This window comes from Rhamphochromis sp. 'chilingali' (genome assembly GCF_963969265.1).
Source record: "Rhamphochromis sp. 'chilingali' genome assembly, chromosome: 3".
In the NCBI taxonomy this organism is placed as follows: domain Eukaryota; kingdom Metazoa; phylum Chordata; class Actinopteri; order Cichliformes; family Cichlidae; genus Rhamphochromis; species Rhamphochromis sp. 'chilingali'.
The window spans coordinates 45298018-45370106 of NC_137931.1; the positions used below are offsets into that span (position 1 = coordinate 45298018).

The 72089-nt window shown below is 43.0% G+C and overlaps 2 protein-coding genes across 2 annotated transcripts in view; one reads left to right on the top strand and one right to left on the bottom strand.

Annotated features, from left to right (window-relative positions):
• Positions 1 to 259: 259 nt before the first annotated feature.
• On the bottom strand, positions 260 to 29905 carry acbd6 (acyl-CoA binding domain containing 6). The gene is made up of 8 exons (XM_080879004.1): positions 29432 to 29905; positions 29166 to 29230; positions 28633 to 28729; positions 21870 to 21943; positions 18479 to 18584; positions 15699 to 15788; positions 2448 to 2478; positions 260 to 617 (listed from the first exon to the last, which is right to left on the bottom strand). Exons 1-8 carry the CDS (start codon positions 29708 to 29710, stop codon positions 463 to 465), a joined length of 897 nt encoding a protein of 298 aa, XP_080735130.1. The 5' UTR covers positions 29711 to 29905; the 3' UTR covers positions 260 to 462.
• A 2573-nt stretch (positions 29906 to 32478) lies between these two features.
• Positions 32479 to 72089, top strand: part of xpr1a (xenotropic and polytropic retrovirus receptor 1a) — a 72968-nt gene continuing 33357 nt past the window's right edge. The window contains exons 1-2 of the mRNA XM_080877290.1: positions 32479 to 32913; positions 39279 to 39330. Of these exons, the coding sequence (XP_080733416.1) occupies positions 32845 to 32913; positions 39279 to 39330 (121 nt within the window). The 5' untranslated portion in view covers positions 32479 to 32844. The remainder of the gene's footprint in view (positions 32914 to 39278; positions 39331 to 72089) is intronic.

Consider the following 72089-nt stretch of genomic DNA (forward strand, 5'->3'; position numbering starts at 1 on the left):
GCTGTCCAGCTCATTTAATTGCACCATCTCCAGTCAAAGTCTTGTAGCTATACCTTATCAGTTCATAAATCTGTCTTACAGTAACCGTCATATCACCCAACCCTACTGTGCAGATAGTCAATACAGTATATAGAAGACTGAAAATACATGCAGTGCCCTTGTGTATTAAATTGAATGACTAATGTTTACAACCGCAGCTCAAAAAGAGCTAAACCAATGAAATCAAAGTCACCTCAACAATTTGGGTGGGGGAGAGGGAAAAAAAAAAAAAAAAAAAAAAAAAAAGACAAAATAGAAAACAAAACCCGTCTGCAGTCCAGGTCTACAGACTGTTAGGGCTGAAAAGGGGGAAAGAAGTCTCTGCAGGGATGAATGAAGGATTATGGGAAGGCTGGGCAAAAGAGGGGAGCAGGGAGGAGACTAGGAGATTGGAATAACAGGGTGGTGGGATGCAAGGCCGACTCAGCCTTTCGAAGTAGTGTACCCACGCAGGAGAAGGGAGATCGCACGGGAATCAGTGACCTCCTCAGGAAGACAACCTTCCTGGTCTGTGATAGTTGGGTCAGCTCCAGATTTCAGCAGCAGATCCACAATTTCAACAAATTCACACGCCGAAGCTACAAAAACAAAAAGTCACATTGGAAACCGAAAGAACAACATGAAATGTACGATATTTTAAATCAATATTCCGTCTCCCGAGAACAAATGCATAGAAAACCAATTATCTATCACATCAGTGTGAGCATCCTTGAGTTTTTACCCCCATGAGGTTCACGTGTGTTTAGTGAAAGCTGTTGGATCGATTGCCAAGACAGGCGTTACAGAAACTCGAGTCCTCGTATGAATGGATGAATAAACTAAACACTTTGGTTCGAGTTGATACACCTGGACAAATGAAACTGTTTACCTCCATGTTGTCACTGAGACTGCAGCTTTAGCAACATTTTATTAATAAATGAGTTTTAACCAAACAGAGTTAATGTGGTTGCGTTTCATTTAGTTTTAAGTGGTTAATGAAACAATGAACCACTGTTATGATGTGGCAGGTTAGAGTGAATGTGCCTCATTCCGTCTCCACACTGTGGGTTAATACAGTATGTAAAGTGCTGCAGTTAATGAAAAGCTAATCTGCAGGCCCAGCACTGACACTGGCTTGGACCTGAGCTTCCTTCAAACACTTCATTTCTGCCCCATTGACAATTTGTACCCCACTAAAAGGGTCTTTCCCCTCCCAGTGCAGAGTGGAGAGGGGCGGGGGGCAGCATGCACTTTCTTAACCCAGTTAGAGGGCTCCTTCATTCCCGATCTACCTCTTGCCCCTCTGACACACTCCCTCCCGCTCGCTGCTTTTAAAGAGCAGACTCTGCTGTGCCATGTTCGCTGATGTCAGCAGCCGCAGTGATTGACAGCAAGGCCTTTTAACCTCCAGCTCAGAGGTGGCGGTGGGAGTGTGCACGCACGGGATGCGATGTTACATCGGAATGCACGCGAGTGCGAGAGCAAGGCTGTGTGCATGCTCAAGCTGCAGCTATGAATGAATGTATGAGGTGTGCAAAGCCACAAGAATCACTAATCTTCCAGCTAAAACAGAGTAACAAAGCTTGACTGTTTCTCCCCCCCAGCCACACTTGCAGCCCTCCTCTTGTTACTCTAAACAGTATTTTATTTAGCCAGCCTTGTGTGTGCGCGTGCGGCGCGTCTCTCGCCTGGGCCTTGAGCTGTAAAAAGTGGCTGGCCCTCGGGGGAGCCGTAGAGGAGGAGAACAATTTATGGTGAGCAGTAAACCCTCAATTAATCACTTGCCAGCCAGTGTGGCCCTGTGCAAAGAGAGGTGGGAATGAATTTTCATTCTCTGCTATTTGTCTCTTGGAGTTCATCGCTTATGTTTATTAGTCATCTTTTTATGCCCCATCCTCAGGACTTCTTCTGGTGAGTGCGGGTGTGTGTGCAGATCTCCAGTGGGTAATCCAGCATGCCCACTCCAACGCCACCAAGCACAGGGACAGATGGTGCAGCCACATGCACACAGAGGCTCAGAGGACATGGGAAACGCCCCTCAGGGACATGTGTGTTGGGGCACGAGGGGGTCAGGGGAGTCTAAGGACCACTGCTGATTTCCTCTGGGAGGTCTAGTGATTATTACACACAAACACACACACGCAGGAGCAAAAAGGAAGGAATGACAAACTTTGTGGAAAACAGCAGAAAATAAGTGAGGAATAGAAAGGATAGAGTGGGAGGAGCAGGACTCAAAGATGATCAATTTGAAACAAAATATAGTCAAAGAAGGCGTGCGCACAAAAAAACAAGCTGCTGTAAATAAAGTGAGAGTGCGCACGCAGACAACATGATGTCTGTGCAGAATAAATGTGGAATGAGATGAGCCAATTTGAAAAATAGGCACAAAAAGCTTTACAGCGAGGAAAGTGTTCACGATGCTTTCTTACCATAATGCAACGCCGTCTGTCCTTCATCGTCCTGTAAAAAGCCAAAAACAAGTGTTTAATTCAAAGGACCTGTGACACAGCAAAAACAAGACTTCACTGAGTGCACATTCAAACAATATCCACTTAACACAGAAATAATGCCAGCAGTTGCTGTGAGTAAGTTGTGAGCTGTCACTTTGTCCAGACTTCAAGAGGGAAACTCGCACCTGATTGAATACAAATTAAACATTTTTTGTGGACAAAGGGTGCCGTGTTTATGTTTGCCTGGACCAAAGGGGAATTCTAAGACGATGAGATATTGATTTGAGAAACATGTGACCTGAAAAATCTAAACTTTCAGCTTGCAGGTCGTTTCCAGTTCTGGTTAACCTGAAACCTAAAGCTCAGATTAAAGGGGAGCCATCACCCCCTTCAATCATAGCTGCCCATCCAGCATCAACCCGAATCCAAACCCATCACCGAAAGGTTGAATCTGTTCATCTGGATGTTTTCAGTGGGCGTCTCAGCTGACAGCAGGTTTCCAACCTTAGTTGTAATGTTTATGTGACCATTACGAAAACGATGCATCAATACTGGATTTACAAAGTCTGAGTGGAAGAAAGGGAACATTTCTCACTCACGTTGATGCTAATTTGGAAATTATTTTTTATAATTCGCAGACTATTGTGTGGCTTGTTTGAAGTGTTAATAAGTCAAAGCTCATACAAATCAAACTATATGGACAAGACACAGGCCGGAGCCGTTAACACTGGAGTTTAGGTGTTCTGTCATTTTGCCACAGGTGTATTTAAACAAAAAGCAACTCACCGTGCAGCCTTTAAACATTCGGTTTATTCTAAAGAGCTCGCTGAATTTAAGTGTAGCACTCCCCTTATATTCAAGTTAGTTTGTGAATATCTGGGAGGTACGAAATGTCACAACCAACTAACTGCATTTAGGAACCACAGCCGCTCAGACACAAAGTGCACACATTTAAAACAAAAAGAACTCAAATGATGCACAAAAACTATTTGCTAGGAGCTCCGTGACACGTTTCCACACCAAAGCCGCTCCTGCAGGTATAAAGTGTAGATGTCCCAGCACCTTCATCCATAGTATGGATTTTAACAGGTCAAGGTCTATTAACACTGGACTTTGGCTACATTTACATTCATTGCATTTCACCCTTTCATGGCTACTTTGTTACTCAGCCCCAACCAAATAAACCTTTAAAAGATGAGCCAGAAACATGCATTTAAAAAAATAAATAAATTTATATCCATCTCATCTGTAAGTGACCGTGTTTAACCTATAACATCAAGTGCATCATATCTGATACACGAGTTTGTGACCTCAACATCTGTGTGATCTGAGTGTACGCTCTTTGAACAGATGATCCTTGTGGTGAAAGGCTCAGCGGCAGCAATATGATATCTTGTATGAAGTGTTAGACTGAGGACAGCGATGGGGAAACTGCGTCCTTGCGTGTCTGTAGATATAAAAGACAGTTCTGACAGGCACCATCACCAGGAGATTCAGTTTAAAATCACTGCTCCAGCCTGCTTTTGCACCTCCGTGGTAATAAACTGTGGCCTTAGAACAAGAGCAGCAGTTGAACCAAGTGGAATCATTTCAAAGAAGATTAAAACTAAGGAGGCTCTTGTAGCTCACATGTCACTGCAGTCACAAAAGTTCCAAACTATTGTAAAATTATTCATTAGTCTTTCCTGTTTTGTTACCTCCTGTCACACCAAGCCACACCTCCCTCATTTCATTTCCTTACTTCACCCATCATCCTCGCCTCGCCCCCGTTCGTTCCTCTCGTCTCTTCTTCAGACTTAATCCCTCTCCTCTACAATCCCTCATTTCCCTTCCTTCCCTTTCCCGTCTGCCTTCTCCTGCTGAAACCAGTGCAGAGTGATCCTATTGTTGTGTTTCTCTCCATCTCTCAGGGGCAGCACTTCAGGGACCTGCTGATTGGATTAGAGCTTTCTATTCCCTCTGGGTGGATCACAGAGAACAGATGCAAATCGCCACCAGCGTGGAAAGCGTGCAGCGGTTAACCCAAGACAACAATGCTGTCTGACTGAGAGTCAAATCACAACCTGTGATGTACTGCAGAAAACGTGTCAGCCTGACAGTCTGGAGAAGAGCAGGCAGACCTGTAGCAAAATAGCTGCATTTATATATGCGCGCATACGTCTAACAGCAAGAGGGTCACGTTTTAATCTTCTCGGCATTTTGTGTAAATAAGATAATGCTGCAACCAATTTCCCCTTTAGTTCACAACACAGACAAAGACTGAGCACAGTGGGAGAGCGGCAGATGTTTACAGCCAGGGCCAAGTGAAAGACCACGCCGCACATAAATACAGTTATAATTAAAGTGTAACGGCTTTAAGCTCTAATCTGCCTCCAGCGCTAATCTGCAGTTTGTTGTTCGGCAGCATAAAAGGACGCGTGTGCGCTCGTAAGTGAAAATATGTGACTGATAAAACACAGGCCAACAAACCTAACAATACAGATGAGCACGCCAGCGCACGTGTGCAGCCTACATGCCTCTTGCATGTTCATGTGAGGGGGTCAGCGGCCTGTCCTCTCAGCGTTCCCTAATGCTCCCGGATCCAGGACGGAGGCTTGATGGAATCACAGGAAATTGGATTGTCTTCCATTTGCTTTGGAAGCAGCCAGGAAGAGACACTCCTTCCCCCCCACAATACCTGCAGCTAGCACGCCCCCCTCCCACCTCACTCGTGCACCCAAGTTCCCCATCCCATTATGAAGGCATGTTGCACCAAACCTCTGCTTTTACATGTCATCCAAAGTTTCCCCTTGCGATGCAGAAACGCTGGGCTGTATGTCAGCAGAGTGCTCAATAAAGCAGCTGCTTGCACAATGGCAGCAGGAGAGCTCCAGCACTGTGTAGTGCATCACCCTAATGGGGTGGAGCAATGCGTTTAGGAGCCGCATGGGTAGGGATTGATCTATCAGTACACTTGCAATTTTGGTGAATTTCAGTCACACCAATCTATCATTTCTAACACACAAATGATGTGAAGCAAGATTGATGAGAGGAGGAGTGAATTAAGGAAATACAGAGATGCAGCATGTAGTCATACTTTTAAAAAGATCAAAAATAGTGTAACTATTCCAAAAGTGCTCAAAAGTGGGGAAAGAAGAAGAAGAAAAAAAATCAGATACATTTTATTCTTCCATGTCTGTCATAAAGTACCAGCCACTCCTAAAAATATCAGCACAGGATTGTCAAAACAACTCAAAGTCAAAAAGGGAACAAATAAAAGTCTGTAGCTCCGTTTATCTGCAGAGAAGGGGACGGTCAAAGATGTTGAGTTCATTTCTGTAAAACGATTTAACTTGTTTTCGTCAATGGATGCTGCAAAACATTCAACCAAAGCTAAACTTCACTCCAGGATTAAGAGGAGGGGATCTGGGACATGTCCGAGGTGGAAACTCAGCTCAGCCGGGGAAACGAATGGAACTGCCGAGCCCCTGCGCCATTTATCTTATATTTAAAAAAACAACAAATAAAACAGCATCTCTAAAATACTGATGCATATTATTAGCACACAATGCCTTTGGTCACTTACATAAACCGTCATGAAGACAAAACACCATTTAGCACTATATCAGAGTTTGGTTCTTTTAATGTGAGCAGAGTTGGTTTTAAAAGGAAAAACGTCTGAAGTGGAAACAGCTTAAATTCTTGAGCCAATGCGGACATGTCAGGCTGCTGCTCTTTTAAAGGCCAGAGGACTCGATATGCCAGCGGAGAGATTGGAGACCATTTCTCCTTCAGCTCTCTGTTCTAATCTCATTTTTCTGCGTCTCAGTAAACTTTCTTTGGGCTTTTCTTCCTCCGTTTCTCCGCCTCCTCCTTTTCTCCCCCTACTGTCCCTGACAGCAACATTAAACAAGTAGGGAAAAATGAAGCAATTATGATTTATGATCAATGCATGCAGCAGCAGCTGCTGACTTTTATAATGACAGTGGTTGGGGAGGGAGATGGAGTGGATGAATGTGTGCGCGTGGGTGTGTGTGTGTGTATTGGTCTCCAGGGTGTGTGTGGGGTAGATGAGGGGTGAATCGATAGGCGGCTGGGATCATTGGTATGCAGATTCCAGCAGATAGCATTATGATGAGCAGGTGCCATCAATCAGAAAGAAGAGCCCAGACTGAGAAGCTGATCCTCCTTCAGCGGGTCCCATCTAAGACTAGAGCAGCTACTGTGCCACCAAAACCTTGGACTTGTTGGACAACTTAAATGCACAATATATAAATCATATCAACCAGCAGAAAGCCATTTACCAAAACACATATGCAATCAGCACTCAGTGTCCTGGGCACTGTGCATCGCTTCTACCCTTCAAGCCAAATCTATTCAAAGACTGATTCTTTACACAATAAAGGGATTGATGTGCAAAACCTCTGATAAGTGGTCTGCTCCAAAAACAAGACGGAAAAGCAAAACTGCCGTGCAGTGCAAAGTTACGCAGATTAACAGCTGAATATACGTATGCTGATATTTATACTTTGATTTATCACCAGTTTGTGTTCTATCCAAATGAAATTTAACAGATTTGTGACAAATAATGAGCGACAAAAACCGACGAACAGCAGAAACTAGAAACTAAAACATGCTTTAAAGCAATATAAAGATGAGCATCAATGGATCCCTTAAATGTTTTGGTGTCTTTACCTCACATTAAAATATCCATAAATTAAGTGAAGCTGAAGACGTTACACAGCCGTGTGGCTGCTTTTGTTTGCTGCTGATGCTTCTGTGGACGTTTTTCCTGACATGTGCACTGGGAAGGCCCCCAGTTAAAAGGATCTGCAGACCAGGCCCAGCCTTAATTGAATCTGGGTCTCCTCTCTGAGCTGGGAGAGGTAACCTTGCCATTCAGTGTGTGAGCACTGCCGCCCACGGTCAAATTAGCCCCAACACCAAACTCCCTGCCCTTCACACCTTCTGCGAGTGTCCTTCAGCTTCCTGGGTTTCCCCATCTCTGTCACTTCTATATGTGCTATCACACCAAGCAGCTAAACCTAAAGACATAAAAAAGGGACCGTAGATATTAAATGAGTTAAAGGGTTTCAGTGTGTCTGTAGATCTATGTGCAGTTTCAGCATTAAAGAACTTTAACAGTCATTTTCCTTCCTCTCTGCTACAGAGAAAGGCAAGAAGTCTTTTCACCAAATCTCCATCTCTTCATCCACGTCTTCCCCTCCACACGTCTCGCCCCGCCTATGTCGCAAAGCTTGCTTGTTCCCATGGGACACCTTAGCCTCCATTAAAGCCATCAGAGAAGGAAGATGGGGTTGAGGCTGAGAATTAACATCGGCAGAGGCCCTCCTGCGGCTCATCGATGATGTTTAAAAAGAAATATATGAAATAAATAAATACATAAAAGAGTGTAATATGAAAATCAATGGGCAAGCAGTGGGGGCTCTGGCCTGGCATTTGGAGTGAGGGACTCATAAAGCTGAGTACTGCAGGAGACTGATGGAAGGCAAAACACTTACTTTGTTTATTCTCTCTCCTCACCCCATCCCCTCCCCTCGCTGTCTGTATCCAGCTCTCACTCCCTCACTCTCCTCTCCCCCTCTGTCTGCAACAGTCGAGGACAGCTTTAATGCTCCTGACAATTTATGTGGACGGTTAAGAACGATGGAAATCAAATAGCTGAGTGTAGGCAAGGCCCAGTGAGTGGCCAATAAGAAAGAAACAACAGCTGATGATGGCAAAGAGGACCGTTACCTGCTGGAATGGCTCTTTAGGCTGGACCATTACTGTCAAGCAGCTGGCTCTTTTCTGAGTGCTCATATTATAGATTCATAACTGTGTCGGTGTCTGATAGGCTCTTTTTAACAGCGCACTGCAACAGCTTTTATTTCATCGAGTCCGGCTAATGTGCAGCAAGTACCAAATGTGTATCCTATAACACCAGGTTACTGCGTGACTGCTAAGATGACAAGTGCTGTGTGACGGGAAACGATGCCCTGTGTGCATCCTTTACAGAGCCGTGCTGCGGTTCAGGCTGGCTTGAAAATGGCTAACATGTGTGAGTTTAGTTAATTATGGTAAAAGGACATCGTGGATTTACTTTATGCACAAAAAGACAACACTTGAGTAACATCCCAGAGTCATATTTATATCTTCATAATCAGGGCTATAGGGAAAGAAAAACCCCCAGCAGTAATGCATCCACTCATCCAGGGTCAGGTTGTGGGGGCAGCAGCCTAAGCAGCCCAGACCTTCCTTTCCCCAGCCACCTCCCCCAGCTCATTCGGGAGGGGGAAACCGCAGAGGCGTTCCCAGGACAGAGTGTGTCCCGGGTTTACCTCGAGTCCTCCTCCCTGTGTTATGTGCCTGGAACACCTCGCCAACTAGTCGTCCTACTCAGACTCTCCGCCCTCTCTCTAAGACAGAGGCCACAGGCGAGGGTAGGGATGCAGACAGACCAGTAAAGTCAACAGCTCTGCTTTTACACTCAGCTTTCTTCACTACAGCTGACCAGTACAACGCCCGTGTTGCAGATGCAGCCCCAGTCTGCCCCATCAGATTGTTGGGAAAAAAAAGATCTGAGATATTTTAACTCCTCCACTTGGGGCAACAACTTGTCCCTGACCCAGAGTTGGCAATCCCCCCCCGTTTTCCAGCTGAGAACCATGGCAACAGTGGAAGTCTTTAGCAGATCTGATAAACCTGGGTGCTGGTGTCCCATTAAAGGTCAAGTTCAGTGCATCCAGTCTAAACATACCATCATTGTGCTGCAGCCCAAACCCAACTAAGCATTTCCATTTTGTCTTATCCAGCAATACAAATACTTGGAAGTTCTGCTACACTGAAAATACTGTATAGTGGTGCCCTCGAGCAATCATGCTGACTGAACTGCGACTTTGCCAAAAACAGCCCAATACACTCAGTAATGTGCAAGACAAATATTGGCAGTATGGCGAACCCTCCAACAGGTCAGTGTTGCATCACATTATCAGACCTCACTAGTGTCCATCTCGCATCTTTGTTTACTCTGCCCACTTTCTGCCTTCACCTTATTGTGTTATCCATTTTCATTCCATATATTTTTTCCTCTCCTTACCTTTCCCACCTTGGTGCATTTTCTTAATTATCCTATACATTCTGGAGGATAGGTTGCACAATTATATGCACAGAAACGCATGCATACGCGCGCACACAATTATGACAAATATTGCTGGATATTTGTTATGACTGGGCTGACTGAGCCATTAGTTATAGGAGGCAGTGCTGGGAAAGGGGAGGGACACAAACGTGTAATAATACCTCCACCATAGAATTTCAATCAGCCCGCCATGGCGTGTGTGAGCGCATTCGCCGCTTTGATCACACGAGCAGCCGACACCACAGCAGAGGACTCTGCTGCTGTAGAGCGGCACCACATCCATAAGGAGGTTTATGTTTTTGCTAATTCAGTGGGAGATTTAATATTGATGCAGGTTTGATGTGCTTTAGTGAAAAATTCAAATTAAATGTTTTTCAGATGTGCCGCTTGATTTGTGAAGCAGGGAATTGGCACAAACCAAAAATATTTCTATTGTGAAGAAAAAGCAGTCATGCACTTCTCAGTAAGCACTGTAATTTTTATTTATGCTCCATTTTGACCTTTTATATTTTTAAATTAATTAAACATGCAGCACATCCACAGCAAGTCAGGATTATTAAACCAAGAAGCAAAATGACTTTTTCCTGGATTTTGTAGATCTTTGTCACTACTCCTATAAACTTATTAGAATAAAGTGTAAAAGGCCGATGTTCTGGGGTCCACCTCCTCAAAAGTGAGACTTTGCAGGTTACGTAAAATGCATTCGCTCTTTAAATTCAAAACAGTTTAGATCAGGGACCGGGTACAGACTCCAATCTAGGCAACTGGACGGCTTCGGAAAATTATGTTAGAGAATTTATGAAGGAAAAATTATGAACACTAAAAGATGAGTGATAAATGCAGTAGGTTTTGGGAGGTACAGGGGAGAAAAGAAATAACTGGAATAATCTCGTAATGAACACATCAGTTGCAACTAGTTTTGAAGCCTTCAACCTGTGGATTTACTCCAACGCAGTGCCAACATTTGGCATTGTGTGTGGGTGTGTATAAATAAAAAACTGACTCATTTTCGTTGCATTATCATTTTCACTTTTTTGACAAAGCTTTAGGTTACTGTCATAACTGAGGATCTCCGAAGCATGAGTGAATATTTGGCTACAGGCTAATGGACCCTTGTGTATTTGCAGAAGCACGTCTACATTACGACCCGAATATCATCTGCATCAGGGCCCTTCACCTGTATGTTAAGACAGGCTTATTAAAGCTGGGTGTGTGGATTAGTTAAGATTACACTGGCTTAACAAAGATGCATGACATAACTACACATTTGGTTTTTTCCAGTTGGGGCATTTATGAACTGACAGGAGATGAGCAGTGTAGTGTGGCCTGCACCTCTTGAATAAATGGCTTAAGATGAGAAGCCAACATATTCTAAAAGCTAATGTCTACATGCTAATAGCTTTAGATTAGAACAAATGCACAAAGTGCTAATGTGGAAAATCTTCAATGATTATTTACAGTTCTTTGCTGATCTACGCAGACATTCAGCAAAGTCGAGGTGTCCCATGGAGACAAATTCACCGTTTGGCCTCAATAAATAAATTAACATCCACCTCAGTTTAAGTCCATCCACTCCACTCACTACAATATCAAATCAATGCATCCTTGGAGAGACCATGTCATTACAAATCAGCTATACAGACTTGAAGCCACAGTGTGCCCTTTCCAGTTTTACACGAGCGGCATGCTCTGCCCAGTTCTTGGAATATAAAAAAGTTAGATAAAAGGTAAATAAAATAAAACGTCTCAAAGGCCAAACTTCTCTCACACGAGACATCTGCAGGTCCCACGTGCAGGCTGCGTGCATGCGACTTGTGTGCACTCCAGCCACCAATTGTAGGCCACCCAGTCAGATATTTATTACTATTGATCTCGCTGGTCCTGGCTGAAGACTTTTGTTCTGCTGGCTCAAGGCTCTGACCTCAATTAAGTTATGAATTTCTATCCGATAGACTGATAGACTGGGAGTGCTTGGGCCCTGCCGTGGCCACGCTACCACGCTGGTTTAATTAGAATTAGCGGTGCTGCGAGTCGCCCTCGCTGCCTCATGGATCATGTTGTTTTAATATAAAGTAGAGGCAGAGGCAGAGAGGGATGGAGTGAAGGGGATGGTGGCATTGGCTGGGTGGGAGGGGAGAGTGATGAGGCGAGGGGAAAAGAGAGGCAGAGGGACAGGCAAAAAGCAAGTGAAAGAATGCGAGATGCAGTCATGGTGCTTAAAACTTTGGCTGCATTTTTCCTCCCATCACCTAAACTTAATGCTCACTTCCTGTTGCGCATTGAGGGCCCGTTGGGTTCACCTGCATGTCACCTGTCTGTCCTCTTTGTTAAACTAATCCTCCCTGTGTCACCTACGCTCTTAGTAATCCCAGTCTAAGGCTGACATTGTGAAAGTCTACCCCGACCATTCCTGCTAGTCTGGACCTAAGCCGTACCTTCTTAACTCCTCCTCCACGACTGAGTACACCTTTTATAAATGTGTTTCCGTAGCAACCCAAAGGGTTGCTGGGAAGATTAAAGTGTTTGGGATTTCCACCTAAAAAAACAAAAGTTGTCTGTGTGTGTGTGGGCGATGAGGCTTAGCCGTGGGTTTGAGATTACAGCATCTGGACAGCGAATGACCACACGTGGGGCCGTGTGGGACAAATTCCCAAACTTCAAAGTGAACAAAAAGAAGAATTACCAAAGTCTTGATTGGGAACAATGTAACTGAATATCTGAAACTTGTTTGTCTTGCTTTGATTTATTTTTTCCAGATTAAAACTGAAGGAACCAAACTGAATCAATGAGGTAATATTATTGAGAGAACAGTGTTGTGGTAAAACAGTGAACGGTTACTGATGATTTCTGTTGAACCTTTTAAAATACAAACCAGTCGGCTGACTGAAATGTTAAACCAGCCTGTGCTCAGAATGATTTCTTTTGACAAAGCTTGTGCGTTTGTGTTTAAACGTGTATTCATACGCAGCAGCTGTAGAAGTACTTTTATTCTCTTTTATTTAGCAAAGTGTGTTATGAATTTCATCAAAAGACTATTTTAACACCTACAACTGGCAAGTATCAATTTTAGAACCAAGATCACGTAGGACCATTTTTCCCTTTCTCCCCATGGAGTAAGAAAGTCAAATCAGTTGGCATATAATCAAATCTGCAAATGAAATAAAATATTTTAGTAAGGGACAAGATTGTTGACTATGGAGACTTTCTGGTATTCACGTGTTCTTTGAGCAGACTTTGGTTGACCAAAAGAGGGAACTGCAATCCCAGACCTCATGGCTACAGTTTGCTTTTTATTTATTTTACATTTAGAGACCAATGCACCGGGCGGGACGTCTCTGAACAACTAATCCACAAAGGGTTAAGTCAGCAGACTCGCCGCTAGCTTTCCAGATTGGTAATATGTTCTTTAATTGACAAAAAATGATTGATTCCCGTTTTTATCAAAGCATAATTCAGGTATTTGTAATACTAATTATATTTAACCTCCAAGGACCTGCGTCCACATATGTGGACCTCACATTTTGGGTTGTCTAGAACAAAATACTAAATTTTGGGCCTGATACCCACTTAGGACATCATGCTGCCACTGTTCTATCGAAATTTAAAGCGAATGTCCTCATGTGTGGATCTTTTTCCTCAGAAACAAAAATCAAACGCACAGATTTACTCTGATTCTTCGTGGTTGTTTTTACATTCATCAGGTCCCACTCAGCCCAAATGCAAAGAGAAATTAAAAATGCTGCCATGAAAGACTTCGGAGGTTAAACAAATTTACAATGAATTTTCTCCTGTTTAGATCAATTTATCCCACTGTTGGGATGTAATGAAAGTCCTAAACTGCAATTTGCTAAATACTTATTTACCACCTTAGTATTTATATTAAAGTCTTAATTTCTCCTATTAAAATGCATTTGTCTTGCCACCAGTTGGTCTCGCTTGCTCCACTTGCTCTGGGTGTATTAGTCGAGGGATGCTGTGGAGGAGGAGCAGCGGGTTTTACTGCACCATAACCTGATCTACAGTTAGCAGGTGGCAGATCTGTGTATTCAAACACAGACAGCTACCTATTGTGGTCCCTCCCTGCCTTGATCCTGGATTAACTATCAAACGAGCCCTTAATGCAGGTTACCAGGGTTTGGGAACAATTCACTAAAACAATCAGTTGATTAATTTCAAACGATTTCCCCTCTTCTGCCAAGCAAATGATAATACTTTTGTTTTTAACTCCAAGCCCCCCTCCCCTTTTTTAATCAACAAATTAAGCATAAATCATGTTTGATCTTTATTTACTGGTTGCTCGGCAGTTGGTAGAGGTCGAGAAAGATTACTGGGCGCACTAATAGGCTACAAACAACCCAAACATGCCTCCGTTGCCCCTCGTGAACAACCTCTCACATTTCTTTTGTATTAAAAACACCCAAAACAAAGCAAAAATGAACCATTAAAACTACTTGTTACGTTTTCCATATTACCTCAGTGCAACAAAAATCATTCCCTTACTTTCTCCCCTCCTGAGTAAAGCCCACGACCAACTAACAAAAGGATGTTCCAGCATGTTCTAATGGGAGGCATATTATTCTGTAAGCTTCACAAAGTGAGATAATTTGGCATTGCAACACAGTGGCATGATTTAGCCGACTATATTTTCTCTGAGCCACCTCTTTGTCACCTCATAAATTTGCTTCCAGCAGCTCTGACACTGAGGTCCAGTTTCTTAATATTCAGCCTCCTGCACAGACGTGCTGCAGTACCTGAGAGGCGAGCAGGTGGAACATTCCCGGTGGCCTGAATACATGAATTCAGGCGAGTTTGCGATTGTGCCGAGATACAACATCCTGCCTCTGAAATATGTGTTTGTTTCTATACCCATCTTTCCACAAAGTAGATTTTAAAGACTGAATGTGATCACTTTGAGTCATTCACTAACGCCATCTTCATTCCGTTTGATTCAGGAGGAAGAAGGAAACAAATAAAACATGAAATAAATTCAGCGTGCCCAAATTTAGCCGATCCATTAGGACGACCTGGGCAGAGATTGAGGTTTCCCCAGTTTGACTGCTGAAGCGTCTTCTCACTTAGATGTATTATTTTAAAGATGGATACATGACTGTTTTATTTATAAAAAACAAGCTTCCATCTATACATCAATCCTCTTCTGCTGTCATTATCCTGATATGCAGTAAATCATCAGTGAAGTGTTTTGCAGTTATCCTGCTGTTAAGTCTTTTATGAGCCATTTGACACAAATCTACCACCTCCCTGCGAGCATTCGAAACAAAAGAGCCACGCATGACCACAAAAGAGAAAGTCATTTGTGAAATGTCCTGATTATGTGGGTTGTGCAACGTAAAACAATTTGCCTGATTACTTCCAATTGATTCGTCCTTACAGTTAAAACCTCAGCGCGGGCTGTTGCACTGCACTGTGTCATGCCGCCGTGCAGGGGAACAGGAGTAATTTCTCCGATGTGCAGCTGAGCCAGCTTACCAAAGCTAAAGCCTCCTGGATGCTACTAAACCTCAGGGAGCCTAAACACTAGGCTAGCTACCAGCTAACTCAGTCTGCTAAAACCCTGAGGGATTTGTCTGTGGCACAAAGTGAATTAAAGGTGACCTTCTGAAAAGGATGGAGAGAAAAAGAAAGAGGGGAGTGGGGATGCAGGAGATGTCACCATTTTCTTTTAGTTTACTTGTCCATGTACAAACGAGTAGCCATGCCCTCATCCCACACAATGTCAAATTCTCTACATTATGACCACATGTTGTGTACAAGTCAACATAGAAATGCATTAGATCTGAGGTCATCCTGCAGTTTCTGCAGAGCTGTTTAATAAACCTCCCGCAGTGCGTTTGCTAACCAAGCTTTATTATTGTCAATAACTCAGGTTTCATTTCTTTAATGTTAAAACGACTCCTGTGATGATGATGATGATGATGGCATGAAGACTAGTCTAATATTAAATGATCACAAAGATTCAGAACTTGAGCGTGAAGTAGAATTCTCACATCACATAGTAACTGTGGTGATGTTTAGGCAGCATTTGACTTTGAAGGAGATTTTTACTATCAAGACACTTTCTTTAGAATACATAAAGGAAGAGTGTTACTCGCCTGAATGTTGATTTCTGCTTTGTGCTGTAGTAATAAAGACACCATCTCCTTGTGGCCTCTGTCACAGGCCCAGTGCAGGAGAGCCCGGCCCTGCAAAAATAAGAAATAATTGGTGTACGATAACATCAAAGACATGCAGGGATGACCAAACTTCCAAAGCCAAGATGTGTTTAAACTAGCGTGACGCTCTCAGTGTCGTGTCTGGTCAGACCAAATCAAGCAGGCTTGATACAAAGACACCTCGTCACCTCTCCTCCTCCTCTACCTCAAAGAAAAAAAAAAATAAGCCAATCGAGCTTTACAAAAGGTTATGAATGCCCATTCGAAATCAGAGCCTTTGGACCGGTCCATAATGAGCCGAGTATAAAGTGATGAGACATGTGGACTCTGGCCTCATACAAACACTTATATGCACAAACTTTTACGCGGCTGAAGCAAAGTCCAAAGACTTCAAGGCAAATTGCAGAATGCTGCAAAGGTTGATTGATGCGACGCTGTGCACAAAACATGAGTAGCCTCCCTTCTCTCCCTCCCTTTCTCACACTCATGCACCATCCTCTCCTTAGGTCCAAGATCCTGCTCTAATAAAACCACACAACCTCATTTTTCAGTGAGGCCAATTAGGTAAAGCTAACTCTCCAAGTCCAATTCTGTTGCTTAAATTATATTGATCACCACGGCTGCATGTTAAAATGGATACTTGTAAGCTGGGCTGGAATACCAATAAGTTGGCCTCTCTCTCCCGCTCTCAGGTGTGCTTCTGCTGACTGTTGCCCACATTTTCACTGAAGACCAAAGTGTGCAGGTTCCAGTGGGACATCACACAAACTCTGCAACTCCATAGGAGTATTTGTGCAGATCATCATGGCAGCACTGGATATTTATGGATATTTAAGTTCTGTCATAATCACAATATGAATATTTGAGTTAAATTGTGGCCAAAAGTCAAAATTACCATCAACAAAAAAACAAAACACAATTAAATTTTAAATTTCATTACTTTTTCCCCAGAAACCTCAAAGCGATACCTTTGAACATGGCTAATATATTACTATTGAAGAAGGTAACCCGCTTTTGTGCTGGCGCTCTGCTCTGATAGGTCAAAGTGGGTTAAATTCCTGACCAGTGTGGAGACTGTAAGTGCACCTCTGCAAAAAATAAAAGACATTAGCAAAGGAACAAAAGGTTAAAAGGTTCTTTTATCCTCTTAGTCCCAATAAACACCTATTGCATATTTGAGTACACAAACCACAGTATCCAAAACATTTACCCCACCGTCCCAGCAGTTAACACAGAGCTACACAAGATATTGAGATTCAGCTGCAGAGATTGTGAAGGAGCCTTTAGTGTTTCCTAGAAGACAAATATGCTGTACGCTGGTTATTTGTTGAGAGCAGAGTAGAGCTTTTGTCCACTCAAACATGCTCTGAAGCATGCTCACACTACAAGTATCTCCAAATGTAACACTACCTCTTAATGTGGTGAAAATCTAACTATAAATTACATTCTCAGCTCCCCGTTGCCACATAAAAAGTTCTCCAATTCCCGACATGCTGACTCAGACTCAACTGTAATTTAGATAAATACTGCTGGATGAAAAAAAAAAAAACTTCCTATTTTATATAAACACGACTATAATACGTTCACAGATGCAGCTTTTAAATATGGAGCTTTTTTATTATATTCAAAGCCATTCTTAATGCAGTCCGCTCTACATCTACAGATATTCTGGATCAGAACTGAAGCACAAACACCACATGTGATCTGTTGGGGTAATCGCCATTTATTCATCCAAACCGTAAATAGTTGTCAGTTGGTTTGGTTCAACTATGATCTGAACGCGTTACATAAATAAAAACTAGGGGGGGCATTTTTCTATCTAGTAATAAATTTTCACTGAATTTTATCAGAAAGGGAGAACATTCATGTCCCAACAGCTGACAGGATGAGCTCGCCTCACACATTCTAATGCATTTTTAAAATTTCTCTGCCTTAGAGTCTGAGCTCTAAGGCAGAGCTTTTGTTTGTTGGTTGCTACTAGAAATGTGTAACACAGGTGGGTATTTGATCACTGCCCCAAACAGTGAGTGCTGGGAAGACCGCCTTTCTGTCTCTGAGCCACAGATGCAAATGATCGCTGCTCGCCAATAGAAAACTTCACTACTGCCCTCTCCTGTCCAGCAAGCTGAATTACAGCTAAGAGGCCAACAATGGCTGGGGACACAAAGCATTCTCACTGAGGTCCTTCAGCCATCTGGCCTTTGACTGAACTCACCAGCCGACTGCCTGTTTATCTGCATAGTGGCTGTGATGAAAGAGGCCGGGAGTGAGCCATTTGGCCTGGATGCTAACCAATCAAGGACAGATGAATGGAGTTCAGGGTCAATCCAGAAAACACCTCCTGATGCTAATAGCCGCTCATACAATTTACGCATTTCAGTCAGAGCAGCGATTCCCGCGTGTGGCCACAGATCACTGAAACCATTATGTAACGACGGCTGCGTGAGCTGCATGAGCTGTTCCCCCAGTGACCTGTATTTTTCATGATACGGGTCTGATCGCTTTTACCTTCCCCTCCCACACAAGAGGTCAGAGCCATGCAGCTGTTGCAGATTCAACAGACACGTCAGCCATACAATGAAGTTCTTCCTGACTCTGATTTTAATTTGCTACTATAGGCCTGTCCTCCTGCATTATGTATGAAAACTACAGTTCTGTCAAGTAACACTTTGTCAAGTCAATCATGCAACCAGTGGAGTGTGACTGAGCTTTGCAGATACCTCTTCATCCCGTATATTGACGTCCACGTTCTGGGAGGTGATGGCGTTGGTGATGTATTCGATGTTATTGTCTCTGCAGTAGTCAAAGATGTTCTTATCCTCTTCCCTGAGAACATGGGGGGGGGGAAATGAACAGCTATCAGTTACCATAATATTTATAATTATTAATATGGTTTTACTTTAACTGAGATTTCGGCAGGTTTCTGGAAACAAATGTTGCCCTTTAGCACCACAAACCAAAATCCATTCATTTTTTGGATTTTGGTTTGAACTGAAACTATGTCCATGGGCAAAAAGCTTTTTATTAGCAGATTGTGTAGCTCATCATGCAGTCCTTCAAAATGGAAAGTGCAGGTACACCACACAAGCAACACGTTGTCACATTAGTGGTAATGGTAGCAGCTAGCATAGTGAAGCAACCACAGACGTAACAGATAACATCTCTCATAGAAAAGCAGCAGCCACGCGTCCCAGATCCCTCGGGAGCACCGGCGTATGACACATGCACACAGAGCCATCCCACCTCTAATTATCTCTCTGTGTCTCTAATCACCTCTTGGCATTGGGGACAGGAGTGCATGCTGGGAGAGAAGAGGGTGCAGTGGTGGAGGAGGGACGTTGGGTGAGGGGGAGAGAAGGGGCAAAATCTCATTTAGAGCTTTACGCCTTCCCTTTCCTCTGCCCATGCCGGCCATTCAGATTAATTCAATTTAGTGCTCTATTGTTCGACAGGAAACCCTGCAAACCTGCCGCTTTACCGCTCCCACACAGTCAGTCATCCCCAAGGCAAATCCCCCACTTCCTGTTTCCGACGCCAGCGTGCTCTGCTGCACTGGGCCTCAAAAGTCCCAGAGCGCGAGCGCGCACACACACGGCATTTTGGGACATTTTACCTGCTGTACCTCCTGAGCTACAGCTGCCTCCGAGTTAGACCCAGTCAGGTATCGTCTTATACAACCAAAGCAGTCTTTTTAGAAATGTGAAGCAGATTTGGTTGAATTCAAGCACAAAAGCAACTTGAGTGTCAGAAACAATTTTTACGTTCAAAGTTGTCACATTTGGCACAGAGGAGATGACGAGCTCAGCGTTTTAAAGAACGAGGCAGCTGCCTGGACCGACCACACAGGAAACAGGACAACCCTAGCAAACAAAGCTCCTCTCTTTGAGCATCCTCACTATCGGACAGGTTTCGCACGTTTTACCATGAAATCTGGCAGCTAAAGACCGTTTAGCATCCAATCAGACTGATTCTGACATGTGTGCTCTCCTCTGTGGCGTCCTAAAATTCCAGGCTGCAGTTAATGTATGAAAACAGCCACAGTATCACAATCTTGATACCAGAGATCCAGCACACACTAAAGATCCTGCACAGCAAACATCAGGGAGATAAAACTCACTTGCCATCAACACAATCTACGCTTCGAGTTCGTTCCCACTCCGACACAGCAAAACACAAAGGAAGTTGTATCTGCAGCTTGCTCTTTAATGCTCCTCTGCACTTCCTTTTCTTCCTCCCTTTCTCGTGCCCTTGCCTCCCATCACCTCCCTCTTCTCATCAGCCTTTGGTGAATTATGAATAACTCATTACACTTTTATCACAGACAGGTTATGTATGAGCACATTCATTTGCATAGCCCTGATTACCACTGCTATGTTTATTCATGAGACACCAAGCTGGGCTCCACCTACTTCCTTGTCTGATGGCCACGCTGACCCCAAATGTCCCTGATGTGTGGCCGCCATCCGTCTCCCCCGGCAACTAATCAATAGGGCGACTCATCAGTCTTTCGTCGATGGTCGACGGGGCTTGCTTGACATATATAAAGCACAAGCGAACCCTGCATGTGCGCATGCAGATCGCTAAAGGGTTAGATTGGGGTTATTAAAAATGTAAATAAAAAAGCTCACGAAGGAAGGAAAGCACACAATTTTTCGTTTTGATCCTTTCCATTAACACTGAAAACACACACACACACACACACACACACACACACACACACACACACACACTATAAACAAACTAATGATTAATGTGGGTCCTATAAACGACATGACATCAACAGCGCCGCAAAGCATGCTGGGAAGGTCACAGGCTACTCTGTCATCACTGGGGTACCAATGGTTTTGTGTTTGTGTGTAAGAGTGTTACGTGCTCACATGTGTGTGTCCAGTCTGGTGTACTGGCAGATATGTCCTTCATCCATCAGGCTAAACTGGTCACAGTGGTGGAGAACACTCATCTACCTGGCCTGAGCTTCACTGATCAACACCATGGCCACACCATTCATCAAACAAACACACACATACACCTACACAATCTGTCACCACATTCCCTGCAGGGCCCTGGTCGATCCCCTCGACGAGGCCGAGTTCCACGGAAGTATGAGAAACTCGAATAACTCAGCTTCGGCTTCCAGCAGAGCGTTCGGACAACAAAGCCTCCATTGTTTATCCCAATCCTTTTTCAGGGTGGGGGAGAGAATTACAAGTGTAGCATTCAAAGGCTCCTCAATCACACAGTGATCAGCTCAGTAGTCCAGGGATATCGCTAATCAATCCTGCTTTTGTCGATGCACGCTCCACACACGTCTACAAACACACACGCGCTCCAAAGTCGAGATGAGCAGCGAGCAATGCAATTAACTGTCTGGTTAACAGGTGCTTAGCTGTTTAATATGGAGAGGATCCGCGTGTTTCTGTGTGAGCACAAGGAAATTGAAATGCAGCAGAGCAGTGAGTGTGACAGTTCTGGCAGGTTGTGCAAGGACCTGGATGAAAACCTGCAGCAACGTATAGTGAAGACTGTATGTTTAGGCGTGCACAAGTGTGCAGATTTTTGCCTTCCTGGTTCCCACGGGAGGCATCGTTGCTATTGGATATCACCAAGAGGAGCGCTGTTCTGGGAACCCTGCTTCACCCTCCTCGCTCTGCTGTACCCAGGTCGTCTTCATCACCCCCACCCCGACGCAAAAAAATGAAAAAAATAAATCCATAATTAAAAAGGGGAGCCCGCCTCTTCCCAAGACCGTGCATACTAATCACATGCAGCCATTTATGATGAAAACCTGCAGGAATCACACATCTCATTTTCATCTCCAATAGAGCTCTTTTTCATTGAAATGAGGATGAGCTTTTTAAGCTTGAGCAGGTCTGCCAGGCAAGAGTAAATGGAGAATGTGTTTCATTAACATAAATCAGAACTTGATGACGTCTCTGGGCCTGAACTGCAGTTATGGTCTGTTGAATATAATCAAATACTGCATCAACAATGCCAGACTTAGACCGACCTGAGCATTAAATAAGCGGCGATTCACAATTGGAGGAAAAAGATGAGTCTGTTCAAGCTTGTGTTAGGATGTCAGTAGATTTCATTTCTGAGATATGCAGATACCTGATCATCTCTTCTTGGTATAGGGAACTGACTGCTGCACCGAAGCCTGTTCTCCTTTCCGCTCCTCGTCTTTCCTGTAACAACAGTGAGAAATGCAACATCAACAGTGAAAGCCACACAACAATAAATGCAGTAAACCCAGAGCATGCATATTTGGTGCACATACACAAACACATATTTAACCACCTACATCACACTCATTTATTTGGTATTGCTGAAGGACATTTAGTTATCATTGGTGTGTTTACATATTTACAACAAATCTTAATTGACTACTTTTTTGCTTGTTTTACCAGTGATGGTGGTCTGTTCAGCGGCAGAGATCTGCTGGTACCAAACAGCTGCTGTGAAAAGTAGCCAATTAAATACAGGTGTTTTGGAACATGTTGATTGGGACATACCAAGTGTTGCCACATGGAGGGGGGGGGGGGGGGGGGGGGGGTTCTGTTATTTAAACTATTAAACTAACTCTTTGTTGTGCTTTTTGATATTAGATAGTGTGTCAGAGTTTGTTCTCCCCACGTGTCTAAATTGTGCTGATGAGCCAGCTGCTGTCCCTCAGCTCAGTGTTTGGTTTGTTTGTGATTATTAAAGCCCAACGCTTAACCAGCTCAGTTCCTCAGGTATGGTAGCAGCGGTGGGATCAGTCACCTCAGGACACAGGCCTTTTTCAACAAACCAGTTTTTTCTTTCTAACTTTGACTCCCTTCCTGTACTTCTTCTGAGACTTGCACTGTGGAGATATGAGACTAGAATAGGTGAGGATCACACAGCTAGTGAAAAGCATGTGGAGACCTGAGCTTCTAATATGGCTGATGATGAGGGAGAAGATATCAAAGAGATACACATATGACTGTGTGGCCACTACCAGCTCCACCACCATCATCAAGTTTGCTGACGACACCGTCGTGGTGGGCCTGATCTCTGATAACAACGAGACGGCCTACGTGAAGGAGATTAGGAATCTGGAGAACTGGTGCCAGAGGAACAACCTCCTTCTAAACGTCAGTAAGACAAAGGAGCTGATAGTGGACTTCAGCACTAAGCAGGAGAGGAACTACCAGACCCCCGTCATCAACGAGTGCCCAGTGGAGAGAGTGGACAGCTTCAAATACCTCGGAGTTCACATCACGCAGGACCTGTCATGGTCCTGTCACATCAACACCGTGGTGAAAAAGGCCCGACAGCGTCTCTACCACCTCAGACGCTTGAGAGACTTCCAACTGCCCTCCAAGGTGCTCAGGAACTTTTACTCGTGCACCATAGAGAGCATCCTGGCGGGAAACATCTTAACCTGGTTCGGGAACAGCACCATGCAGGACAGACGAGCTCTACAGAGGGTTGTGCGGTCAGCTGAGCGCACCATCCGCTCCGAGCTCCCTGACCTGCACTCAATCTACAGCAGGCGGTGCTGGACCAAGGCCAGGAAGATGGTGAAGGACCTCAGCCATCCCAACAACAGACTGTTCTCTCTGTTGAGGTCAGGAAAGCGATTCCGCTCCCTGAAGACCAACACAGAGAGACTGAGGAGGAGCTTCTTCCCGCAGGCGATACGGTCTCTCAATCACACCACCACACAGTACTGACCCACACATACAGTTCTTACACACACTGGACTTTCTGGACTTTGTTTTTGCACAACACTGGTCACTATATTCTTCATTTCCGGTTAATACTTGTACAGCTGCTGTTATTGTGTATATATTTATTTATATTTCTTCATACATTCTTATATAGTTCTATATTGTGTATTTTGTTGTACAGTTATTTTATTTTCAACTTTAATTTATATATTTTATCTTATTCTTCCCAGTTAAATTTACCCTTCATTCTAATTTGTGTTGTACAGTTATTTCATTTTTAACCTTAATTTATATTTTATTCCTTCCTAGTTAAATTTACCCTTTTTAATTTTTCATATTTATTTCCTATCTTATTCATAGCCTTTTCCTTTTTTGTTTTCTTTAGGTCACGAGCAGTTGTCCAAGCATTTCACTACATATCGTACTGTGTATGACTGTGTACGTGACAAATAAAAATTTGAATTTGAATTTGAATAAAACTGAAGGAACTGGCTGGGAGCTTGCAAACCTTCATGGGACAGCATGTAGCAGCAACACTGAAATGCAGACTTGCACGTCGACCGACCCAGACCCACTGGAAGCTCCTGATGACGGAGATCACCGTCACAGGTCCAGCTACATCCTACCAGAAGTTAACTTCAGAGTCAGGTCAGTAACTCTTCTGAGCCAATATTACAAACATAAACTGAAGATGGTATTGAGCATTTCCTTGTTACCTTTGGGAGAATTGCAGCTGCCTGGACATGATCACATTCAGACTGGTTCTTCTGCCTCATTCGTCTACCTATAATGTTAAGGCCCCAATGTGCCTCAGTTCATATGAATGTTTATCAACTTTCATTTTCAGTTTCCTTCATATTTATCCTGATTAGAACCTCGGGGAGCTTTCTGGGAGGGTAAAGGAGTTGTGTGGGGAAATGGATTCAGCCTAAAAGTGAAAGAGTGCAGTGAAGTAATTAAGGAACAATAGTTAGGAATGTTCTAATCCTAAAACAGCCGCTGAAGCTGCCATGCTTGCTGACGTCTTTGTGGAAACCCAAAGGAAGGGACAGCCACTGAGTAAGACTTTTGATGAGTATGTCTGCAGGCCAGTATCATCACACCATCGCATTGGATGCGTCGGAGACTTGGGGCAACTTGGGGTTCAGCATCTTTCCCAAGGATACTTTGGCATGCACACTGGAGCATCCAGGAATCTCACCATCAACCTTCCAATTGATAGATGAGCTCCTCAGCGTCCTGAGCTACAGACACCCTGATAGGAATACCAATAAGTTACTATTGTTGCCATAAGGTCACACTAAGTCCAACAAAACTGACCCAAATGTGTTTTTAAAACAACAGAAATGTTGTTTGGGGGGCAATAAACCTCCAAAAAAAACCTGTTGTGCAGTCAGAGCTTTTGCCAAGCACCCAGCCTTCTCTAGCTTAGTTTACCAGCCTTGGGTTTCTTCTCCAGTGACAGCGGGATGGGCCCATCGATTCTCTATAAAGCAGGCTCCTACCTCTAATCTTTGAGAAACTAAAGCTGGCAAACAGTTCAGATGGTGTAAATCTGAAACGACTCTTTGGGGGCTTCAGACATGACCTCACTGCTAATAAATGGCCAACAAAATGTGCAATAGTTTTAAATGCATCATGTCTTAATTTTGTGACTATTGTTAATCTTCTGTTTTCATGTGATCCCACATTACATTCAGCTCAGCCAAGACTTTATTACCCAGACTATTCTTTGTGGGCCAACCTTGACTCACAAAAGAGCCCACACAAATCTGATTTCAGAAAATAGGCAGAGTGGGGAGAACATGACAAGCGAAGCAAAACCGTGCGTGCACTTTTGGGACAACCTAATTCACTTCAGAAACTCGGAATATTCGCTGATGCACTGGCCCTGCTCCTCTGCAGTATAATGCAATATAAAGGCAGTGTCTGCTCAACAATTGAGACAGGAACAGAGGTCAAACTGTGGCTATTATTCTCTCCCCTGCTTCTCTGTCTATGCACTTCTACTTACACCATTTAACTGTGCTTCCAAAAGAATAGCTGCTGCCATGCTATGGCGCTTTGTTAACACTAATAGAATCAGGTTCTTTACAGGCAGGGTAGCGGTGCTTTTGCTGGGCCCACCCCTGGTATTGTGTGGCTTAGGGCAGAGTCAGCGAGTATTGCCCCACAGCTTGGTGGAAGAGAAACGTGTCAGGATGGGATACGTGGTTGACAGTGATGCTATTTGGGAGACACAAATGAATGGATGGGGGGGGGGCAGCAAAGTGAGTGGAAGACTGGGAGAGGAAATGGGGGGAAAAGAGCAAGAAGCACAGACTGCCTTTAAAAATGAATGTTTCAGTGTTCCTTTGCTTTGCAGCCAAGTTGTAGCTGTGCATATGTGACTGTGTGCCCATCCCTCTGAGTAAAGAGTGCACGCTCTCATGTTCACATGTGCTCTGTGTATCACGAACACGGCAAACCAGAGTCATGATGCGGTGTAAATGAGAACAGAATCAACGATCTGCAAGTCTCAAACATATATTTTAGTCACAATCCAATATAGAAAACATTGACATTTTTAAACTGAGACATTCGTCTATTTTGTGTAAAATAAGAGCTCATTTTGAATCAGATGGCAGTAACATGTCTCAGAGTTTGAGGAGTGCAACATAAGACTGGAAAAGTGAGCAGTATTTAAAAGAAACAGCTGGAGGAACATTTTATTGCATGCCTGTGACCTTCAGGTGCACGAGTCTGTCATTAAAGTCACTGCATGGGCTCATGAACAGTTACAGAACTAAAATGTTCACCATGTCATCCACAAACGCAGGTCAGAGCTCTATCATACGAAGAACATGTGAACATGATCCAGCCGTCTTCTCCGGGCCAAAGGTCATTTAAAATTGTCTGAAACAAAGTCTAAAACTGTTTTGTGGTGAGATTGATCAAAACTTTATGGAAAACATGAACACGCTGTCCTCTGGACTAAAGAGGAGCAGGACCAAAATCCTGCATCTGTGATTGTAACGGGGGCATTTGTGCCTCTGGAACATGATCGTTTCAGAATTTCAGTACTGATGAGTGCTTTGAACATCTGGAAAGGCTGAAAGAAGCTCATCTAGAAGCTCCCATCCAGATGAGCTTCTTTCAGGGACGGCCGTGCGTATTTCTGGAAGATGATGCTGATCTAAGAAGAGTCCAGGTGCTGAAGAGGCCTGCCTATAGTCAAGATGTTTCCCAAACTGAAAACATTTGGAGCTTCATGAGATGAAGAATATGACAAAGACCCAGGACCGCTGAGCAGCTAGAATCTTATATCAGACACGAGTGAGACAAAGTGCACCAGCTGAGCAGACGCCTTTCAACCACAACCTGGGACCCTTTGCTGAGAGTCTTCCCCTGCTCGCTCTCCCCCTTTTTCTAGTCCACTCTTCACTGCTGAACTGTTTAAAAAAAAAAAAAAGAAGCCAAAAAGCAAACGAACAAACAAACAGAACGAAAGAATGGGACAACGTCCTCTCCCTAAAGTCCAGCAGCCGGTCTCCTCAGTTTGCAGATGTTTACACACTGTTGTTAAAAGAAGATATGTAATATATCTGTAGATATCAATATCTAACAGTGACTTTAATAGATTATCAGAGAGTGTAAACACTTCCCTTTGTGACTAAACTGTGACACTGGTGCTCACTCACTGCTGCTACAAACTTTATCATTCCAACTTTTAGATGATCTATAAAACAAAGTATAAAAATAAGTGTTTTATCAGTATGACGATTATACTCCATTACTGCAAACCATCCAAGGTTGGTGTTGAAACCTAATGTTGTCCCAAAGAGCAACCTGTTTATGGCACAGCTAAGAAAAGAGTGTGTAGAGATGTAAACAGTCACTATACAAATTAGCACATCCCAACAGCCTTAATATGAACATTTAAATAATTACTATTCCAAAATATCAGCCACTGAGGAAACCTGCGCAAAATTTTCATTTTTCTTTCTAAATGTGCAGAAAATAAGCAGCAACACGGTTTCAACAAAATGACAATGTGACAGTGACACCTCCTGGTGAACACTGGGTACTTCACAGATGGTTCTGTTCTATATCTGTCATCCTTTTTGGCCTAATTTCAGACATCTTACCTTTAAAGGTCTGTTTTAGTTCATGTACATTTCCAGAATTTGTTATCAGGTGTATAAGGTCAGAAATTGACAAGAACCAGGAAGAAACAGAATGACACTGTCGTTCCTTATGTGGTAACTCGGAATTTTCTCTATGCATAAACATCACAGTGCACTTCTGATCCAGCAACACCCTCAGACAAACCTGGTTCACCCCCGAACACAAGCTAAACAGCGTAGTGTACCATGTGAGGAGTGCTCGGACCATAAGAGAAACAACACTCCACAGACGCATGGCACAACAAGAAAGCCGCCTCATAAGGACAAGACGCAGCTGTCCACCTTCTCTTGAAGGGGAAAGGACGCTCTTCAATGATGCCAATGTTCAGATTTTTCACAGATTATTTGAGAAAGGAGCCCATCTATGTCCACTGTGACTGACCCCTGGTGACAATGACCCACGCCTTTTTTTTTCCACACCTGGGCTCACGGGATCACTACCTCCAAGAGGGCAGCCTCTTCTAGAGGTCAGACACCTGAAACTCTCAAATCTCTTGTTTTAGAACAGAAGAAGACTCTTGGATGGGAGGGGAAACATCTTCAAGAAGCAAAGAGTTCAGTTGCCTTCTTTTCAAACACTTCAGACTACCGTGACCTGTATGACTGAGAAATTACAGACATTAGTCTATAACCAGAAAATGTGTAAAGTGACGAGAACCAGAAACTCTTTCTACATATATTCAAAAACAAGACCATAAAAGTCATAAGGAGCATGATGAATGGCAACACTGACATTCAACATTCTCTACTAAAGGACCATCTTCCATAAAATCAAATTATTACTACAAAGAAAACTGTTGCAGTAAAGGCTGAGCTGAAAGCAAACGAACTGTTATAAATGTATAATTAATGTTTTATAATCTATGTTATCATAAGATCCATTGTAATAAAAATGTTCATTTGATCTCTTTATAAACTTACTGGTGTGACCCTCCACAACAGTCACAACATTAACCCACCTCTGCATCGGTTTAGAAGCAAAATGTGGATTAAAAATAAATTCTCAGGAATTACCTTCGTGCTGCCTTCAGGGTCTAAGATGTTGACACAGGAAATATACTCTTGCATTGCTTGTTCCTGATCCATGTCTCCAAGCTGCTTCCAGGCTTGCCTGTTATGATATCACAATTACCAAAGTAATCACTGTTAAAGCTTTTCACACGCCGTGAACTAAAACATGAAAATAGAAATATTAGATTCACTGACTTTGGGGGAATCATTTTAATACTTTGCAAGCGGATGGGCTGTTTGTGAATAGTGGTTTATTTTAAGTAGCAGAAACATTTTTCTTCATCAAGCATCTGAACGTGGATCCCTGAGCCTGGTTCTGCCAGAGGTTCCTGTTTAACAGGGACTTTTTCCTTTCCAGTGTTGCCAAGTGCTCGTTCGTAGGGGGTCGTCTGATTGTTGGACTTTTCTTTTTATTATTGAAGGTTCTTTGCCTTACAATGAGGCGACTGGTGCCATTTAAGTAAAAGTGAATTGAATTGACTTACTTGACCTATAAGGCTTTAAAATATGTGCAAAGTGAAATCTGGGCTACTTACCATTTTCTTTGTCCTTCAAAGTCAAAGAAACCAGGTTTTGGTGTATTGCACTTCCCCACTTTGACCTATAGATACAAAATCACATTACATATCTGATTTAATGTCGCCTGCAGTTGTGAGCCTGACTCGATTAAATACCAGAGGAGTCACGTAAATGCTGAGATTCATGGCGTGTGGGGGGTGTCCCGTCTAAAGCAGCGTGGTGCAACTACTTGAAGGCTCGAGTGTGGCCGACACACGCACAGTGACATTAATCGTACAATCACCTGTTTGTAGCGAGCGTACAGGTACAGCAGCTGGTCCCTGCTGGCCGTCTGTATCAAGTCTTTTACGCGGTCGGCGGCAGACTCGAACTCGCGCTCCAGCTCTTCTCCCTCCAGCCGGTCCCCCACCTCCATGGCGCTGCAGTCAAATTTACTCAAACCCAAGTCCGAATCCGAGTCCGAGCCTGCTCCACCGAGGGGCTCTCCTGTGTCGGGCCGGGCTGGATCCGTACCTGAGCCCGTCGCGGTGTCCGGAGAGGACGACGGCGAACCAGAAGCCATTGTTATTATTGTTTATAGCGTCTCAAACGACGGGAGCCGCGGATCTCCGTGAGAAACGCGGAGAAGCGTACGGAGAGCAGCTGCCTGTTATTTATATTATGTCTGCAAAGTGTTTCAGCAAAGACTTGGATTTTAATCCGTTATCGTAGCAAATCCGCAACAGTCGGATCTCTTTCTGCCGTTGGTCCGTGGCTGGTACTGTCAATTTAAAAGCGCCGGTAAAAAATCGCTGTTAGTAAGAAAGGTTCCGACTCTGGTGCGAGTAAAGACGCGAACACGCGCTTTTCTGTATATTTGTTATGAATGATTAAACAAAAACTAAATATTGTCTAAATGAAAATAAAATGTTTGAGTTTTTTCTGGTTGCTGTGTACATGTCACGTTATCGTAGGTCAGCGGACACCGAATAATATATATTAGCTGGCTAACTTAAGCGCTAAAGTAGCTTGCAGTGGGTTTGTTGATACTTTGGGTGGAAAAATGTTTCTTGAAATCTCCTCAAATAAAAATAAAAAACTACGTAAAGTACAGCCATTTCTTTATATTCTGCTGGAAAATTGGAAATGGGCACAACAACTGATTAAACAAATCTGCAAAGATAAATCAAAATAAAGCCTATAAGGCAAAAACAAAGTCTGTTCCATTCTAATGACTTTGAAAGTCAATATTTGTTTTGAACACAGTTATTCCTCATAGCCCGAAATCTCTGTAGTAAGCTTTCTCGTCCTGTCTGTAAGGAGTCTTCAGCAATAGTTCTCAGGGCTTCTTGAAGGACATTCAAAGCTCTTCTTTGGATGTTGGCTGCCTGTTGTTCTCTTCTCTGTCACGCTGCTTCAATAATGTTGAAGGCCAGTCCATGTTTTTCTGTCCAGATATGCTTTTGCTGCATTAGCAGTGAGGTTGGGGTCATTGTCATGCTAACAAATGAAGCCAGTTGCTCAGATGCTTTCCAGGTGGTATGGCAAGGTGGATCAAAATGGGATGGTACTTTTTGTTTTCGCAGTTTCATTTGACAAGATGTCTAGTCGAGTTTATTTCCTAGTTCTTAAGTAATAATAAGACACACCTCAGCCTTTCCTCGTTGTCTTTTTGGCAGCCGCTATTACACAGAGATCATTTCTAATGGTCCTTCAGCTGCAGGGCCAAATGTTTCTATCAGGTACCGTGTCAGGTCTTTCCTGGACTTTTCCCCCTTCTTGCCACTTATTGTCCAATATTTGTCCAGTTTCCTCCGTTTTTTCTTCCTCCTTAAAAAACAAAACAAAAAGCATGCTGCTCACCATGCTGAGATATGCAACGTTTTTAGGAATCACCTTGTTGGTACCTAGTCCAGTCTGAGTCCAGATATCCGTCAAACTGTGTGAGCTTAGACATTTTTCACAAGTTCCCCTAAAACAAATAGAACAAATTGCGTTTTTGTGGCAGACTGTTAGTAACAAAGTGGCTAAAAATGAGGGTCTGGAAACTTGGAAGAAAAATACAAGGATTGGACAGCCCGTCCATTCACTGTATACTCCATCACAGACATTTCCTGGTAGAACATTTTAGTGTGATATGTGTGCATGCGATGGGTTCTGTTTTATAAGGGACTCTCATTATCCTAAAATGAGGATAACTACAGACAAGAAGGTAATAGCTTAATTTTAAGACTCAGTAAGTTTATTGACATTTGCTCTGGTGTTACTCAGCCTGAAACGAAATACGGTTTCTCACCAGCCTCTACAGTGCAATAAGCAATACAGTTTAAAAAGACCAAGTTTAAAAAAGAGCAGTAATGAATTGCAACAATAGTTATGGATAAATAAATAGCATCAAATCTAAGTTCTAAAACAAACTCCATTCACATTCGTTCGGGCAGAAAAACCCTTTAAGGGCCTCAATTTAAAACTTTTTAACGACGTTTTTCTGTCCACCACATTTTTTATAAATGTTTTAATTCTACTTGGACTCTACTGCAGCACATATTAATCAACCTGAATGTTTGCGACACCTGCCACAACACTCAGCTTTGTGAAAACAATGTATTAACATATCGTGTCCAGCAGATGGTGCTATTAACACAAAGATGTTTTATTTTTGCGTTTGGCACTTTTTATCCCAAGTACATGATGTCGCTCATCACGTTCACCAGGACGAAAATGGATTCAATAATCGAGTAGCCTAAGCTTAAGTCAATAACGTTTCTATTAAATTAAACGTTTTTTTCCTCTTTGAGAAAAAGCTCAACTTCCGAATTATTTCTGGTTCGTATCTTTCTGTTTCTGTTCTACTTCATATGCGGTAAACACGGGGAACTTCCCAGTATATTAACAGTATTAATGAGGATATTTTTACAAAGCTAGTGGTAGCCTGTTTTCGTGTTCTTGTGAACCTGTTTTTAGACCGAAAGCTACAAGCAGCTTACATTAAGCATCAAAGTGCGTATAATTTGTTGTCTACGTGACTTTCTGCCATATTATCTGCAGAGAGATAAACCTCACAGACACGTTTTAGTTAAAGAAAAACTGTATAAGTTTTAAATGAGTTATTACTGTTGGTTGGTCAGTTTAAATATATATTTATATGTCTTTAAAAAAGTAAAAAACTTTATTCCTTCTTCTTTTTGTAGAAACACACAGCAGACAGTTGCCTCTCTAACTACTGTACAAAACCCCAAAGGAAATGAAGTGAAGCGAAGACTGTGAGGGGTCCCACGGTGCACCACTAACAGTTTTCACGAGGTCCCAACAGTGTCCGAGTTACACTGCGCGCTCTGCTGACGCAACCACGTCACAGCGGTTCATAGCGATGGCGGACCGCAGTGTCCCCAGACTTGCCCAGGGAGGGACCGAGCAAAGTCACTGAGCCACTTTCACCGGCTCCAGTAACCTGTCGCCCGACCACCTGTTAAAGGGAGGCCACTGTTGTTGTTCTCGTTGTCTCTCCCATGAAATAGTATGTGGGACGGGATCTGCAGGGAGTGCGCAGACCGGGACGAGCCAGAAGTGGAGTGAGCAGGAGCGCAGTGTGCCGCGCTGACGCGCCGCATGTTGAGCCAGCAAGTTGACTGATAAAATAAAAGTCGCGTCGACGGGGAAGGGGACAGCCGCGCTCGGATTTAACAGCGCTTTGAGGAGGACACTTGTTCCGGCAAAATGAAATTCGCGGAGCATCTTTCGTCCCATATCACTCCAGAGTGGAGGAAACAGTATCTTCAGTATGAGGTAAAGCAGAATTTATGTTTTTTAAAAATGAATTTAAGGTGGGAACGGACGCTGACCAAAACGAACCTGCTTTCATAGAGCTTCAGGAAACTGGAAGAAAAGAGTCGCGATTAACTAAGAGAAAATGTAAAGTGTTTTAAGTTTGATTTATTTTTTCCAGTTTCAGTAAAGCCTGCTCCTGAGGGCAATAAACGACGGGAAAGATAAGGGATGCCTATTGTTTATGGAGGGGAAATTGACTGCGGTTGTTAAGAGCCATGGGGAGCATTCAGCGTTTGTTATTGCTGTTTGTTGATTTTAACACATATGAAAATAAACATAAAAACTCTGTTTGATTAAAAAAACCAAAACATTTTTTTCATACTGTGGAAAAAATTAAAGTTATTATTATTTTCTTTATTTTAACAATTATGGAGAGCTTCACACAAAACAAAAAACTGAAGATTGTCTTTGTGTTTATTTTTCACATTTCTTTGCAAAACAACCCAATTTTCAACATTTCTTTTTGTTCGGTCACATCATTTTTTATCATCATGTTAACTGATGGTGCATTGTTAAAAAATAATAATAAAAGACGCTCTTTGTCCAAAGACCCCCCCCCCCCCCCCCCCCAAAAAAAAATAAAAAAAAATCACCTCCTTAAATTATTAACATTTATTTTCATCACTCTAACTAAAGACAAAGGTTATATCTCTTCCACCAATTGAGTGCAATGTGTTCCAAAAATTTCACATTTCTAACGAGTCAAAAATATAAGAAAGCATATTTTTTTGCAAGACTTTGAGACTAAAATGATGTTTATTATCATTTTTCTCAGTCAACCAGGAATAGCTGTCTGTGAATCAGCCTGCAGGGCTTCGTCTAACCTGTCTGGTTTTGATATCTGTTGATTTAGAGCAACATCTTTGTGTGCACACATGCTTTTTTGTTGTTGAGTGTTGTACACTACTTGAAGAGTATTTTAATTTCACACCCCACTTCTTGCTGGCTCTACAGTGAGAGCTTTAGTGCAGACATGCATTGACAGGACAGACTGCTCACTTCCATTTGACTCTATGAATTATAGACAAAGACCCCGTTCTCTTCACCCTCAGCAGCCCAGACTCAACAGAAGCTCAGTGCGCCGGTTTTATTTTGGTATCCTGCCCTGAATGATGATGTTAAGCTGGTCTGTTGGTACAGCAGACATTTGGATCTCTTGCTCTTGACAACATGATATGCTGTCATTGTTGTGCAATGAAAACATCTTTGGACACTATAATTAAAAGGAAAGAAAAAATGAATAGGCATAGCTGGGAAACCTGGGAAAATTTATTTAAAAATTAAAAAATGGTGATTAACATGCATGTGAGTGCAGTATGTTGTCTTTGTATGTACAGACTGAAGCACACTGAAGCCCAGGGACAGATGCATGGCCATACCAGCCATTTTACACCTCCAGTATTCAGTGCAGCACTCGCTGACCTGAGATGGATGATATATTTTCTCTGTGATTAGTGTTGGTTTTATGGTTGCTCTTTTCTGGGACATAATCTTGAATTTGACATTTAAGTTGATAATATTAATGCACTTAAGGAAGAGCTATTATTAAAGCCAGCTGAGTTCTATAATATGTCCTTTTTTCTTTATTGTATTCAGTGATCGACTCTTATCGTCTCTGCATGTGATCCAGAAATTAGACATGAGAACTGAAAGGCGAATGACGAATCCTTTAAAACACAGCTGTGATTGATCACTGATGACTGACTCGTGTAGCCGGGAGTTAGTATTTACATTTTTTAACCATTTAAAATAAACAGTCTTTACAAACATGTTCTCGTCACATATGTAAGCTCCTATTTTTAAATGATGTAGGAGAGTTGCTCTCCTGTGTCTGCACTTCATACTCTTGCTCCGATCTGAATCATATATAGTTTGTTGACCGAGAATGTGTTCGTGTATTTATGTCATCGTGGGAGTCTTCAGTCTTTGTGCGACCTCTGTGACCACACACTGAGTGGGCGGGGTGGGAGAGGACTCACACCTATAGATGACGGACACTTCATTAGAAGAATTGGATTTTCCTCTGAAACGAGTCGGCAGATAGGGCCAAACATGAAGCTAAACTGAACTCGGTCGACTTCAGAGAAGTGAGTCACTTAGATGAAGCAGAAATGAATTTTTTTATTCTGGGAGATGCAAAAGCTTTGATATGCTGCTGTGATGCAACCCAAGCTGCATCACTTCGTGGGCTGTTGTTTTGGTGAAGCCGTCGCACACAGATGCGACTGTTGCATTGTAGTAATGACACGCTGACATCATTCCTGCAGCATCGTTTTCATGTAGAAGCCGCGACACTTCTGCTCATTCTGTCAGTCTCATCCAAACTGACTGTGGTTTGAAGTTATGTTCTTGGCTTTGTGTGCTGGTTGAACTCATTAACCTGCTGCACAGTTTTCACTTTTAAAGAGCGCCCTTTAGTGTGGAAAACTGTGGCGCCCATTTAGATTGGTCAGCCGGTTTCTATGCAGATGAAAAGGATGCAGCAAAGTGGCTGTTCCAGCATATAGAGGCTCTAGTTAGTAACGCACCTCATTCAAATGTGGAAGCATTGACAAGCCAATTGAGTGATTGGGCAATTAGGTGTTTGCTTTATCCTGTAGGACTGCAGTTATAAACCTGTATGCTAAACAGCTGTTTGATATGGAGGTGTGTATGTCCTGCCAACCCCAGATTTATGCCAAACTGCAGCCTGATAAGATTTTTCCCTTTAAATGTGATGCAACATGATGAAATCTTACAACAACAGGTACAATTTAGTGAGTTTTTCAAACGTGAATATATTAGCGCAGGTAAGATGTAGACTGTAAGTAACAATTGTGTTTGGCAGCTGTATTGAGCAGCACAGTTATGAGAACAGATGAAGGACAGTGATTCAGGTGTGTGCGTGTATGTGTGTGGGCGAGAGAACAAGGACACTTTTGCATTTAGCTCAGCAGCCTAATCACTCATGTAAGCTTAGATGAGGAGGAGGAGGAGAGTGCACGCAGAGACTCACATTTACAATTCAAACGAGCAAAGTGTTGCAGAATAACAGGGATGTGTGTGATTTCAGTGACTGTTCAAAGGTCAAGTCTTGCCTTTCTGTAATTAATCTGAGTGATTTAAAGGTCTAAACAAGCGCAGCGAGCTTTGTGTCGTTGTAGCCATTACAGAAACGTAACTGTACCCTGTTCAGTGAAAGTATGATTTATCAGCACTGCGCAACAATTTGAACATTATGCATACAACAGGCATGGCATGGCAACTGCTGAGAGGCCCCATCTCTATACCTCCCTCCTTCCTTGCATCCTCACCTCATCGTTCCTCCCCCACTGGGAGGACATCTGGTCCCCGACCAGACCTGCCCTCTGCTCCCCTCCTCCCCTCCCTTTATCCTCTCCTCCCATGTTCGCTTTACATGCAGGCATCCACTCAGACGCTGAGCTGCAGATTGAAGTGATCCATAGATCCCTTCAGACTAATAATGTACGCTTCGCACTTCCTCAAGCACGATCTCAAGCATCACAGAGCAATGATTTGGCCAAATATTTTGGCTAGTGTCCTCTCAACATGATTCAGCATTTAAAGGATTGAAGTCCACACACAGTATTCACTAACATGGATACTCTGCTATAGAGGTCTAGTTTCAATAGTGACATAAATCTGGTGTGGGCCATGCATCCATCCATGCATCCATGCATGCATCCATCCATCCATCCATCCATCCATCCATCCATCCATCCATCCATCCATCCATCCATCCATCCATCCATGCATCCACGCATGCATCCATCCATCCATCCACGCATGCATCCATCCACCCATGCATCCATCCATCCATGCATCCATCCATCCATCCATGCATCCATGCATCCACGCATGCATCCATCCATCCATCCACGCATCCATCCATCCATCCATGCATCCATCCATCCATCCATGCATCCATCCATCCATGCATCCATCCATCCATCCATGCATCCATGCATCCACGCATGCATCCATCCATCCATCCTCTTCCATCCATGCATGAATCCATTGATCCTCTTCCACTTATCCAGTGCAGGGTCATGGGGGTGGGCGGCTGGAGCCCATCTCAGATGTGAGTATGCCACATCGTCATGTTAATGTTTAGTAATTCTAACTGATGGCCCTGAAAGCTTTGGCTTAGTTATTGTCTACAGGTTTCACCAATGATTACTGCAAATTTATCTCCGTCCCAAGACACCCTGCCCCCCTTTCCCGTCACAGCCATCGCCATGGCAATGCCTCCACCTTAATGAACTCCCCCTCCATCTGAATCTGTACTTCTACTTCCCACCTATCACTTGACCATATCAGCTGCTAACTGTTAGTTATTAACTGGACATCAGCGAGCCGTGTGTGAGTCCACAGTTGGTCCCTTTGTGATTTTAATCAGACAAAATGGGGCGAATGCTGCATAAAGAAATGTTTACCTCCAGGATTAGGCTCCAGAGCTGCAGTCTCACTGCATATAATTCACAGAGGAACTTAGTATCAAGTATCAACAGTCCAGGCTTCAGCTAATGCACTGGATTTCTGAGTGGTTTACACACACACACACACACACACACACACACACACACACACACACACACACACACACACACACACACACACACACACACACACACACACACACACACACACACACACACACACACACACTCAGGAGTCCTCACAGTCCTCTCTGTCTCTCCCATGTTGACCCCAGACAGAGATGATAATGACAGCACATATATTGGCACCTATGTTTTACCTGAAACATGAAATTTGGTGCAAAGCTCAGATTTTACTTCACAATTAATTTAAAGAAAAGTCCAAAATTATAATTTCCTTTTTTCCTCTTATTCTGGAGCAGTTTGGTTACAAAGATGTCCTTATTGTGAAAAAAGTTATGAGGAAATGTCCAAACGAGCCAGCATGCAGTCGTCTGTTTCCATTATCTTCACGATCAGTCTCACTGAAAAGAAGCGACCCCGTTTAACCACAGCTGCTATCTCTGCTTTGTATCTGCCAGTTTGTCTCTCAGCTTTTGTCAATCTGCTATTCCTTTAATTATTTATTTCATAAATTGTCACATTATAATATAGTCATAGGGCAATTATGTTTTATGCTACCACTGTCTCTCTATGAATTGCCTCTTTGTTGTGTATGGGGTTTGCTTGATTATCCCAGTATCTGTATAGTCGGGGCTAATTTGCTCCAAATTGGGTCTTGGGCCCAGCTTCTGCCCTCCGGTGGGCTCAATACCTGCAGAAGGGGCCATAGCTTTTAGTGCTATGTGGATCAGGTGCCAGTCAGGAGCAGAGGTCCTGGCATCCAATTCCCAGTTGACAAGTTTGGCCACAGGGACGTGGAATGTCACCTCTCTGGTTGGGAATGAGCCCAAGTTAGTGGGTGAGGCTCAGATATACTGACTAGATCTAGTTAGGCTCACCTAAGAGCACTGCTTTCGTTCTGTAATGAGTCTCTTTGATGGGCTAAAGGGAGATCAATATACGTGCTAGTGAGAATAAGCATCAGTAAGTCTTGTTGAGTGCAGCGAGGGCTTCAGAAAGGGTAAATGTGAAAGGCTACGAATGATTTGAATGGTTTTGTGCAGGTTTTGCATGTTCAGAAGAGAGCATGGTGGTCACAGGACGCACAGACCTCTGTGATAGTGCGTGGGTTTCTTCTGAACCCTTGGATAAAAGGTGCTACCTGTGCTCTGTCCACCGAGTCATTCTTTTGTATTCATCCGTCTTTCAAGAAAACTTTTCCTGGAGCCGGGCTGGACTATGTGAGAGGCAGTGGGCAGGGTGGGGCATACTCATATCCCTTTGGTTCGGGGTTTGTATGTGTTTTTATGTTTTCATGTATAATCACATGATTTCACAGTGCTCAGTGTACCAAACACAATAATGTAGTAACAAGCGGGCGTTTTAAAATGAAGCTTATGCTGTGCAGACTTTGTCTATAATGTTAACAGCTGCCTGGTCTTTACTGTAATTTAGTTAATAGCTCTTGAAGTCCTTTTTAAGGTCCTTCTCTGTATGCAGATGTTTCTAACAATTTTCTGGCACCTTATGGTTTATTCTAATCACCCCATTTATCTACTGTAAACACACCTTTACAACTGATGGGATTTTAGATAATGAGCTAATTCAAGCAATTAGCTGTTTATCATCCCATCTAAATCAAACCACAGTCACTTTGCACATGTGCAGCCCTCTCTGTGAAATCACAGGCTCTGTGAAATTGTGAATGTCTTTTGCTCAAAGCCGCTTTTTGTTTTTGTTGTTTGCAGACACTCATATTTGTTTTCTCTTCTTCCTCATCAGGCATTCAAGGATATGCTATATGCTGCCCAGGACCAAGCTCCATCTATAGAAGGTAAGGAAGCTGCTTATGTGGATAAAGAAATCCAGACACACAGACAGAGGAAAACACACTCCCAGACACACACTTATGTACCCCCTTTTTGGGCATCACCAGAATAACAGCCCTGCTAAAAATAGGTGTAAATCACAGCTAACACGCTGCCACTCACTTCAGTCTGTGACTTAACTTTAAGCTAACCTGCTTAAAGTAATAAACACATGCAAAGAGAAGAGGGCTGAGGAGTAAATGAAGCATTTTTACTGTTTGTTTTATGTTCATGTAATGTAAACAGAGAGCGTTCAAACACCCTAAAAATCCTAAGCAACGATGGTTAACAAGGAAGACCAGAACCGAGAAGGCCAGCGGCACTCAGTGCACCAAATAGCAGGAAGGCTGCCAGCTATAATTACTCTTTGGCCTCAGAGTGTGTGTGTAGTGTGGGAAAGAATGTAAACCATTTGTTTTTATTTTAGACACCAGTTTGTGACGTAAACAACTTTCTTCAGTTGCAGGGTTTGGGTGTACCTAATGATGTGACATGAAACACTTGTGAGAGCTGTGGTTATTAAACTGTGGGGCGAGCCCCGCTGGTGGATCGCTGAGCCAATTCAGGTGGGACAACGAGGTGAAAAACGTGGAAGGAAAACACAGATTTTCATTTGGGGAACATCCGAGTTTTATGATGCGGCTGAAGTAGATTCAGGGTTTGGGTGCAGCTCGCGCGCAAGCCCGTGTAGGGATTTTTTCTTTTTCAGTGTTTTGCTGTGTTCCTGCTGAGTGGGTTTGGTGTGGATGTGAGTTTGACTATCTGTGAATGACAAAGATGTAACAGGCGCTGAGACTGCAATGATGAGAGCGCTCCATCTCTGTCAGCGTCAGACTCAAAAATCAATCTTTGTTGACTTTATTTTTGACTCATTTCTGGACATTTATTATTTATAATATTAATAAGAATTCTATTTAAAACTACATAAAGTAGTTACTGTGTTTGTGTGAATATTCTTGAATTTAGTGATATTGTCTGCTTGTTAGCAGTCGAGCTCAGACTCTCCCTTTAAGAGCGTCTCCTCGGCTAGGCAGCCTCGATGTGGATGATGAATTATTTCCTGTCTCAGGTCTGAGCTGTACTCATGGGTCACTGCGCTCTGCCTCTGTCAACTTGACGCAAGATAGGTGAGCATGTCTTATGAAAAGCGACGGGCTCGATCGATCAGTTCAAAATCGTATTCTGCCATCAGTGTGACAGAGTTCCCTGCTCGATCACAGCGATTTGTCTTCTCCTCGCTCATTTTTGCAGCGAGCACGTGCAGAGAAAGGAGTGTGATGTGTGCGAGAGTCAAAGTCTGTAGCAGAGTTGTGTTTGCTGGGAAAGCCAGAGAGCCCATAATGAAAATGGCGGCGGAGACAAATGGCATTATTGAGCCCTGAAAAGCACGCTCTCCTGTGGCCGTTGACTTTTCATAACAGAAACAATATTAGGATGTGTTATGTAGAGATGGACCGATCCGATATTACGTATCGGTATCGATCCGATATTACGTATCGGTATCGGTCCGATACTGACCTAAATTACTGGATCGGATATCGGAGAAAAATAAAAAATGTAATCCGATCCATTAAATATCACGAAAGCACCTCACAAAACTTGCAACATGCCGTAACTCACCTCAGAACGTTAGCACGTCGGAGCAGTATGCATCACGTGATAGAGCGGCTGTGGCATGCGGGACCTGTCGGTGGTCTGGATAGCATTTGGAGCTTCGCTAGCAACCCGGCATTTCATCTCCGACAAAGTTATCCCCGAGAGAAGTAAAGCAAGTGTGTAAGTCCATCTCTGAATGTTTGTAAAGCATTCCTGCGCTAAGCTTAACAAGCGACTGCCTCTCGCTCTCCGGCTGCTACTTCAATGTGAAACTGCTTAAATCAGCTGATCGGCTTTTCTGTCGCGAGTCCGTCTCTCGTTTGTTTTTGGTCCACTTTGCGCCAGAAAGAGGAAACCAGCGGCTGAACAACAGCAGCACGTTTAAGCTTGATAAGCTGTTGTTAGAATTTATTTAATATTACTTTCTACTCGAGGATCTTTTTCTACGTAGCTGACGGCTGGTAACTGTGCAGGGGCGGATCTAGCAAAGTTTAGCCAGGGTGGCCGATAGGGCATGAACAGGGAAAAGGGGGCACAAAGACATACTTTTCTTTCTTATTCTCATTTAAAATGTCGAGCTTTTAATAAATAATTATCTGACACCCAAAGTTTTAATTTGATGTAAAATGAATAGAAGTCAATTACTGTATATAGTGACTATTAAGTCTAATATATATACCCTAGTAAGCTATAGTACTTTTTACTTTGGGAAGGTACCATCTGTGCAGTCTGCAATTTTGTTGAAGAAAGATGTTGAATCTATTTAATATTTCTTGAAAAATAATTGATTTCTGTGCATTTTTTTTTCACACTGCATCAAATTAAGGTTGGTTACGTCGATTAAGCATCATGAGGTGGCGCGTGAGGGGTGGTTCCCTATTTTTCATTTATTTAATTTTGTTGTTGCTGGGAGTTGGAACCCTATTAGTTAGGTTGCTTAATATTTACGCTAAGTACTCTTTAAAATACCAGAATAGGGAGGATGGTGTAGGTCTAAGTTTATTAGATTGATCAGTATTGCTGAACTATTATTGTAAGTTAAAGTGTGGTGTCCCGTGCTGATGTAGTGCAAGAAAAGTTCTGTAATTTAACTTTATGTTGTTTATATTGGAAATATTTTAAGATTCTCTTCAGTGGTGCAAAAAATAAGAGACAGTATTTTTAGATTGAAGCTGATGTTGTGCTTCTGGTGACTTGGCTCCATATTTTAAACGCTGATGAAATAGTTTCGGTAAGCTTTGCTACATAGATAACACAGTAATGTTACTCATGAGCACTAGCTGCTACCATAATAATAATAATAGAAGGCTAATATTACTGCCTGGTAGTTGCTACGTGTTAAACTCCTAACATTAACTTGTGTGGGGTTAATATTTATAGTAAGTGTCTCAAACTTGACTGTCGTTGACACCGGAGCTCTACTGACCTCCAGAAAGACTTCATCAGTGTTTCGAGTCTTCAGCTGATACTAATATTTACTGTTGCTTAGTATCTGAGCAGCACATTTGTTGACATTCCTTGTGTAGAGTAGCTAACAATGAATTGCAGTCATTGTAATGTCAAGCCCAACATTAAACCTTCATCATTTTAATGTTGGAGGAGGATTTTCCCTGACAGCAGAAACGTTGCTTTTAATTTGTAGCTTATAACTCATCTATAAAGGCCTAGTTAATTAATAATGTTAAATGTAATTACAGCATATAAACTATTTTTCGATGGAGCCTCATCAGAAAGGATTTGGTTTCCTGATGTGCTTCGTTCTGCTTTTCTCTCGCTGTCTCGCTCCCACCTCAGTCTTTATAAAAAGCAGCTTTTTGGTATTCGGCGGGTGAATCCTCGCCTGAGGGAACCAGTTTACTGGGTTATGACTACTTGCTCACCCGCTCTGCTTTCTCACTAGACGCTGTACCTGATAGAGCTGTGTAACATAGACATTGCACTGAACAGACATTTTGAAGCTTCTGTCACGGCCTTTGCATCACTTATCTGTGACAGCACATGACCAGCAAATACGTGGAGTGCTACAGTTTGATGCAGGATTGCGTAGGCTGTGTCACGTGTGGTTAATTTTATTTATTTATCAAACAGAATTCCCTCACTCAGCACTCCTGCTGCAGAGATCCACCAAAGGAATGTGCCACAGAATAATGCACTTTCATTTTCACTCGGTTATCGTTCAGTTCAGCAGGACGGATGTACACTAATTAAAGGATCTTGTTGCAAAATGGCATGCACCAACACATGCGCATTAATGCGTCTCTGATACCGTGACCCTTCACCCCTCGTTAGGGCCTTTGTTCTCGTTCCTTTCATCTCTCATTGGTCCTGGAATAATTGTAATTAAAACAAGTCTGCTCCTGTACGGGGAGACAGAAAAGGGGAACAGCTGGCTGGCTCTCTGGTGCTCCCTGTTCCAGCCATCGCAGTGAGTCGTGCCACGATCTAATTCAATTAGGCTGCTGGTTCTTACAGAGATCTGAGAACAATGGGCCCAGATACTAAACACACAGCTTTATTTCTGCATCATCATCATCATATTCCTGGCCATGATCACATGCCACGGTTGCCTGTAATTTATAACGTGTTACGTTTTCTGCTCCTTACAGTCATTCACTTGTGTTTCATTCACTCACTCATTCATTCACTTACTCCTCCTTTGTGTCCTTCCTCCTGCACTCTCTTAATGGGCAGTCTATTAGTGTGATGGTATCTGTGCAGGGCTCGACTGCAGGGGGGGCTGGATAAACACTGAGAATCTGGCGGGCACCCTTTTACCATCACGAGCACACGTGGGGTCTGATAAAAGGAATGATGTTGCACATTATTGACTTCATAACTCAGGGGAGCAGATTTTTCCTGAACTACAATTTCTGAATGAACAAATGAGACCAAAGACAAGTCAGCTAATTGTTTCTTGTGTTGCACTGCATCCAAAACCATCAACCGCCTTCTGCACTTAAGGTTTCACTTCAGATTTGTTGCTCCGCTGTGATATTCAAACTTCAGGACTTTCCACGTTTTATCCAATGAAATAAAGAGCGTCGTGTCGCGGCCTTGTGAAACGGCCTGCACTGTGTCTTTGTGGTGAAATGAACTGCTTTACCTTTATAATGAAAAAAGACGCCTTTTTGTTACTTCTAGCCTGCTGTGCTGAAAGGTAGGGCTGCTCGATTATGGCAAAAATGATAATCACGATTATTTTCACTGAAATTGAGATCTCGATTATTTGATGATATTTATTTAACAATAACAATGTGTTGAATAATGACTTTAAAGATTGTCAAAAAATAATATAAAATAGTGCAAATACTGATAACAGTGCAAATGTTTGCAATATAAGAAACAAATGAAAAATGTAAACATCTGTGTTTAGTGAGCTTTGCAGTGTTGCTCTGTGGTGCAGCTACGACACCGTAGCAAAGTTTACACACTGTGTCTACTTGGTGCACGTCTGACTCCGCCAACCCATAATGTTTCCACACCACTGAAGTTTTTTACCTCTCTTTTCAACCAACAGCAGTCACTCTCCTCTCCAAATAACTTCTGCTGAGCTTTCCGAGCTTCCCTCGGGTCCTCTTAATCAGCGGTCCCCAACCCCCGGGCCTCGGACCGGTACCGGTCCGTGAGTCGTTTGGTACCGGTCCGTGAGAGTTGAGGCTCAGGTGTGAAATGTGTAGTTTTCAGGGTTTTTATCGGTGTTCAGCGTTATTTTGTTATCGTTTTTATCATTTACTCTGTTTTCCTGGGTCTTTTCACGTGTGTTATGAATAAATCTTCTTTTTTTCGGTACCGGTACTAGTTTTATTTTGTTGTATTTATCCGCGACACCTTAAAGGCCGGTCCGTGAAAATATTGTCGGGCATAAACCGGTCCGTGGCACAAAAAAGGTTGGAGACCGCTGCTCTTAATTGTTGTGTTCGAAATGCAGAGAGGTGCGCTCGATTTGCCACACGGAGCAGCGCGAGAGTAAAGCACGAGGGAGGGGCTAATAATGGGCTCAGTCATTTTTAATGATCGTTGAAAGCCCAGATCGTAATCGTGATTAAAATTCAATTAATCGAGCAGCCCTACTGAAAGGCGCTTATTTCTGCTGAAATTACCTTTAATTAAACATCCCTAACATACCACGAGTGAACACTAAAACTTCTCATGTTGTATATATGATATTCAAATGATAGTCAGTCGTCGATCGCTGATGAGGAAATGTGATGCTTCTGCAGCCATGGCTCGTTCAGTCCACAGCTGAAAGGAAGACAGTCAGAGGTTCTTTATGATGACTCTCTTGCTGAGATGCTATCATGCTGCTTGTCATTTCCTCAAAGAGCTGTATGAAACTACTCTCAGACCTCATTTCATACTTTCATAGCTTCGCTGCAAAGACTAAGATGTAACAGAACATAAACTACACAACACCACAGATACAGATATATGAATCGCGTTTAATCGTCACTCATTAGCTCTTATTCTCCGAGCCCTGATACCTCTGCCACAGCGTCACAGCTTCCCTCTCACCTCTCCAGTGTGTCAGTCTGTTGTTGCCATGCTTCCCTTGGATGATCATTTTCTTCATTTCTTTTTAGTTTCATACACTGATGAAAACATGGGGCAGGACACCAACTCTTCACATCTGTCAGCAGCCTCATGGCTCCAACACTTTCTAATCATCACTTTTGTGTAGTTGTTGGTGTTTCGTGCTTCATCTGTGTAATAAAGCAGCTCCACTAATCACAGCTACATCTCCACTATACCTTTGTTGCCTAAGCTGTTTGCTTGCGCGCCATTTTGCCTGCTGTTGATGAGAGGTTAGCTGCTAGCCTGCGCTGATTGTTATTCTGCTTGCGTATGCGATGGAGCAGCAGCTGTTATTGCTGTTGTTGTTCCCCGCTCAAGTCTTTTCTCGCCCCTGCGTCGAATGCGTCTAATTTGTGCAATTTTCTCGCCTTAGCACGTAGTTGTAACTTTTGTTTCCGAACATGTTTCTGTGCTTTAAAAATGATGTTTTGCCTTTTGTTCTTTTCCCCTCAGCAGTGGTGCGTTACTTTTGCAAGACACTGGACCAAAACCTGACCCACTTTGGTCCAGTTTGTCATGCAAATCCTTTTTGTGATTTAACTGTAAAATATGAAAGTAATAATACGGCCCAGCACTAAAGTTCTCGCCTGTCTCAACCAGCGTTAGTCTGGGATTACACGAGGAGTCTGTGACGCACCCACTCACACGGCATGTTTGGCAAGTACCTTAGTATCTTTGAAAGAGCACCATTTTTTTTTTTTTTTGAGCACGTAACGATAGTTGATCAGTAGTTTTAAAAACAACAACACTGCAACTCAAGGATGCATGCCCAAAAGACATAACAGACAATACTGTGCCTTGTGAAAAAGGCAAAACAGGTGCTGGCAGGACAGCGGGAGGTGATAGAAGCAGTCGAAAGAAAGAGACCCAGATGGACATGCAGACAGACAGGTAGACGGGCAGAAGGGTTCATCAGGACAGTGGTCGCCCAGCCAGGGTCTCCCACCCACCTGCATTATTGATGGGCTCTTTGACAAGCTGCTGCTTGTGCTCGCTTCCAAGCACTAATTGCTGGCTTTTTGTGGGGGTTGGGGTTTTATTTATTTATTTATTTAGGTCCTTAATCTGGGCGCCACCTGAGCAGATATGTGAAGTCAAATAAAAGTAAATGGGGCAACGCTGAGATATGCAACTGTGAATAAACTGAACAAACCTTGGGAGATCTTTTACATCTGCGGTGCAGACAGATTTTACTGCCTGCAACGTGTCGATGTCGGTCCTCCTGCTACATCCAATTGGAATTTATAGGAAATGAGCCATGCAGACTTTTTCGTGGCTGTTAGTCCACATACAGTACGCTACATGGTTATCAAGATGTTTCGAGCAGTTGTTCGAGCACCCATGCAAGGTTTGGCTTCCATGGGTGTTCAAACCATCACTGAACTTACAAAGCAATGAAATGTGGACATAGCAGTGAATTCATAGATTGGTCCTTTGATGGGGTTTCTGAGGGTATTAGAGGGGAGGAAGGAGGAGGATCAGGGTCAATATAAAGCTGGGATTGCTGTACCAAGGTCAGGGACCAATCGAACTGAGACAAAGAATGATTAAAAAACTGAATGACTGAATGAAGAAAGGGATAAGAAAGGATGATCAGCGCTCCACATTCATGTTTGCTGTCATTATTACGAAACAATAATGAAAATTAAAGATTTAGGAAATTACAATATAGATCGGGATTGTCGGTGACCAGACTGGAAGAGTATAATACTGAGAAATCGTGTGTGAGAGAGATCCTTCAGGCAGCAGACAGACAAACAGACTGAGTGGGAGGTCCCTGGGCTCATCTCCAATGCATGTTGCCCTGCATTAGCACTATAGCCTTCCCACAAGATAAAGACAGCGAGAGAAAGAGAAGCATGGTGGATGAAAGTCTCCTATCCATCCATCCATTATTCATCAGTGAATTAGATCTCGCCTGAATAAAGTGGAGGCGAAGAGGAGAAGAAAAGGTATGGGCTGATTTAGAGGACCAAGTGTTGTGATGTTCGAAAAGGGTGAGGAGTTCAGAGGCAGCAGCTCCAGCTGAGATAGTATTTTTAGATTTTGGGTGTTTGAGGGGAGTCTGGGAGGTTTTTTCAAATGGTGCAGAGGCAGTGTGCCGGAGAAAAACTGGCAAAGAAAGGCAGAAATAGCAGGAAGAGGATTGCAGTAGGAAAAATGCACGTTTTGGGGAGGGGATTGATCAGGGACAGGGGTGAAGGAGAGGTGAGCAGCACTCAGAGGAGACAAGGTCATCCTGGAAACCCTCTCGCCTCTTAAATGCAGTTAGGAGGGCTTCTACTAATCCCTATAATGGCTTCATCCAGCATACATATCTATCCTCATATGAACATGATGTGAACCTTTCAGAAACACCAACCTGGACACTAAACACACGAATGAGATGCCGCTTCTTTTCCCAAATGAGAATCATGTAAAGGTTAAATAAGCATAACGCATCCATCATATGATTTGGCTGCTTGCCATGTGAACAACTGCACATCACATACAACGAGCTGCAAGAGCGATCGCAACAATCTCAAGCATGGGAAGCATGTCATTGTAATGAGATCTGTCTCTCTTGATTAGAAAAGATCCTCGACGTCTCAGGGGTTCACTGTATCTGTGTGGCATTAGCAGGGGCTTCCACGCTATAATCTGACCTTTGTTATGAGGCGAGTTATTTTTTAAATCAGTGATGAAATGCTTAATTGACAGCTTTGGCCGGCAGCCAGCAGATCAGCCAGGCTTTGCTGAGCGTAGCAAATCAGGAATGGCTGACTGCGTATCATTTATCTAGCCCAGATTCACACAAATGTTTTAAAACGATTAAAAGGAATCATTTTTTTAATCAATTGCATTGCTTGGCAGAATTTCTCGATTTCAATTTGCATATTTGCACGCCCAAATAGCATCTGTCCTGCATTCAACGATAGAAATGTAACAAGAACACAAAGCTGGCTGCTGGTGACGGATAGAAGAATAGAGACGCGCGACCTTGTGTTTGCTGTGCGCCTTGATGTTTTTATCTTCTCAGGCCATCTCTGCTGCACTCACATACAACTGTTTGCAGAGAGTTTCACACTTGTGCACATTTGCATGCAGAGATGCGCGCACACACACACACACGGAGCTGCATGCTACAAGCATGTGGGTGTGATTGTGAGCTATAGGTGATGACAGCAGGGCCATATGCTGCTATATTTCTGTGTTTTAGTCCTTAATTAGAATACAGCCAATCAAATCATTACACAGTGTCCACTCTAATCTGCTTTTATTTATTTATAATTTTATGAATACATTTGCCCACATGTGAGGTTTTTTCTTTTCTTTTCCCTCTGTGATAGATTTTGCAAACATGCTCCGTCTCAGTTTATTAAGTTTTTATTTCAACAGTTGCTTAAACCGGGTTTGTGTGTTTTCTAAATCACAGCAGTAATTTGACATCGTGGGCCACGTCCAGCCCACTTTGATCTTAAGTGGCCTGGGCCAGTGAAACTATGAGTTTAATAGGTATTTAATTTGATATTTCATTGTCCAGACTTATGTAATATAAATTATCTATATTATATAATTTTTGTCAATTCACAGAAAATATCCCTTTTTTTTTTAAATTGTGAATCAGTATAAACAAAAACAAAAGCTCAGATGTTTCTGTGGCAGATGCTGAAAAAACTGGCCTCATTACATCTGTTACTTAATTATTTTGGTGTACGCTACAGATTTCCATGGCAGAGCTTTTTATTAACAGGGAAAAGCATCTTTTCAGGGACAATTCTTGTTTGACACCCGCACTCTTTTAATTTAGCTTTTCGATTTGGCTTTTAAATAATTTTTCTCCAGAGGTATAGAGGTTTATAGAGGTTTTAGTGGGCATTTTAGTGGTACTACAACCAGCTTGATGGGAGGTGTGGGTGGGTTCGTACAGTATGTGGGCCTTGCAGAGGACACAGTGTCCTTTACTAGACGAGTATATTGCATCGTTTCTCTGGAGAGATAACTGGAACCTGGCACAGATTGGCTTAGAGCACAAATTCACGATGATGTTATACCGGTCAGTCTCCTTTTCTTAGCTCTTACTGCGATGACTTTTGGCTGATTGTCAGTACATTTACTAACCCGAAACCTGGAAACGGAGACACCAATTTGAAAACTAGATCATAATGGAAAAGTGTGAAGAGTGAGGAAAGGATTCTGTGCAAAGTCAGTCCTTGAATTATGAAGTAGACTCTTATTGCTTCCATGGGAATTAACGGGGTAGGTGTTAAAATGCTCACCTGTCACATGTAGTGGGGTGGGACGCCTGTTTTGGAACCACAGGACCGGGGCACCTTTCAGTCAATGACTAGACCATGAACTCCTCTGCATACCAAAGTATTTTAGGTTCATTTGTCCAACAGCTACAGCTTGTCCCAAACTGGGTCACGCAGCAGGACAGCGACAACAGAATGGATGAAAAAGAAAAGAATCAACGTGGAGTTAAAGTCCAGACCCGACTGAAACGTTACAGCGGGACCTGAGCTGTGCATGAACCAGTTTCCATGAATCTCAATGTACTGAAGCAACATTGTAAGAGATATAAGAGGCCAATAAAGTCATACACATATTTATTTTGTTCCCGGGAATCCATACAGCCCCATAGAAATGTTCTTTTTCACGTCACTGTAAACAGAAACTGGCCCCGTGGGCGTCAGCACACCTGCGCATGATTGCATTTTTGTGTATAGGTTACAAAGGCGGCATAGATGTACTTCCTGTGGTCCTGATAGATTTATTTTCGGGCTTCCCACGGGAAGAGCGACATACAGAAGGAAATGGTGGCCACAATTGAATGACAGATAAAAAGAGTGAAAAAAGAAAGGGAGGTGACATTGGTGGTAATTGGAGGAAAGGAAGCTAAAGCCTCGGGGAGCCTCGTCTCCCAAACGTTACAATTACTCCAATGAAAGATGTGTGAAAATAAAAGAACTGGAGGCAGAAAAGACACGAGAGCTCAAACTCTTTCATTTGCTCGTTCAGTGACTTTGGATTTGCTTCACATTTTAACTACGTCCCAAAAATGGCAGCAATAACTCGCAATTTAAGTTTAATACATTTTAGGTCATTTCAGAGGGCAACAAATATTTCTCCAGATATAATTTATCTCCTTATTTACACTATATCCTCTTATAATCTGGAGACAACAGGAGAGAGATCAATAATTCACAGCTATTGTTCCCTCCTGGACAGCCCGTTTTTATATTAAATGTTGAATTATTAACTCTGTGAGAGATTGGAAATGTGGTGAATCTTTCCCCTGATGCCTGTGTGTCTTCAAAAACTGCGCTGTCCCTCACTGGCAGACACAAGGGCACCAGAGCAACTTCAAGCATCAGAACTGAATTAGCACAAAAGTGCTTCAGACATTTAGGGTATGTTAGAGAGAGACGGAGAGAGTAGACAATGCAAAGCAGCCGTACTGTGTGCACACTCTCATGTGCTCATTCACTGTCTCAGGGTTGTTGATGTTCACCGTCCCTGCTACCACTGGCCTGAGGCAATATGCATATTTCATATCCTCTTCAACGTGTGATGTCATTCATGCCTCGTGTCAATATTATCCAGCGCGTAAGGTTGACCGACTGTGAGGGTCGTGGCCTGTCTGCGTGTCACATTTCTGACTACACGTCTCAGTGTTGCACCGTGATGGTGTTCGATTTGAAAAAGTGTCCTCTTGACTTCTAACCAGCTGTAAAAGGAAGACGCGCCCGAATGCCGTTCAGTAGAAACAACAGTTTGTGTCTGTTTTGCATTTCATCCTCAGGCAAACTGCAAACTGGCTTCTCTTCCTGACAAGTGCCATCTGATAATTAGGTCTCATAATCACCCTATTAGTATGCAGCTCAATTGAGCAGAGAGCAGCTTATTGTTCCCCTGGCATGTGCAGTAGCCATTTGTAAGAGGATTATTGTAGATTTCATGTTGGGGTTTTTATGAGACTGAATCACATGTGTAATGAGTTAAACTGTTGCATAGCTATTCTCAGAAGTACTTGTTTTGTTTTTTAAATTGCAGCCAACATGTCGCGCAGCAGAACTCCATCATTGTGACACATCTTCTGTCATGATTCCAGTTAAAGCATGAAGACACTGGGGCGGAGGGAGAGCCACTGTTTCAGCTTCGGTTTCATTGCAGCGTTGCACATAAAGCCGTGTTGAACTTTCTCCATCACAGTTACCATGACGCCAAAGAAAGAGGCCAGAGTAATTCAGGCCTTTTTTGTTCCTGTGACATTCAGGACCCAAACACAATAAACCTCGAACAAGCAGAACTAAGGGTGCGAGCATTCTCTTGAATTATAATGTTTTCTTCTGGAAGCATTCTGATACTCGTTAACAGCACAAACACATACAGAGGTACCAAAACGGGCATAGGGTGGCAGCAAGAAGGTCCTGAGTCCAATCTGTTCAATTCAGGGATCTGTGTGGAGTTTGCATCTTCTCTCTGTGTTTGTGTGGCTTCCTCCCACTGTTCAAAGACCGTTAGTGGGGACAGGTTAGCTGGATACTCTAAATGGACCATAGATGGGAATGGTTGTCTGTGTCTATGTGTTAGCCCTGCGACAGATTGGTATATCCTGGCTCTCACCCTAAGACAGCTGGGATAGCCTGATAAGGTTGGAAGGAAAACAGGCATAGGCGATGAGGATGAGATAGATGACCCTAGTAAGGCTTTAACGGGATTTGAGTGTAGTGTTTGTGTTCGTTTTCTTTAATAGTTGCTTCGAATACGCTTAGTCTTTTTGTGTCTTTGTTGCTGATTTGACTATTTGAGTAGCTTTGCAGGATTTATTGAGCCTTTGTGCAGCCCCTCAATGTGTCCTAAAGTAAGACTTTTGTCTCACTCACTCCTCCCTTTGTGCTGATTAGCTGCCCCTTTTAAACCGGTTTGAACAACAGGTGGGTGGAGACAGTGGCGATGACCACATTATGAATATCTGCTCCCACTGACATCATACAGATCCAAGAGTAGAAAAAAACTGTGTAAAGCCATGCACGGAGCACTCTGGGGTTTTGCAGTCACATGACTTTACCACGTGACAAAATAGATTACTCGTTAGATTACTAGTAATCCTTAGATTACTCCAAATGGATATAATATCCAGAAACGATCATTTTGACATTTAAATGGTCTACGACAATGCTTTCTGTTCATGTACTGTAGGCATGCTGATTAGCATGTTGTTGCTTTAATACCTCCAGTCTGTTGAATTTAATGTGATGACTTCATTTGATGATGATTTTCATTTTCAGCTGTTGTTGCTCCTCAGCCTGAAAGGCTTAGTGTTGTTACCCCGCCAGCGAGGGGGGCAGGTGTCAGGTGACGTGGAAATCCAATTTTGTGAACATGATAACTTGAGAACGAGGCAACGCAGGATTTTCACGTTGGTAAATGGACTGATTCTTATATAGCGCTTTTCTACTCTATACAACATGCCTCATTCACCCAATCACACCCATTCTCACAAGCACTTTATCTACACTTAGTGCTTTCTAACGACATTCATACACCGATGGATGCATCGGAGAGCAATTTGGGATTAGTATCATGCAGACTGGAGGAGCCAGGGATCAAACCACCGAACTTCCGATCAGTAGGTGACCTGCTCTACCTCCTCACCCATAGGTGTCTGCTAAGGTTAAGGTCAGAAGTCAAGTTTACAGGAAATCTTGTGAACGCAGTAGCTTGAGCGGGAGGTCCCTTTAAAAACCACGACACAGGTGTATTTTCTGAGGAAGGATATCATACAGGAAATATATCATTCAATTTTTTTTAAAATTCGAGCTTTTTCACAGTTTGCTTTTAGGGAATTTTCATCTTATAAAACTCTTCTGCTGTCAGATTGCTGTAACCGTGCAGATATTCAGACCGCGGCACGATGACAGAATGATATGATTGATGGAAGTGTTAAAGATGTTCCACAATTGTTGAGTGTGGAGCATCTTTTAACCTGGTGAAATATGACCTGGTGTGTTCCCGAACTTGTACTTCCAGGGGATTTGTGCCACCTGAAGCTTCTACCAACAGGATGCTCAGGCATGGTGCTGGTGGCTGCCACTGTCTTTAATCTCTGGTCATCTATAATTTAAATATGCACTGTGTGGATCAACTTGACATTTTCACCTAGACAAAATGTTTTTGTTGTTGTTCGTTTAAAAAATTCAGCATAGTAAAAATGCTAAAATAAAACAGATTTCTATGATGGTTCTGAATTTTCTGCCTTGGTTAAACTTACATCCAGACTGTTTATGGTTCATCAGCTCGTGCCGATCTCAGGTTAACAAATATCAGCCAGATGCTGTTTGCTGCAGGGCTCAATCAGTAAGACACACACACACACACACACACACACACACACACACACACACACACACACACACACACACACACACACACACACACACACACACACACACACACACACACACACACACAGTGAGAGAAACCTTAGACTCTGATTTGGTGTTCTGTTTGTACTGAGGCCACATGAAGGGGATGGAGTTCAGAGGCTCTGTGTTTGCTGGTGGTTGACAGTCACTCTCTGTCTCTCCTCTGCTCGCTGCTCTTTAAACTCTGCTGCTCAAATGCACACAGACCCCCTTGCACGCCACAAATACTTCTCAAAACGTTCACCCTTCAGTTCAGCTCACAAACACCCCTGTGTACCATATGATCCCCCCCCCCCCCCCCCCCGACCCCAATGTCTCCTAAAACAGCACAATCAGCATGCACGTGTTTGCATGTCTGTTCTTGTGAGTAATCTCACTTTCAGATTATAAACTAATATAACTGCGACTGTCATCATCTGTCAAGAGGGATGGGAATTTCAGATGCACACAGGTAAGGAAAAGTGAAGCATTAGGAGCCCCGACTCTGAGCTGTTCTCACTTCAAAATGTCCCGTTTTAAAGAAGGAAGATAAAAAAAAAGACCTGAACTTTAAAAAAAAATAAAAATAAAACATCGAGGCAAAAACTCGGCCAGATGTTGGCAGATGTTATCTGCAAGTCACAATGCCTCTACATTGAGAAATGTTTTTGGTGTGTAAAAGTGACCAATTTCTGCAACACGTCATGTGTGTATATAAAGCTTAACAGAGTGTGTCCAACTGTACACAAAGAGTTTGTGGATTTTCTGATGATTGTTGAGATTTTCAAACATTAACCTTAATAAATACCTGCCACTAGGGAAAAAAAAAGGTCACTCAGTTTATGCCTGCTCATCTTTGTTGACATCTGCAGCATGAACATCCATCCATCCACCTTCCTCCACGTATCCAATTCAGGGTTGCTGAGGGGGCGGAGCCTACCCCAGCTGCCATAGGACAAGAGGCCCGGCAGGGGCGCCACTCTGTCACAAGACTAACACAGAGAGATACACGACCATTTACCTTCACAGCTACGGCTAATTTAGAACCACCGATTAATCTAACCCCACTCACTGTCTTTGGACTGTGGGAGGAAGCCCGAGTACCCGGAGAGAAGCCACACAGACATGGGGAGAACATACAAACTCCAGCGAGGGGTAAAAAAGTGTGTGCAGGCGCATGAAAAATGATCTTGTTTGACAGGATTTTGTATGAAACTGCAGGAACTTTAATCTCTGCTTTTAAGCCGTTTGTGTATCTCGAGGTGTGAATTTGATCTCTTGCTGTTCTAACGTGATGACCTTGCATGTCTGCACTGATGCAAACGTCACATGTCTGCCTGTCTAACATCAACAATATAAACCCATCGTGCACTTCAGTCTGTATCTGGCTCAGATAAAAAATGAATTTCAGTGGCCAAGGTCGAGCGACTGAGTCACCTCCGACGGGGATATTTTCTCAACCTCCTGACTCTTTTCTGATTTTGTAATGTTTTGCTCATTTTATTTTGTGAACATCACAAAGACAACATTATCAAATAGACTCTGTACATAAATTTCCGCTTTCTGGAAAATCCAACTTGTTGTTTACGAAAGTAGACGATCCCCCGGCGAGGCTGCATCTCCGACATCGGCACATTGATTTTTATTTATAGATTTAATTTCAACCGAGATCAGGCATAAAGAAAACAGTCGTTTGGTTGTATTTTAATAGAAATCCACAAATAGTACATTAAGCGGGAGAAAATGAAGTTCCCCTTCTCTTTTACAGACACATTGGTGACAGATGTGGTGTTTTGTATTGTTTTAATGTAGGTGAACGAAAATAAAAACAGGGTCCTTCCTGTGCATGTAAATCATGTTAATGATACAACACTGAAGCACCCCAAGGTCAGCGCGCTCCTAATCAGATTGAGTCAGGAAATTGCTCCTAATTTAATAACATTAAGTGTTGGATTCCTTCCTCCCTGCCAGGATGGCAAAGGTGGAATGAGCAGGACGATCGCTCATTCATAAGTTAGAGTTACAGGACTGCCAGGAGAAAATGGAAACAGATTTTTCCAGTGGGAAAGCTGACCTCCAGAACTGCATCAGATTAGGGGTACTGTCAAGTCCAGTTTTTATCATCTAAGGCGCTTGGCAAAGATAAGACCTATTTTATCCAGGCCGCATCTTGAAACGGTAATCCATGCTTTTATTTCATGTCGTTTAGATTACTGTAATGCACTATATTGTGGAGTTAGTCAGCATCTTCTCTCTCGTCTGCAGCTGGTCCAAAATTCTGCTGCACGACTTTTAACCAGAACTCGTAAGAGAGAGCACATAACTCCCGTCCTGGCTTCACTCCATTGGCTGCCTGTATATCTTAGAGTTCATTTTAAAATTCTCATGTTTGTGTTTAAATGTTTAAATGGTCTTGCCCCAACTTACCTCTCTGAGCTTCTGCATCCTTACTCACCCCCCAGGTCTCTCAGGTCAGCTGACAAGCTGCTCCTGGAGGTACCCAGGTCCAAGAGAAAGCTCAGAGGGGACAGGGCCTTCTCTATTGCTGCTCCTAATCTGTGGAACAATCTTTCCCAGCACATTAGAGAGGCCCCTCACTGTCCACTTTTAAAACGCGTCTTAAAACCCATTTTTACTCTTTGGCTTATGACACAGTCTGACCCTGATTTTATTGTTTTAAATGTGGGTTGTTTTTTTGTTTTGTTTTGTTTTTTAATATATATATTTTACTTATCTTATATTATTATTACAATTTTTTTATTTTTTTAACATGCTCAATGTATCATGTTTGGCATGTCAAGTGTACAGCACTTTGTGTTCAGCTGGTGGCTGATCTGAAAGCGCTATATAAATAAATTGCTTGCTTGCATCATCATGATCAGGCTGAGTAGACAAACTGGTAATAATGACAACTGTACAGTGTGCTACATGAGTGAACAGGCTGCACTCACATTTATGTGGGTTTGCATTGCTCTGGTAAGACATGTTAGACTTGTAATCTGTTTTTTCATACTCACTTTTCTCCTTTGTTGTGCCGTATTTTGATTCCGTGTTTCATCTTTAATCTCCAAGACTCTTTGAAGCCCAAACACTTTTACTTTCTCTCCTTTTGTGGTTGCTTTTTCCCCTCTTCATGCTTCCCTCTCGCTTTTTATTCCCTCTGTGATCCACCTGATCCTCTCTCTGCCTTCGCCTATTTACCTTCTCCTCTTTTTGACCCGGGGTTAACCTGAAGTATCAGTGTGACTTTTGACATAATACTGGACTGTGCGGCTCTGGAGCTGACACTGCTGCCAGCTCCAGAGCCGCTGCCTGACTAAGGATTTTTCAGGAACGGTGCACAACATGTTCCTGTTCTCAGAGGGGAAAATGCCTTGTTTCATGCTTGCTAATCTGCGAGCTTCCATGTTACCGACATAAATGTGTGTGTGTGTGTGTGTGTGTGTGTGTGTTGGTGTGCTTTTCTAAATGTTTTTCTCCTAACATTTCAGTTCTCAAAGTGAAGCCGTTTAGTGTGAGTCTTATCGAGAGGCTGCAGCTGGTGTTGTGAGAATGCCACAGCAGTCTGGAGGGACATCTTCACACACACACACACACACACACACACACACACACACACACACACACACACACACACACACACACACACACACACACACACCTTGGCTCACTGTCCTTGAGCTGACTAGGCATACAGCCCTAAACAAGTATGAATAATAGCATGTTGTTATATTTACCTGCAACATGATAGACCTGCGAGACTCTTTTCAGAATAAAAGACTGCACATTTAGTCCACTAATTAAGTTGCAGACGGATAAAAGTATACTGTGAACACAGTATCCGTACAATTTCCCCACTAATCACGTCAGTTTGAGTTTGTCCTTCTTGCATATATGTATATATGTGTTCCAGGCAGAACTGACAATAGATCAAGCGCAGCAGAACGTTCAGATCAATAGTGTTTATGCAGGACTTTACACGGGTGCACCGCTGCCATTACTGTCGCTGCCTATTTCTGATGCTGCCTCTGAAATTGAGAAGAGCCGCGGTATGCTGCAAAACAAATAGCATGCAAAGGGGCCATACTGCACAGCTCTGAGGATATGTAACGGCCCGTCACATTTAGTCTTATGGGCGATGATGAATTTAAATCTACAGCAGCATCCTTGCTGTTTGTGTGCTGGCTATAACGTTACCTCTCTGCACCCTCTGTTACTGAATTTCATCCACCTCTACAGAGCCGGCCTGCTTCTGCCATGGTTACAGTGCTGGAGCCTGAGCTCTTGTTCTGTTAGATTAATGGCTTCAGTTTGGACTATTGACACAACACTTATCTTGTTTTTATGAGTCCAGTGGCTTCTATCTATAAACCCAAGGCACACGTGTGCAGCCGCACTCACACACAAACACACTCCACACACACACACACCTACAGCGGTGTACGGCGTTGACTCTATAACTCAGTTGATGTTTCCTGTCTGACCCAAATGGCTTTAAGCTCAAGATTAAGAGAATTGCTGAGCTGGCGTTTTACACAGTTCACCCGCCCAACTTATCTAGCTCCCCGTGACCTCACTGCACGTTTCTTTAGTTGTAATTCTTTACAAATCTAATAGGATGAAACCATGAAGTAATCAGGTAAATCTAAAATATGTTTTTCTGGTTTCATCAGATCTTTGCATCATGCAGAAGTGTTTATTGTGAGTCCAGACAGAGGGATGTCACCTCGAGCTGGTCATTTGAGTCCGTCTCTGTGGTCGCTCCTGGACTGTGTACGTGTCCACTTTTGCAAATGATTTAAAAACACTACATGTTAGCTGCTAAACGTTTGCAAGCTGTTGTCTCAGCTACATTTTTTAGTTGCATCTCATCTCAGGTCACACCTGTTCTTGGAGACAGAGGCAGGAGCTGTTAAGGTGAATCCTTTTGGCTTCCGTTTCCAGTTGCACCACCGCTTTACTGTAAACTAAACTTTGTTTTATAAACTTCGTTTTTAGTGTTATGTGGTGGTAGTGTGGTTCAAGGCGCAACACCAGACGGGAAAGCAGCACACCTAGCGTGTGGCGACTATAATGCTCTCTCCCTGATGGTAGTGACAGGCCTAGGTGAGTGGCTGCTTGGCAGTGGACATCTGAGACCAGTGGAAGAAGCTGGGCTTGTCTGCAAAGTGTCACAGCTGCTTTTAGTGTAAATAAAGTGCAGTGTGTTATCCGCCATCAATAAGGAGAACCGACTGGTAGAGTAAAGCAACACTGTACAAGTTCTCAGAGCGCGGCTGTAGAACTGAAAACCTCGATGAACAATCCTTTCAAATACCAGAATTAAACATATGTAGAGAAAGACGGCAGCTTGTTGATCACAGTTACACAGAAGGTACGCCTACCTCTGTGTTTTGGCGCCGTTTGTATTGTTATGCAGCATCACAGCAGATCAGAGAGAAAGCCAATGAGACTGAGCAGACGAAGCGTCCCTGTAGGCTCCGCTTCCTCTGTACCTGCAAGATCAAACAAAGAGGGAGAACCAGACATCACAGAAACCGTCAGCCACGTTTAGCTTAACAGATTGCTTTGCCCGAACTTGCGTCTGTCAGAGTGAGTTAGCTGATGGCGTGTGCGAGAGAGGCGAGGACGGGAATCTGTGAGATAAACGCTATTTCACCTACACCACATGAAAACATCGTCAGGCTTTGCAGAGGTGCTTCTGTCAGCAGGTGTGCTGACATACACCGAATCTGACCTGCGCCCTTCCTCAATAACAAACCGTCTAAGAGAGTTGTGTTTTGTTTTTTGTCATCTCCCGTGCGGGTTTGTGATCGTCAGAGCTCCACCAACCCGAGTGGAAATCTCATTGTGTTATATATGTGAATATATTCTGTCGCGTCAGCGTTGAGACCACACTCTGTAACAGTGGGTTCGCTTTGAAAGCTTTCTGGATACTGAAGCAGAAATAACTGAACTGCAGAGAAGCTGTGTGTGTTTTTAATGGAGTTTGTACTGGTGGCTCGTAAAAACAAACGCACAGATTAGCGGTCAGAATGATTGGCGCAGAGCTATAACTGCAGTATTCATTTCTATTAATATAATCTTCGACAGCCCCTCAGTTCGTCTGGATTGATGCAGTGTGCTGGTTGTGTTGTAAACTCCTAGACCTGCCTATACATTTGGGCTATACTGAGCAGGTTGGCCATGATAATGGCTCTTTCACATCAGTCATGATTGGCTAAGGTGGAAATTGATGCTTGTGATTGGTTGATGGTGGTTAGATACAGACTGCTGATGCTTGCCGCCCAGTTGCCTGGATACAGCCATCCCTCAGTGTGTTAGTGGCCTTGGCAAAGTGACGGACAGCATAAATGTTCTGCAGAGGAATTTGTCAGTCTGTTGATTCTGCCGGGATTTCTTTATCTGCCCGTGTAATGGATCTCTATCATTATTTGTATCATGACATCTCTGAATCCTGCTTGTTCTCAGCCTTTTATTCATTGCATGCATTTGTCATTTCACCGACCCATCCTACTGAATAGAATTTACAATGAAGCAGCGATCGAGTTTCTTAAGTTCTTGTAACAATAATGATTTTTCTGATCCATCATTTTAGTCTAGAAGACATCCGTGTGCTCCAGGACATGATTCCTGGGACGGTTGAAGGTTGGGATGACTTTGCTGTGGGAAGAGCTGCAAGCTTGGAGAGGAGCTGGCTAGAAGGTGTAGTGAACTGGGCAGTTGGGCAACCTGGGTAAAGCGAGTGTGGATGGAAAGAAGATGATTAGGGTGGTGCTGGGCTGGAGCGTGCTTCCAGTCAGAGATGGGAAGCGATTTTAACATTATGTGGGGGAACAGACGTGGATCAGAGCAAAGAGTTCCAATACACACGAGACAAAAGTCTGAATATAACTAATGAACTGGCAAAGAATTGGTGAGTGTAACGCAGAAATATACGAATCAGTAGATGAGCAAGTTGACTGACTCTGGAATAAGCCAGACACACACAAAGACAGGGTACAAGTTTGTTGTAAATCCACGATGTATAAAATCTCCTACGTTGCCATTTTGTTTGCATGTTGCGACCAAAAGCAGAAAACGAGGCACAGAACTGCAATCGGCTCTGAGGCCTCTGGCTGAAGCGTTCCTCCTTTAGTGCTGCACGCTCTGGCTCCAGCCTCCGGGTCCAGCAGACCACCTACTAATGTGTTTCTCCTGCTGGACAGACAGAGGACTGCACCTGCTCCTGCACACTTGTGGTCTGTTTGTGTAGTTCTCTGTAGTCAGTGTTTATTTGTGTGAGGCCTATGCGGCAGTCAGAGTGACTTTTTTTGTGTTTCTCTGGGAACTCGGCCGCACATCGCTGCCTTTCTGATTCTGATTCATATTAAAGTCATGAATAAGAAGTGGATGTTTATAAAAATACACACATGCAAACCTTAAATAACCGATTGTATGCAGACACGTCCTTCGCTGGGAGAAAGGTCGAGGGCAAGAGGAAAGAGCAGAGAGAGGCAGACAGATTTATGCGAGTGCTCTGCAGCTATTTATGTGTGAACACACAAAGTAAATTAACTCATTAAACTTAATGTGCTCAGTGGTCAGTTGAGTGGTCAGTGGAGCGTTAGCAGACCTACAGATGCTTCTCCACAGCTGGACTTTAGTTAAATGGCCCCATTACAGCGTGTGTTAACCTGCTTTATCGCCTGCTGTGACTTGGAGGTGAGAACCTCACAGCAGCTCAAGGACTGACAACCATGGAAACCTGGAAACGATCTGAGCAAACATACCTGGACTGCAGTGTTGAGCTCAGAGAAAGAAACTCGATGACTTCTCTCGCCAGCTTTGACATCGCCTCAGCTACCTCAGCCACTCCCTCCCTGATTGTCTCTCAAGGCCGGCGACACGCTCTCGTTGAACCCTTGCCTCAGTTGCCTTGACAACTGTTCTTTCACTGGGCGGGGTACCGCTTACTTTCTCAGTGATGGTGTGATAAGTGCTACAATTATGTAAATTCTGTCCAACCAAAGTGTTTTTGTAGATTAAACATAGCTGGCTGAAAAGCTCCCAGCCTGACGCTCATGCAGCCGTCCCTCCTGCATTGTTGTAGTTCTGCATGCATCCTCTCATTCGTGTCCATTACATGTGATTTTTTGTAGAACTGAGTTCAACAGAGAGATAAGCAGAATACAGGGATTTGTGTGAAATATTTAAATAAAGGTCAGTGCAATACCTAAAATCACTTCACTGTTTATTCATGAAGTTTTTTCAGCCCTCGGTTGTGCCTATTTTTACATTTGCAGCACATTTAATAGAAAATTGGGTTATTTCCTTATTCATCTTTTGTTAATTGGTTTATATCACTTGTAATAAAAACCTTGCACTATATTAATTTTTCTGTATTGTCATTGTGCAGATTTGGAGTAGTATACTCGTAGTAGTATAAATAGTAGAAGCAATATGATATCTAATAGTTTGAATCACATTTAGAAGCTTCAGATTGCAAAAACCTCAGTATTTGATTTTATTTGGCTGATGATGTGAAAGTTGTTTTGCTGTTATGTTATATTACATCTCTTTGTGTAATTTACTTTTTTGTCCAAAGGAAAAAAATTGAACTTGCTGCTAAGAGAAATTTGTGTTTGTGATATTTGTCGATTCTCTTGAGTCACACCAAAAGGATTTTAATATATTATTCAAGAAACAAATTCCCTCTAATTTATCGAGTATTTTCTTTATGCTCAGTCCTCCTTTGCTCTTTAATATCAGCTGCACTTTTATTTTCTCCATAGTCCTGTTAGCATTGCTTTGGTTAAAGCTGCCTGATAGTGCACGTCTGTGCATTTTCTGAGAACTTGTTTTCGCTCCGTCTCTAAGAGACGGACTCTCAGGGGCTGACACCATTACACCAGCAGAGCGCTGCAGCTGAGTTTGGCTGAGGCTTTTCATTATTAGTGGTCACAGGTCCTAAAATGTTTCCTTGGAGAGCTAAAGCTTGGATCCTGGACTGAAATCCTGACCTTGTCCTCTTTGTGCAGCACTGCCGCCTTCTGAATCAAAAACAAATTGAACTATAACGTGTTTCTAACAGAGGACAACTGAATATTATTCTGTGTTTAAAACTCTGATCTTTGAAGAGAAAAGAGAAAATACATCAGCACACGTCAGGCGTAGTTCGAAGGTTTCCTGAGAGAGACGGTCCCTGCGTACGAGTCTACCCACAGAAGCAAATGTTGCTCGTGCAGATTAAATGAACTGGTTGTTGTCCACAGGGAGCTGGTTGTGTACGTAAGACCACAAAGCTGATGCCACCTGCAGAGCTCACAGTGTTTCTGAGGAAGGTATTTATTAGATAGGTATTTAGTTTTCCAGCAAATGTGTCCGAAGGTCCGTTACTAGTTTTATCTGGTTGTTGTTGTTGCTATGTCAGTGGATATCTTATCATATATGTCATATATCATTAATCAGTGACAGCATTTACATAAAACAGTTCACTGCATTTCGTTGCCCTGTACCTGTGCATGTGCAATGACAATAAAGTTGAATTCTATTCTATTCTATTCAATTCAAAGGCCCAAAACAGACGGTTTATTTAATCTCAAAAAGTCTTTTTTCTGCTCAGTCTTGAATTTTCTTTAAAGTTTTATGGTGAAAATTTATTATATAACGATTGCTGTGAAATTGTAGCTTCACATATCAAACATTTTTATAATGGAAAAAATCATATTGCAAAAGAAAACCAGCGGCAGTTTCATTGTTTCATGGCAACATGTAGAATATGTTTCATCCAAAAATGACAGGAAGTCTATTTTTATGCAAATGTCATTTGTGCCACAGAAACACGCACGTTAGTCGGTCGTCCAACAGAAACGGAACAAAACGTTTCCACTTCAGTTTGTTCTGTTAAATATATGCATGTTTGTCATATTTAAGACCCACTTTGTTCACATTCACAAGTTGTTGGTTTTTTTCAATATTTATATTTAAGCGACTCACAGGTTTCAAAATACAGGAAACAAAAACAAACATGCTGGAAATGAGTAGACGGGCCTTTTTAAAAAATCATATATATATATTACAAAACAAGTATTTGATATATAAAGCTATAAATTCACGGTAATTGTTATATTTATCCAGACTTTGGGCCCTAAAGCAAATTATCTGTTGAAAGAATACTTTGAAGTCCTCTCCTCGGACAAGTTGTGAGGATGTTTGTTTTGTCTCTCGGTGTGTGTTGTTGAGTAAAATAAGAGCCTGTGTGAGTGTGGCTGGCTCTGATTATCCATCAGAGAATAATACATTTACAGCAGCTGTTCCTAAATCTACACACTCAGAGGAGGCTGCAGGGCTCTGTGTGAAATACAGTTTCAGCAGCAGACAAAGTGCCGTTTCAGGGACTTGATGTTTGTTTGGCGTATGCACACTGTATGCACACTGTATGCACACTGTATGCACACCGTATGCACGCTGTATGCACACTGTATGCACACTGTATGCACGCCGTATGCACACTGTATGCACGCCGTATGCACGCTGTATGCACACTGTATGCACGCCGTATGCACGCTGTATGCACACTGTATGCACGCTGTATGCACACTGTATGCACGCCGTATGCACGCTGTATGCACACTGTATGCACGCTGTATGCACACTGTATGCACACCGTATGCACGCTGTATGCACACTGTATGCACACTGTATGCACGCCGTATGCACACTGTATGCACGCCGTATGCACGCTTGCTCTGGTAGACACTCTGTTGAAAGGGCTCTTTTGAACTTTGGGGCAGTGCTGGTCTTTTGTTGTCTGTCTCTCGCCCACGCGCTCTACACCCCCTCTCACTCTCCCAGCATCCACCCATCCCCGTCCTCCAACCGCAGCTACAGGCTCTTTCATCTACCCTCTGCTGGATGATGGATGGAGTATGTGTGCGTTTGTGTTCCCTGCAGCAGCCAAGAGACGAACCTTTGACCTCTGACCTCGTGTGTTGTTGTCATTCATTGGTCTCTCTTGTTCACATCAGGGGTCTGAACATGTGAAATGACTGCTGCTTCTGCTGCTTGTAAATGGGAGATGTGTATATATACATGAACTCATCCTTGCTGTGACATGTGTACGAGGAGTAAAGCGAGATGAGTCTGGGCCCTGGAGTCCTTCTAAATGGCATCAGAATGATATTACAATACTAAGACTCGAGTATCATTTGCTCAGGTCCCTGATGAGAGAGATGCAGGAGCTCGAACAGTATCACACAAAGCTGGAATACATCTGATGTCTTCCTGCAACTTTCTAGCTTAAATACATGTATATACGATGTGTGCTAGGACATCATGTTTTGATGTTTTAGTTACAATCTTAAGATCTGGTAAATGAGTGAAGGGAATGCCCTTTCCCCCCATTATGTTGTCATGTGTGTAATGGCACGTGAAATAGGCCCAAAGATTTCCTTGTTAAGGGTTTTTCAAAAGGACCGTGGCCCTAATAGAATTCCTGAGATTGACATCCAGCTGTATCCACGGCAGTAAAACGAGGCGCGCGATGCTGGACCGTTCAGCAATGTACACACAAACAAAACAAAACACACACATGCGCGCACACAGCACCGCATCAGGAATCTCAGAAAGGAGGAAGAGGAGCTAAGCTCTCCTCTTTCATGAGCTGCACAGTAAAATTAGATGAGAGGTGGATGTAAACAGAAGGAGAGCGTGTATCTTCAAAACAACACGCTGTGCTGCATTTACACATGAAAGTGATGATTTTACTGGTGAATACACGTGAAAGAAATGCTTTTTTTTGATAATTCATTCTTTTATAGTCGTTAATAGAAGCTCATTTTTTTAGGTTGTCTTGAGGCTCCAGCTGCTTTTCCCCTCTCTCAGCAGAAGCCTTGTTTGTCACTATTTTCTGGCCCTTGTCCATCTCCTTCTCGCCCTGAGGCCAAAGTCCACTCAGCTGTAATCACTCCTCTTTAGCCTGCCAGCCCACACAGGACCTTTGCACTGTCACTGCTACTTTTTATACTGAGGGAAGAGCTGAAGCAGTTTGAGCTCCCTCGCAGGAGCAACGGCAGACTAAACAGACAGCTAGAGGAAGCCTTACTGTATGTAAGAAATGTCTGGTAAGGACACTAATATAATTCAGGCTGAACCTTCTCTCAGATACAGTTACAAATGCTTATTGCCTGAAGTCTGCTGTTGCCTGAAGCACCATACAGGCAAATACATGGATGCCTGTTTCCCTGAAAGCTTTCTGGCTGTGTCAGCGCAGCTGAGTGTGAACTTCTTATAGGGAACAATCATGGTGCATGTGTGCACCTTTGTTCTTCACAGCAGGTGTTTACATGTCTGTGGACTACAGAGAAGCAGCTTTGAATACAATGTTCAGAAAAAGGTTTGTGAACTGTGTGAATTTATGACGATCACTTGAAATGTGGTCTGTGCTTCATCTAAGCACCAGGCAAACACTATTTAACTAAACCGGTAACACAGAAGCTGCGTTTTTCATGTCTTTGAACACAGTGAACACAATTATTTATAGTGCAGGCTGGAAAAAGTAAGCGAGCACATATATATTTGGTTATTTCTCAGCAACCACTTCCATCAGACATGTCCTGTAGCTGCTGATGAGACTGGATTTTAGGGCTGATGACTCTGCAACTGCAAGGTGCACAGACACTGATGAAGCACCCAAAGTTTAATGGTTTCTCCACAGTGGTTCCCAAACCCCCTCCCAGCAGCTACAGACAGATCAGTTTGTGGTGATTTCTGCTCGCACACTTCAGGATTACACATCATGCAGAGAGCGGCTAACACTCCTCGTTTTCCTTCCTGTGTAGACGATTGCTGACTGATGAACAGACGGGTCCTGAGAAATGCTTTAATGTTTGTGGATCTCTTTACTTCTTCCTGTGTGAAAGTCGTGACCGACATCAACCAGCTTCAGTGCGTTTATGGGATGGATTCTTCTACAACAACATCATCATTTAGTTGTTGTCTTACTTTTACAAACCGAGTCATCACCCCGAGTACAGACCTGAACTCAGAGTGATGACTCGGTTTGTTCAATCGTGGAGACTTTACTGTTGTTTACAAACACACTCGTTTGAAACTGTGCAAAGAGAGCTGCGATGCGAGCAGCGTGTGCACGCCGGTCACCTCAGTGGAGCAAGCTCGTCTTTGTGAACTATCAACTGCTGTTTTCCTCAGTATTAACAAGAAAAAAGAGAAGAACTTCAAATTCAGGTACAAGCTGCTCGCTACGGCGCACCAGTCACTCTGAACTCGTACAAATTAATTTTATTCTGTTGCTGAATTTCATTTTTTTCAGCAAATCTAAACATGAAATAAAAATATATGATGCATTTAATGATTTCATAATGAAATCCACTATCAGACATGATATTGTGAGATATATTTGCTGAAGCTTAAAAAGAATATTAAATATTTGCTCTTTAAACTAAAGTGCAAACTGTAAGAGGGCCCTCAGTTTGTGATTTAGTCAAATGTCACTGTAACATTATATTGTTAGAGTAATAGTACTAACGCTGACTTTAATACGCAGCTATCCGTGTCATTTAAATATATTACCTCCACCTTTCTATAAGAGACTCAGGTAAACGGTGATCCTGTTGCACAGCCAGCAGCAGGGTGGATACCTGTAGGTCCTCGCGGGCTCATGCCGTCACATCCATCACAATAAAGGTTGTTTGTGTTGAGCACAGCTTTGCTCTGTGGCATTTAAGGGCCCTTAAAGGACAGTTGAAGCCTGCTGTAATGAATAACCCATCAGCTATGCCGGGGCTCCCAGCCGCTGCCGGGGCCCGATCTGTCACATCGATCATCTGCCGCGGGGGCCGCACGGCACAAAGGGAGTGGCGCCCGGCCAGAGGAGGGGGACGTATAGGAGTGTGTCCAAAAAAGGGGGAGTGGTTTGATTGTCTTAGGTCATGTTTGTGTGGTTAGTGGCACTAAGAGATGTGTAACGATTGGGGGTGGGGGGGAGTTTTAGACTCTATGTTCTTAAAAGCTGCTCAGGAGCAACTATGAAGGGAATGAGAGGTGGAGGCGAAGAGGGGGGGGGGGGGGTAGGAATAGAAAATGGGGGTGGAAAGATGGCAATGTAGAGGTGAGAGGAGGAGGATGTCCTGGTCCAGAGGGATTTGAGAGACACAAAGAGCTGCAACTCCCAGAGGACCCTCCTCCATCAGCCCGCTCTGCTTACATTACCGGCCTGATTAAACTCGTGCACCAGCGAGTAATGTAGCTCTAATATATGATCGCTCTCCCACACACACGCTTCTCACTGGTATTCTTAGTTCCCTATAGGCACACCCCAGTGATCTGTCACACGAGTGGCTTCCATGGTAACAGGGGAAAAGACTTATTAGCATAATTTATAAGCACTTTATATTTGTCTCCATTTATCCATTTCTGCGGTGAACAAATGTGTTTTAAATTGGGGAATTTTTAACTGTCTAATCTGATACAAAAACAGTTCATGTGATCAAAAATACAAAGAAATCAGTATTTCTTGACATCGCGTACTCTAGCCCAGAAATACAACAGTGCACCTGAGTCTGATGTGACTTTAGAAACAATTATTGGGAGTACGCAGATTTTCTTGGGTGGACACACGGCCTTCAGTGTAAAAGGATTTTCATGTCACTGTGCCAAAAAGTGCTCGGGGTATTGAATCTGTTATGTAAAGTGTCGACCTGGAGGCTTGCAGAGGAAAGAAATTGCTCCAAAGCAAAGAGCTATGACAGTACGCAGCTCGGTTATGAAAACATATTGAACATATGTTATTGTACTCATGAACAAAAACAGCAGCAACAATCGTGCATTTGCTGACTTTCCTTATTAGAAGCTGGGCTTTGAGCCGGAAATCTGCCGCTGAATCGCTCTCCTCTTATGCCTTTTAGGAACATACATTCAACTTAATTTGTGTTCTGGGAAACGTGGCCTGCAATATGGTTTGAGTTTGCCATCTATCATGCACTGGTGCTTTTTCAGTCTAATTTCACAGTCAGTTGGTGTATACTGCTCTTTTCCCTCTGCTCAGTGAGATGTGCATCGCGGCCTAATCAGAGATCACAGTATTGATTCCCGGGCACACGCAGAAAGGGCGGTTGCTTGCCACGCAATACAAAGGTACTGAGTAGGACTAATCAGGGCTTATTGATTATCTTATGCTGACTGCTTTCTTCTGCTGTGCAGTTTTCTGCTCAGCACGACTGGTTTGAATATGTGCATGTTTTGTTTATTTCTGTTCTCTCGCTGCGGAGCTAAAGCGGGCTGGAACATTTGTCTTGACACAAAATAAATTGGGAATAAATGAGTAAGAGTGAGACTGCATTTTATCAAATAATCTAGCCAGACACATTCAATCATGGTGCTATCATAGAGCCACATCCAACAAGCGTGCACACACATGGATGCACACACACACACAAATGAATAAGGAACACCTGCTCATTCGCATTCATGCACACAGTTACACAGTGATGTGAAAGCAATTGGCTGCAACAGAGGAGAGGCCAACTCCCGGAGTCGGTTGCTAATGGCTACAGGATCCAGGGGAGCAGGCAGAGATGTCGATAATGACAATGTCACTCCCAACTAACCAGCGCTCAAAAATGGGGCAGGACACACACACACACACACACACACACACACACACGCTAAAACTCATGCAAGTCTGTTGGAGCATTTGTAGTTCACACGCACACATGCACACACACGTAGATGCTGAAATGGAAGAGCAATTTTCCTCCTTCCAGGTGTTATTATAGTTGTCAAAAGCAGCTCTGCTGTCGAGGGTCATTTTGGCTGCAGGTCTAATGTTTGAATAAAGCATTTCTTTCCCATCTTACCTTACGTGTACTGTAATCAACATGTGATTTTTTTTAAGTATCCGTTGAGCAGCTAGCACTGAATGTCCCTGATTATTCTTTGGTTTTTGCCACTAAATGCTTTTGTCTTTTTCTGTTTTTATTTAACTGTATTAAATAAGAAAATCGGCCCTTTTCATTAAGCCTGCTCTGGTTCTCCAGTGAATAATAAGTGCTTGAAACATGGCAGTTCATTTCCTCTTTTCATCCATCAAAGGTGTCAACTGCTTCCCATGTGCACAATTTTCACAGCAATTTTATTTTGTTTCTTTCTTCATGATCTCGCCTCGTTTCTGATCTTCAGCTGCATCACTTTTCACCTGTTATTGCGGTGATATATTTAGCTTATTTCATCAGTCGGCTTGACCGGAGAAGTCCTCTGTCTTACGACACTGCGCACGCTTCCAATGTAAGAAAGGACCGAGCAGACTACAGCGGAGCTCGTGCAGATGATGTAAGGTTATGCAAAATCTACAGGACAGCTGCTCCGTTCCCCTGTCGTGTGGTTTTTCACACAGGCTGTAATATTGATTAAAAAGTGCAAAGATGGACAAAGTGCGATAATGAGACATATTAATTTTGAAGCGTGTTTGAAAGCTTCTGTTGTGTGTATGTACTGTACTTTGGGGATGGCTCTGCTGTTGCTCCTTTGTCTTTGTCAGGTGCAGAAAAAAAAATCAGCGCACATGCACAGAAAAAATGACACTCTCAGTATTGTTTCTCTCTTTTGAATAACCGATCATCCCGTCTTACTGCTACCATACTTTAGTACAGCTGCAAACTGGACCCTGATGACTTCCTCCTCGGCTCCTGTGTGCTCCTCATTTTCCGTATGAATGCAGTGAGTCTAGGATGCCACGCTCAGTCCTTCCACTTGGCTGCATGTAGATCAGAAGAATAAGTTCAGTGGTGAGGAAAGACGGGGACAGGAGAAACAGCGAAGGAGGGAGCTGAGAGAGGAAATAAACATCTATTTTTCCTCAAGCTGAAGGAAAACTGATGAAGAGACAACCAAGGAGGCAAAAATGAAAAGAGAGCCGCTGAAGCAACACGTTAGAGGTTGCAGTCCTCCGTGCCTCTCCAGCAGAGCGGCAAAATGAGACATTAGCAGCACAATCGAGCATTTCCGACGCTCTTTTCTCCACAGACCAGATGATTAATATCAGTCACGTTTGTGTGATGCTCAACGTAAACCTTATTGTTATCTTAATGAGCCGTGACCATGTAGACCAGCCCTGACTAATGGTGTTAGGCTGTCAGCTGAGTCTAGTCATCATTCAGGAGATAAGTGTTTGGTGAAAAAGCTTTGGAGCAGGACAAAAGGTTTTATAGTGTTACTGGGTCAGTTCTCACAAACATTTGTGTTTGCTCAACATCTTTGCTTCCAGATAGCAGCTCAGAAATAGTGTTTTGGTTCAGTGGAAACACTTAAACACATGAAGGAATTCCCCTCCAGCTGTGGACCTGTGCAGTTAGTTCATGATGCCTGCTGCCCTGCACCCTGCTGTCCCCCACACTCTCCCCCCTCGTCCCTCTTGCACATCTCTTCTAATTTTTTAATTAGGTGTTACTCAAAATATACTTCATTTTTCCAGCTCAGTGAATCAGGGAGCAGTTTTCCAAGAGCAGCTTTGTATTTTGTATCCTGAAGCTCTGTGCTACCATATTTTCTGCTCACAGTCACTGCCGGCTCATGCACAAGTGTTCTATAGTGTTGTGTAATCCTACTTTAATGGTTCAAGATTTACACAAATGAGAAGTGCAATCTTCACTCACTTCTGCAGACTGTGGGAAAGGTTTTTGCTGATGTTTTATAATGTTGAGTTGAAAGAGATCAGTTCATCCTTTCTGTGCAGAGTGATGTGGGTGCAGTGCAAAACTATAAAACTGTGATATAATATAAAGCAAAAACAAACGACTGTAACTGTGAAATACCAGATTTACATAACAGACGTGTGTGTCATGTTTCATTCATGCTAAATGCTATTGGCAAATATTAGCATGCAGAGACCAGATGTTGCAAGTGAGATGGCGACAACATCCTTTAATCCACAGAACAACAGATGTGTAGGGCACTAATTAGATGCTGGTTCCCAAATGGTTGATAATGGAGAAAGTCCCAGTAAAAACCTGGGACTAGTAAAAAAAAGTTTTTATTTTCCGAATAACCTGCAAGGCTTCGTATTCATCGTATTAACTGGTACATTTTCTTTGTACCAGTTAAATGGACAGAAGTTTAGTACCAGTGTTCTGGACCATTTGTCATTAAAAGAAAATTGTGTTACAAGTAAT

What these genes read in the sequence shown, in the direction of transcription:
- acbd6 (XM_080879004.1), bottom strand. Translation starts at nt 29,710, where the DNA reads ATGGCTTCTGGTTCGCCGTCGTCCTCTCCGGACACCGCGACGGGCTCA. An exon ending in TCAATATACGGGATGAAGAG is followed by an intron (nt 15,789 to 18,478) that starts GTATCTGCAAAG and finishes TTATTTTTGCAG; the next exon opens with GGCCGGGCTCTCCTGCACTG. An exon ending in ACAGACGGCGTTGCATTATG is followed by an intron (nt 618 to 2,447) that starts GTAAGAAAGCAT and finishes TTGTTTTTGTAG; the next exon opens with CTTCGGCGTGTGAATTTGTT.